General features: G+C 45.9%; 2 protein-coding genes across 5 annotated transcripts; one reads left to right on the plus strand and one right to left on the minus strand.

Annotated features, from left to right (window-relative positions):
* Positions 1-5,315: 5,315 nt before the first annotated feature.
* Positions 5,316-19,555, minus strand: LOC144118886 (uncharacterized). 2 transcript variants are annotated; one of them, XM_077651668.1, is made up of 7 exons: positions 19,381-19,555; positions 14,966-15,007; positions 13,514-13,579; positions 11,478-11,552; positions 8,939-8,991; positions 8,206-8,274; positions 5,316-5,545 (listed from the first exon to the last, which is right to left on the minus strand). In XM_077651668.1, the coding sequence occupies exons 1-7, from the start codon at positions 19,421-19,423 to the stop codon at positions 5,420-5,422; spliced, it is 474 nt and encodes a 157-aa protein (XP_077507794.1). In that variant the 5' UTR covers positions 19,424-19,555; the 3' UTR covers positions 5,316-5,419. The 2 variants fall into 2 exon arrangements, with proteins under 2 accessions (XP_077507794.1, XP_077507795.1); XM_077651669.1 differs by lacking the exon at positions 8,206-8,274 and having other exon boundaries at positions 19,381-19,554.
* A 1,324-nt stretch (positions 19,556-20,879) lies between these two features.
* Positions 20,880-57,695, plus strand: LOC144118887 (uncharacterized). Of its 3 annotated transcripts, none has more exons than XM_077651671.1 (7): positions 20,880-21,021; positions 28,999-29,028; positions 31,503-31,544; positions 32,917-32,985; positions 53,275-53,330; positions 54,684-54,752; positions 57,272-57,695. In XM_077651671.1, exons 1-7 carry the CDS (start codon positions 20,979-20,981, stop codon positions 57,569-57,571), a joined length of 609 nt encoding a protein of 202 aa, XP_077507797.1. In that variant the 5' UTR covers positions 20,880-20,978; the 3' UTR covers positions 57,572-57,695. The 3 variants fall into 3 exon arrangements, with proteins under 3 accessions (XP_077507797.1, XP_077507798.1, XP_077507799.1); XM_077651672.1 differs by having other exon boundaries at positions 20,942-21,021; positions 23,384-29,028; XM_077651673.1 differs by lacking the exons at positions 20,880-21,021; positions 28,999-29,028 and adding an exon at positions 29,649-29,679.
* Positions 57,696-71,921: the final 14,226 nt, after the last annotated feature.

Genomic DNA, 71,921 nt, shown 5'->3' on the forward strand with positions numbered 1-71,921 from the left:
AGCTGATCCCCATGCATAGCGCTGGAACGGAAAGTCACGTGGCGATAGATTATTGAGCCCTATAAAGTCTTATAAACTCATGCAAACTAAAAGCTTTTAGTTACTGCCTCCAAAACTGGCAACAGCCATCAGTTCGTGAACCTAGCAAGGACTTGTAAACGTCTGATAATATGCAAATACTTAGCAGTGTATATACTGCACTTGGCAATACATGCGTTACTAAAGCCTTCATCGTAGACGTCCGCTTATACTGACAACGTGCGCTACATTTTATTTCGGAGTAACTCCGCCTGCATAAGCGATATCATTCACCTCCGATGTGGCATTCTTTTTTATTTCCGCCAATTTGTTCCTTACGGATTAACGGGCATAGGTGGCATACGATAACAAGAGTGTGATGCCCGAAATGAACACTAACCCTATAAACGCGGGCAGATTTCTACACAGTCACGTGTAACATGAGTCAGGCTTTCTTGACAATCATTCAGTCTGGCGGCGGAAGACTGGAGACTGGTTCACGTGTACTGGTATGCAACCCGCACCCGATACCCTCCCAGTGCGCATCGAAGCACAGCAGATTTATGCACCCACTCACGGAAGCCACCTTTCTCACCAACAGCACACACATCAGAGAGATCCTGCCTCTTCGGCGTTCAGGTGCCTCCAATATTAAACAGAGCTCAGAGCATGCCCTATGCATTGTGGCATGCTTATCGACGGATGCACGCGTTGCTAAGAGAGTGCAGGAGACACATGAGTTAGACTCTCTCTATAATTTTGCATACTTAGCGTATTAGAAGCCACAGTAAACCTACGCTAATTTCAGCAGTAGGCGGCAGGGGAGAGACAAAATAACTGCAAAGCAAAGCGCGGACCAGGGCGCGCACGGAAGGAATCGATACGATGTTCGGCGTGTGCCAGTCGCTGTAATGCTTACACACGCCTGCCACTAGGGGCCACTGCTGTGTAATTTGCACATTGCACGCGTGCTACGTTTAACCTTTTCGGTGCTTGTGTCTATCGCCCACTTCCGTATTGCCCGCCTAATAAAGTTCACCTGCAACACGCGACCGCTGATGGCACATTCAGCTTGACGCTGCGACTGATTCAACGACCCACATTTTATATTCAGGATGCAACAGCTGCAGACGAAAATTGTTCCACAGAACTTGGCGCATAAATATCCTTCCTAAGATAGCCAGCAAAGCCATTGAAGGCATTGCTGTTTTAAAATGCGCGAGTTATAAATTTAAGTGGGAGCAAGTTTTGTCCAAGCTCAAGCCTGGTAGACAAGCGACGCCTGGCGAACCGGGTGAGAGGTGTTGCAGCCTCCGTAGTGGCCTTGAATTATGGGTTCCCCAAAATGCCTGAAAAGGTTTCTTAATAAATACAGAATCTCAAAAGCTGTACTTCCACCGGAAAACATCAAGAAATGCAACTAAAGATGCTAAGTTTTTTGCTTGCAAGACATTCATACGTCTATCCTTAGATTAAGCTTTCGTTGTCTGGAGTCGCGATCAAAGTGTTTTAAAAGACAAATTAGAGACAGTTAAAAATTTGGCTGCTCGCTTTACCTCTTCAAGGGACAGAAGCAAGGACTCGGTGACAGCAATCCTGCGTTCATGTGGGCTTGAATCACTTGAAACTCGACGGCAGAAAGACAGACTAAAACATCTCTTTCAACTGCTACAAAGACAATATAAAATAAAAAAGGGATAGATATATCCAGTACGCCGGAAAGCGCAGCACAAGAACAAACCACTGCAGAGCGATGAAGCAGTATGACACAAGTGTTTATAAGTTCCGACATTGTTTTTTCCCTGACGTCATTGAAATCTGGAATACTTTGCAAGGTGATGTGGCCGATTTAACAGACGTGCAGAAATTTGAATGTTCTGTTCACAATTTGGTGGGCGTCTCACTTGATGCTATGATGTGCCGAACTTGATTGCATTGTGTAATGTTCCCTCCCTGTAACGGCTGTCAAGCGAGGGTTGATAGTATCAGTAAATAAAAAAATAAAAAATCCGCCGTTGTTGCCGTTAGCCTGTCGAGAATATCTCGAAGACTCGAAAAGTCGTGACGTCGCACGCTGAGTTGTAGAAATAAATTAACTGAAGCTTTAGTTAAATTATGATTATGGGATCGTAGCATGCCACGAATTGCATTACGATATTTAAGGTTATAAAGTATATTAATCTCCTCTTTTGTTAAAAGCGCGAAACACATACGGAGACAAGGAAGATAGACGGCACGGAGCGCCTCTTTCCTTGTGTCCGCATGAGTTTTGCGCCTTTAACTAAAGAGAAACAATAACCAACTAGGCCAGCTAGACGTTTTTCTAGGTCATATGCATTACCCTGAAAAGAAAATTGCGATAATTAGTTTGGTTGCGAGTCAAACATGCTACCCCTATAGCCATTCAGGCACGTCCGTTCGACTTGGTTACAGGGAGACCTTGTGTGTCTTAACGTTTTCTACATGGTATAGTGTACGTACTGATGTATGCTAAAGAGTGTGCGTAATATAAATGTGCCAATTAAAGAAGAAAGCGTCTCAAGTAACCATCAATGCTGTCGCTACAAATTTTTAAGGCGCAGCTTAAGTATCGTAAAATTTATTTGGGGCGTGTTTTGCGTTATATGTGTGCTGTAGTATTATATAAAGATTGATAAAGGCGAAGGTGAAAGCATCCTGCATTGTCACTGTACATCTCCTCTCACAAGGCTCAGGATTACGTAGCGGAGCGCCCAGGGGCCGTATTCTACAAGCTGCCAATTTGGTTTGTTTTTAGGCAAGGAAACGACGTAGTAACGTTCTCACATATCGCGGTGGACACCCGAACCACGCCTTAAGAAAAGGGGTAAAGGGTTGACTGAAAAAAGAAAGGAAAAAAGAGGTGCCGTAGTGGAGGTCTCCGGATTAATTTCGACCAAGTGAGGATCTTTAACGTGAACTGACATCGCACAACACACGAGCGCGCCATGCATTTCGCCTCAATGGAAACGCGGCCGCCGCGGTCGGGTTCGAACACGGGTCCTCTAGGCTCAGTAGACGAGCGCCTTAACCACTGAACTAGCGCGGAGGGTTTGTGAATTTTATATTGTCCATTTCGCGTCCGTTAGATCCGCTGTCATTGGTCACTCATGTATACCCACGACATTCAAGGGCCCGTGGGAAGCGACCCGACCAATGGGGTCGCGTTACCACTGGCTGCATATCGCACCAAATGGCAGCCAATGGTGAGGTCCGGTCGCCAATCACCTAATGGCCAGGTAGCTTCCCAGAGACGCGCTAGAAAGCCGCGGGTTTATCTGCGTGACCAGTGGCAGAAACCCAAATGAGCGCGAAATGGACAATGGCAAATGGACAGCTTATAGAATAAGGCCCCAGATCATCATTTCTCTGTTAAGTCTCTATCTATGGCATGAATGACTGCTTGCTTCTAAATGAACCCTCCGTGGCCTTATGTTTCACGTTTCAGAATTGCAGTTTCTGAGTGAGTCCCCTAGCCACCAGAGGTGCTGAGCAGCAGACTCCTTCACGAAGAGTAGCCAGTGGAACCAGCATGCGTTGGAAAATTAACGCCTACTCTCTCCTCCTAAACTCCATGGTGCTAAAACGGTTAGCCTACTTATACAGTCAATATTGCTAAGAGGTATCAGTGTTTAATTACAAGAAACACTGCAAAGTAGGGGCGAAAAGTTATGGAGGGGCGTATGCGTTAAACTTTCGAGGAATAACCGCAATATAGTCAAACGAAAATACAAAATTCGTCTCTTAAAATGTTCAGAATAGGCCAGTTTATCAGACATCTATTCTTTGTATAAGTTTGCCTATTTTCTTCGTAACTGCTAACGTGTTTCGGTATTAAGAGAACCCGTCTTTTAAAAAAAAAAACACGACACGACTCCAGCGTTGTTCCGCCTTCTTTCTGAGAGGGCGCCCCTTAGTTCCAAAGTCATATGATAATCCTTGCGACATTCAATCAGGGAAACCAGCGGCGCTTATTTTCTAACTGACCGTCACCTTCCCTGGCGTCATACGCAGATAGCACTAGATTATCTTGCTGCGTTAACAAACAGGGTGTTGGCAGAGCCTACCGCCGTATAAAAACGCGAACTCTATTTCAAATGGGCACTACACTGTTATCCAGAACACACTGGCTTTACTTTTACCTGACTTTCGCGCTGTAGCTTGTGGTAATAATACCATAGCTTTGTCATTAATGTGTCGTAAACTTTTATGATTACTTTTTACATTTAACTACAGCGACAACGCCGTGGTTGCACGTAGATTTCTTGAATAGTCGATGTCGCAGGTGACCAACTGAGGCACTCCATAAAAGTCTGTAGCAACTGCGTTTTACGAAGCAGCTTGCGAAGTGCCAGGAAAGAGTTGCCGCCTGTACAGTTTGCCAAACTTTCGACGCACTGCATAACCAACGTGTTTCTTTTCGTTGCCTTTGGAAACAACAGCAGTCGCTCACGACTACAGCCATTAGCGAATATCGCTGTTTTTTATGGCTGCATTAAAGGATATCTGCTGAAACGAGAAGGCCGCCATCTTTCTGCAGGATCTTTCCTCTTCTTGCCCTCAACAGTGTTTTATGTATGCCCAAATTACCAATGCAGAAGACACGGTGGTTCAGCCCTCTTCAGGGGCAGCACTTTTGACTTGTGTTGAAGCGACGATCAGGCCGTCGTCCCTGCGTAAGGATCTCGCGCCGCCTCCAGAATAAGGCGACCACCACCTTTCATATTTACTCCTGCAGCTCTGCAATACATATTACGCCAATCTACTGTGAACTTAAGAGAACTGAGACGATTACTTCGAATACAACATTCTTGGACACTCAGCATGACCCCGCCGCCACCACACTAACAGTGTCAACGCTAGGCTATAAACGTCAAGCATTCCCTGAACCGCTGGACTGCCACCCCATTGCTGTTCGGACAGCCAGTAGATCGCCAGCCGACGCCCTTCTGTCATATGACGTCAGCCCGCACTCAGGAGCGTCCTTCACCCCTCTGTAACGGCCGTCTTCAAAAATACATCCATGTGTCCCGCCCTTAATGGAGGCCTTCAGTGGGCTTCCGTTCTGAAGCACATCGTCGAGCCGGAAAAGATTTGTATTACTTGCCATAGTATCGTCCGGACGCCACAGGCGACCAGGATAGCTCTCCGCTGGAGACATTTTTACGGAAGAAGGCGAAATTGCAAGCAATCCCGAATGTCATCGCATATAATCCGAGCACCGGACTGACTTAAAACACACATTTGCTTCTTTTACTTCACAGAAATCCATTGCCATGTTGATTCGTAAAATACGGTATTTTTATTCAGCCTTTCAGAAGATATGAAAGTCGTAAAATTTGCCCACTATTGTCTAAACAAAAAAGAGATAACGAAAAAGAAACTAAAACGACACCCAACAAGGAAGCTTCATTCCAGTCCTGTAGCAGTAGCCACGTGTGCAGTAGCCCATGGGGCAGATGTAGCGTGTTGCGTTTTGCATAGTGAATGCTGTTTCCACAGTAATGTTCTGTAAAGAAAAAAATAAGAGATTTTAAGGTTGATTCGTCATTTTGAGTAATAATCTATTAGCAGTGACTTCACTCTAGTAGCAGTACCATAAAATTTATCGCAAGGCATCACGAATCACTAGCCGCCGGGGTGGCTAAGTGTATACGGTGCCCGCTTGCTGACCGGAAAGACGCGGGTTCGAACCCGACGTGGCAGTCACATTTTGATTGAGGTGAAATGCTAGACGCCCGTGTGCTGTGCGACGTCAGTGAATATTAAAAACCTCAGGTGGTCGAAACTATAGGGAGCCTGCCGCTACGCCGTCCCTCATAGCCCGAGTCGCTTTAAACCAACCAATCACCTGAAACACGTACGCTCTGCCGAGCGCGTGACCTGCGACGCTGCCGACCCACGAGGCTGAAGAAAGAACGAACGTGGCATCACGCACTCAGTCTCCGCCGAACCTTTCTCGTCCCGCACATTATGTTACTCAATCAGGATATACCTATACGTATCGCGCTTAACCTTTACGCCAAACGGCGAATACGGCGCTTTCGCTATCACGAGACTAAGGTTGTTTATTTTTTGTACTGAGTGGATATGTGGACACTCGTTCTTCTCGTGTTCGGCGAAAGTGTTTTTTTTTTATATTGCACTGCTTGTCTTTTAACGCCGGAAAAAGAAATCACGATATGAAATCGTTTCCACAAAAAACTGGTCGGCTGTTGTTTAAGATATGAGGCAACTTTTACTCAAAAAGAATTTAACAGCCCATTAAAGCAGTTCGTTGTCTGCTTAAGGGACGTTGCTTTAGCCGCACCAAAATATTATAACAATAAAAAACTTATTTACATTTATGAAAAATGTGCTAATTATACGTATGACGCCAGCAGTGATATCTTCAATCTAGTTCTTTGGAAGGCAAATTGAGTTTGCACATATATACAAATAGGCATGAGATATGCACTGAACAAAAATAATTATGATAGCATGACTTATAATTGTGCAATATTGAAATAAGCAAAACAAAGGTTTTTGTTTAAACATTTTTTTTTCAGAAAAATATGCAGAGTCAAAAATCAAATTCCATGATTTTATGATTTTATTTACTGTGGTTCATTGCATAGCTAGATACTTAAAGAATAAGTGCACGAAATTTCATTAAAAAGTTGTATAGGTATAAAGTTACGATTTCTCGCATAAGACTGAAAAGAATTAGAAAAAATGCGATCAGCATCAGGCGTCACAGCGTTAGCGGGTGTTTTACCCCGGGTATGTTCTAAGAATAAGAGAGTCCTATGGGCAGTATAGGGTGTCGCTGTAAAAATAAATTAAGCGGCCGACAGCTATTCCACCATGAAAGTAAAGAAAAACAATCTTTAACAGGCTACCTATTTATCAACATCAGCAAAAATGCAGAGCTTTACAGGCGAATCGGGAATGCTTTCTCAGGTTTGTAGCAAAAGTGTTTAACTTAACTCTCAATTTTTGGAACACTGCTGCGACGCTGTTGCGCAGGATGATGAAAGCGGACGCACATACATTAGCAGCAATGAGGCTGCATGGCATGTTACAGCGATTTACACCACTGCTCACTATGTTCACCCGACACCATGCAATAATTACAACAAACACACCGCATGTTTAAGTAACCTGAAAAAATTATAATTTGGCAGCAAATATTTCTGTAAAATAAAAAAATGTGTTGATGGGCAGACTGTAAGTTAATGGTGCTGATAAAATATGCATGCTGAACTAAAATTGTCAACTCCATCCGCAAAACAAACCTAATTTTCTTTTCGCTATCTGCGCGCGCTAAACAATAGGAAAAATCTTGAGTTGCGGGGATGAATCGTAGACGCCAGTAAATGACAGTGCCCTTGCCAGGGTCATCCAGATGAGTCACGTGCGCAAAATATATATTATCTATATTCTTGCTTGAAATGACAAAACTACCCCTGATAGATAAAAAAAAACATTTTTTTCCTCCCAACAGCGCAGCAGCGACAGGGATAGCTGTGCCGCACCTTCCCTCTCTACCTCGACACTGTTAACAACATCTAAACATGCCCGAAAGACATGAATACAGAATGTGTGCACATTATTTTGAGCGCTGGCTCCCCGCCTCAAAGGGTCCATACGGAACATCCAAGTCAGAATCGCATGCGCACGATCCAGAGCGATTATTCACTGCCAGGCTCCTTTTCAAACTGAAATTCCAGTTGTCGGATTTAATTTGTCGGAATGCAGATAAAACTGCCTGACGAGGCTCCAAGTAAAGAAATAAGATAGAAAAATACGTTTTAAGGAAAATGGTTGGGCAGTATTTACAAAGAAAAACCTACATCAATAAAAACCAACAGCTAGCGAGTCTATTCCGATGGAAATATTTTCTTGAATAAAGAATTAAATAAAAGAGCACCGGATTTAAATATACAATACTAAAAAATAGATATCATTAAAAACGTATCAGATACAAGGAGTTGGAAGAAACCAACAGTTCAAAAATCCTCAGATTAGGTGCAGACGACTATTGTTCTGTTGGCCCGAGTACAAGCGCGCAGCATCCTAAGCGGCCACTAAGTGGAAGCCGGGATTTTCGATTACACAAAACTACGACGATGACATCGTTTGTTTATAGTAAAAGAGTTCTATTGAGTTTTCGCTGCGACAACTTACCACACACTCTATCCAATTATGATGGGGCTTGGTATAATTTTCGCAGTAAACCGTGCATCCGATGAGCGCCTGTTGAAATAATTGTCGAATGAGTGCTAAACACTCCCACATGCTTCGCCCGCTGTCGGGCGAAATGACCGACAGTGAAATCAGAACCGCTACACCTGCTCGTAGAGGCACCCATTCCAAGACATTCGCCTTTAGGAACACCTGTTAGTTAGCCAACAGGTGAGCCAAGAGTTTTCTTTAATATGAAATGATGTCAACGCCGAACACACCACGGAAATCATTGTACGCCGGTACTGTTATAAAGCACGGGCTATAACCTCAGGGCGTAGCTCTGAAGCGACTAAATGGTCAAATAATTTGACTTTCTCTAAGAGCACGTGTCTTGGCAACCGTTTCCCTCCACCCTCTTTCAGCCTCTGGCCAGAGAAAAGTTCAAGCTTCTCCATTGCGCAGTTCACAGTGCTAGAGAGTTATCGTATTCACGTCGGGCCAAAGACTTGATTGTAATTCGTGCGCGTGTTGTGCGTGTAGCCTAAGCTTTAACTGCGGAAGACATTGGTTCCCGAAAGCCCATAAGTGTACTCTGCTTTGGCCAGAACACTGTGCAGAGATGAAGAATTTTTAGTGTTTCCGCAGTGAGATCTGTTCCTTCTGCGCGGCAACAGTAAAATCTAGCTCTCTTAGCACTGACCCCGAAATACATTAGGCTGAAAAATGAGCGAACCTGATCTCCGTCCGTATTTGCGACGTACACGTGACAAGTTGGATCAGGTGGCTCTGAAACAAAACGAAAAAAGAATAAGTCAGAAAATATACTGACCTTTGAGTGAAAGGGTTAAGCGTGGGATATTAATTTATTTATTTGTGACGGAATGGGTTAGTGCGCATTCGCACTTTGCCGCGTCGTAAGCATTGTGACCGCTAATATCTGCCCACCTGCCTAGCCGTCCGACTACGGATGATTCGCTCAGATCACAAAGAGGAGCACACGTGCCCTTTCTAGCGAACACTGTGTAAGTCTTGGACAAAAAAATTGCGGGATGTGGATTCGTAGAAAATGATTAATTTCGGTGCTGCCTTTCTGCCTTGTCCCTTTGTGCTTCAAAGCTTTGTGTGGACTTCTTTCGCTCGATCGCATACACATATTTTTTTTAGCGAATCAACAACCGGCAAACATTTTTCCATGACTATACATACATACTGCATGTTTACTTCTAACGTATACTACATGCGCGGCATCGTAAATAGGAAATCGATTATCCTTGTCAGGCAGGTGAACGTCGTGGCATATCACTCGGGCTTTTTGGTGCATGTTCGATAAACGAACTGTAGCGCTGCTGTACACGAAGGCACGGAAGGCAAACAAAGCTATGTTCTTTATCAAATACTTACGTCAAGATTAAAAGCGAAAGTAAAGAGCTTATGCAGCTAGTTATACCTTATCAAGCTTGCAAGAGAACATTTTTACACGTGTTTTTCAGCGCTAAAACGCGTAATCCGAAACAACCGCTAGCGCGAATGTTGTTTATCCCCGCTTCTGCGTGCCTTCTGCTGTGCTAGTTTGTTTACCAGACACACAGGTGAGCATGAAAGATGAAGAAATAAGGGGAAGAAGTGGGCAAAAAACAAGAAGTCAGCCTATGGGTATATATAGGGCATGTAGCTTCGGCTCCAATAGAAAGTATCAATAAATTTGTAAGCACGCACTAATGCGCGACGTCGCATAGCATACACTTTAGGCATAGCCGCGCAGATACTATGAGAGGCTATCGACCTTATGCAAGTGCTGCGGGAAGGTTAGCAAAAAATATGATGATGATGATGATGATGATGATGATGATGGATTTTTATGGCGCAAGGGCATCTACGGCCAAAGAGCGCCATGACACGAGGTATTTTTCATTTCTCAAGGTGGAGGTGGGGTCAAAGACCCATTTCGCAAGCGCTCCACCCTAAAGCCGAGCACCAGTCCAGAGGAAAGCTACTTTTTCCTCTTCTGCTAACCCTGGAAACGTCAGCATCGTTAGAATGAAGGACATTGTTTTCGAGGTACCGTTAAAACAACACAGAAAAGACATGTTGACATATGAACCTTTCATTTGACTTTTTTTGCGCGATCACCCTACTCCAGCGGAGTTTACACTCTTAAACGGCATCCTTTGCCAAACCAGGCTGCGTTTCTTTTACTTTGTGTGTTAATTTTGTCATTTTCGGTTTTAACTCATGCGCATCGTTGCTGCCTTTTTCCGACTACTATAAACACTGTCGAAGCGTCAGTAAACCCTTACGTTTTTAGTATGTCAGTCTACTTCATCAGTATATATATATATATATATATATATATATATATAGAGAGAGAGAGAGAGAGAGAGAGAGAGAGAGCACCGGACGCGTTATTCGGAGGTCGTGGGTTCGGATCCCACCGGCGGCATGGTTGTTTTTGCTGCTGCTTTATAAATAATTTTCTTTAAAACCGGTTGATTGGCACTACAAATTAAAAAAAAATGAAAACATTCCCCTATGCACCTTGGTTTCGGTGACTGCTGGCTTCCTTAATATGTTTTTCAAACAAGCCCCTCATTTCCTTTACCTTGTCTGCTAATATATATATATATATATATATATATATATATATATATATATATATATATATATATATATATATATATATATATATATATATATATATATATACTTATTAAAGGGGACACGCAGCAGTTCCGTAGAAAGCTCCCTCTTTTTAATCACCTCGTCTTCGTCATCTCCTTCATGGTGCCATGCACTTCGCCCTCCTCGTTACTGCTGTAAACACACGGGCACACGCACGCACACACACACACACATTCGTTCTTGGCAGTTGAATTTTAATACGACGCATAAAAAAAAGGAAAACATAAGTGTTTATTACACGACGTTTCGCCTGATGCTACAGCCGAAACGTACTGCTCATAAGGATTAGCAGTGTTCCGTGATATCTTCTTGGGGTAAAAGTGTAACCGTCACAGTGCCGCGGAGCCTGTTCGCATGTAAAGCAGCAGCCTCGTGGTTTTTACGAATATCAGAAAGGCAAATGGAATACACTACAATGTGTTAGCTTCTAAGAGACTTAAAGACGGCACAGAAGCAGAGTGCTTTATAATTTTCAAAGCAGCCTGTATAAGTAACGGCGTTTGTCAGATCTTTCGACAGGAGCGACTTAACCACAAAAACGATATATGAGCTCCATCTCTTTGGCTTGTTTTTATGACGTTAGCAAAACGAACCTGTCGTTCCCTGTGGCCTTCTTCTTCTTTTTCTCGTCGTCGTATTGGTTGTCGGTGCATCAGTACTAGTGGTCTCTACGCAGACAAAAAATGCACGAGTACACACAGTATTAAAGGACAGAGAGAAAAAAATTCAATTATCTTGCGAGCTTTATATAGTATTCTGAACTCTTGGACTAATATTAAAAGAGCCCACTTAAACAAAATAAGCAGTGAGTTTTCTCATAGCCAAGAAATGACACCAGCTCGAGTGTCTATTCAGCGTGTGTACTAACACAGTGAGATAAGGCGTGGACCAATCGCAGAAAACGCGAGGGCATACCATGGTAGCACCTGCTGCAAGCGCACCGTCGATGTGTGTATAGGGGCACATGGTATCTACAGTGGAGCATCTGCCTTAGCAGCGCATACGGGTAGTGAGCAACTCAGGCTGATTCCGATCATTGCTGTTTTATTTCTAATGAACGCTTTACCTTAATAGGTGCCTTCTGCAGTGTCTACAGAACTGTAGTACCAAACCTCCAACGCTTATCAGTGTGTGTAAAAAAGCGATGTGCTTCTTTTGAAACTGTTGGGAAGCACGTAATACTGGAGACAACGTTCAACATCGCGTTTAGTGTCGCTAAAAACAGGTTCTAATTGAAGTTCAAATTGTAACATAATCACTGCACAGACTGTTGCATGTTTTCCTCGAAGCGCAGAACCGAATGTTGGCAATTTTTCAGCGTTGAGTTTACGAGGACAGCATGCCAAGCAATCAGCATCAACATCATTGTTTTGATCGTTGTTTTACTGGTATATTTTATACGGGGAATATACCCGAAATTGTGCATTTTGAAGTTACCGGACCATGTGACGTAATGAAGACGAAGCGGCGCATGAGAGCGTGCGACACATTAGCTCAAACGTTACTTACTCGAAAACGATGACGTCAAGAAGCATCTTAGAAACTGGGAGCACTGGACTAACAGACACGGACATCAGAGAGGATAGAAGGCTGGGAGGCGAGCACCCTTTTCTGCCCTCAGTGCTTGTTAACACAATAACCTTAGTTTCAGAGATGCAGACGCAGCAACTAGCGCAGCTTGCCGTTTCATTACTAAAGTGAAGAAGGGCTTTGGCTTGAAGGCCTGCACTTGAGAGAGACCTCCTAGGGCGCTGCCTTGAACTTATGCAGCAACAACGGCAATATCACGAACTACGGGCGCGTTGAGCAGGGTATAGCCGCCGACCACGACAAGATAGAGAAATGCGTGAGATAGAAGGCTTGGCCTAGCGTGAGCCACCACAAGACCCGGAACCGCGCAGAAAGCTAACTACAGGCGCATAAAGCCGGCGAAATTAGGCAACTTAGCCCTTCGAGTGGCAATTTAACGGCAGCGCCTTGGCTTCGCCTGCTGGTTTTGTGATGGACTCCATGTTTCACTGAAAGGTACCACCTTTCCTGAATTGGGGTGAAGACACTGCAAAGGCTCGAGCAGTCAGGACCAGGAGGGTTCGTTTGGATCGTTACATTTGATGATGACGACAGTTGTGCATCTCATCGATAGCTCTAAACTTCAGCATGGGCTGAGCAAGGTCACCCCATCTCATCGACAGGCATTTGCACAAAGCACTCGGAATGTAAGGTCATGATTGAGCAGGGGAACGAGGAGAGCGCGATACGGGCCGAACATAATGCTCTCGCCAACCTTAACCTGGAATCCTGGCGTATTTAGTACAGAGATCCCAAAAGCAGCAGCTGAGCATAGCCTCTGCCCCTCGGCGTAAGTGACTTATCTGAGCCACGTGGCTACGGGGAAGAGAACAACAGGGAACAGCTTTAAAAAGAGGGCTGACCATTTAGTAGTCTTTGAGGAAGGAATCAAGCGAGTCTCGACGGCGGACAATTTTCCTTCACAGCCTTGGGCATGCAGAATACAGACAGAGCGCCATCGAAGGAATTAAAGTTTAAATTTCATTAATTAGTAGAACTAGAGTGCTTAAAAGAATGAAAGTTAATTGCATTCGCATTTTTTCGGTTAAAATATTCTTACCGTTGACTTGAAAGTAATCGTCACTGGAGTTATTCACGGAAGTTGCGCACGTCGTCGTGGTAGATTCTGTAAATGTACAAAAAGAAAAAAACGTGGCTTGTATGTAAACTGAAACATTCAAATATAGCCTGTCATGAACTGAGGAAGCGCGTGCCTAATAGGGTAGAACGTTGGGCCAGTTGGTTTAGCGACATATTTAAAACACCTTTGCGCAGAATAACACAGGACGGGAGGGAGAAACACGCACACACACACACGAGCGCAAACTTGCAACTGCAGTTTCAGAAATGCCATTGCGAAATAAAATTACATTTTGCATTTCCCATTGTAATTTGAGTTATGTTCCGTTTTGTTGTTCAAAAAATTAACTAAACATGCAACGAAAAGCAGCTCAACCAATAAATTGCCGTAAATATGTTTAATCGTTCATTAAGAAGGAGCTATTTTGGACTATATGAGCGGTCATACGGTGTACGCTCCTTTATGCTCGCAGTGTTTTTTTTTCCGCCTTATAGAATTCATGCGAGCCCATGAACTGGGCCATCTACCTTCATGTTTACTCAATTTTTGACATGTATAATAAGCCGTGATACGGCCTTCCTTGTAATTCATGCAGGCAAACCGACTTTCCAATAATGATAAGCATGCAAGAGTTCAAGACTTCAACAGTTCACGAGTTCAAGAGGTGCCATTTGCGGATTAAAATTGTACCGATTGAAAATGCATTCTTTTCCATGAGTAAGAAGACAGGCTGTGAAATGTATCCTTTTCATATCAATACATCAGCTTTTGCTTCTAAAGCTGGTGATATCATAAGCGGTGCTTCCTACTGACGGTTGTGTTCACATACTTGATTTACGTTACGCCTTTCGGACACCTTCTGCACGTTTAGCCTTTCGCTGGTTTTAGGCTAAGAATTTCTAGTAGAACGTTTTAGGATGCCGGTTCCGTCTACCTCTACCGCACATCGCTACAACATGCCACCAAAAGCATTTGCACAGGTGATCCTGAAAACCCAAATTCGGCAGCACATGCACCCATCTCAATCGTCTGCGCATGCGCTGTTGGTGACTAGGAGTAGCAGTGTGCGGTAGCGGCAAGCGACGAACATAATATTTTCAGTTACAATTATATCGTGGCCGAAAATCTGCTCCGAAATCGTGCTCACTCACTAGCCTGCCAAATAAAACTGCCATGCTGCCACTTATACGGCAACGTAAGGTGGTCAGGTTCAACTCTGTAATGTTTTATCGCATTTCATCAAAGGCGGACAATGTTATCACGACGTGACTACAACAGGTTGCTACTTAAAATCTAGTCGCAAAAATCCCTGCGCTCGGATCACCGTAATATTAATCCCAATTATGTGCGCTCCTTACGTTTGTTAGAGCTGTGTAACCATTGATTTACGTGTGTTAATAACAGAAAAAATAAACAGTTGCTTGGCCTTACCTTCTTCGTTAGTATCACCCAGGATAAAAACTGTCGCGGACGCTGCAAAAGAAATTCCAGGGTTAAGAAAGAAATATTTTCTCCCGCTTCCTCTAGTTCCCCTCAAAAAAAAGTTATAACTGCAGAGGACTGCCTCGCAAAGACGTTATTTCCGGGAAACAGATTTTGCTAATAATGCTAATCTCTGCAGACAATGCTGCAGGAATCCTCGAGAGAACCCGGTCTGACCTACGAGAAACAGTTTAAGATCGACCGCTGATGACTAACCATGATCTTCGATGACTTTAAATACCGTTTCAGCTACCATGTTGCTATATACTGTATTATAGGCCTCTCAACGAAGACGTTCGCAGTGCTGGGTATTGCGGACTGCTCCACTTTTCGTGAAATGAAGAGAGTGGCAGCGTAAACCTTCTTGTCCAGCTAATTTGCAGTGTACGTCAGTTATCCAGCATGCTCTGTCGTCTTTTTTCATAGCATTTTGCCTTCTACAAGGCGGCCCGGGCTGCTTCGACTAAAATTTGTTTCACTTTTTTGCCCGGGCCTACCTGCATCGTCCTGATGTAAATAAAGACGACTCGACTTGACTTGAAAGTAAACAACCCAGGACGAGCACTGCTCTTGAACAAAGCATTCTTCAACAGGTTGTCTATGTAAAACAAGTTGATGGTTGTTCATGCTGCGAGATGAATGCAAACAACACAACCACAAGCTAGGCTACAAAAAGATCACACCGTCGATGTTTTTTTGTCATGCTTATGGTTGTGCTGTTGCGCTTACATTGCAATATGGATAAAGCTTTCTTTGACAGCCGCCAATGACTAGCAATTAGATGAAGAGAATACCATGAATCAGAATAAATGGCATGCCAACGCCTGTAACTTAAAGCTTTCTTGCAAGTTCGCGCTCATTACGTGCTTTCTTTGTTCTAGTATTTGAGTTTGCGGTATCGCTCGTTACTCATGGATAATTGAAGAACACGCCTGGCAACATTTATTCCTCCGCTTTGAAGGGGTCACGACACCGTTATTCAGACTCAAGCTGATTAAGACTCGAGCTGTTTATTGCATGTTGTTTTCATTCATCTCGAAACAATTGGATAAAATGTAAGCTCATTTGGTGCAGCGAGTAATTTGCAATAGAATTTTTAAAAGTTGCTCTGAACCGCAAGGAAGTCATACAACACTGGCACGCTCGCGATTTGTGCCGACATAGACTGACAGTCGCGTGCGTGCTTCGGACTGAACAACTTAAATGCAGGTAATGAGCTTTGGGGAGTGAGTTGTTTTTGTGCAAGCTTGGGGTGCGGTGGGGCAAAAGGGGGGAAATTACAGAGGCCTGTGTAATTTCCACTTCAGTGCAGCTTCTGCCCGGTATCGCGATGACTTCACCACAAATTACGACGGCCGGACTCGAGTAGGCGTGCGCATTCAGTTTTGGAGCAAACGACGAAGCCGCCAATCTATGATGTCACTAAGGTGCTTCAAAATGGCCATCCCTGTCAGGGGGAAGGCCTTGAAGCCGATAACTCCCAATTAAGATTTCTAGCCCAAATGCGCGCGTAGAGCCTTACTTCTTTTTTAAATACGCATAACAACGTCGTGGCTAGTACCTTCATCGTAAAAGTACGAGTTGCTGGTAGACCACTTTATGTCCCATTTATGTCATGCTGGACAGAGAGTACAAATAAAATTGTAGACCTGGTGGTATAGAGGTGAAGAACGCCCCAAATTTAATGTACTGGGCACTTGGAAAACCTTCCTTGCAAATAGTGAAACCATCATCCTTTTTTATAAAATAGACGTTAGGAAGAATTATCAGGCATATAGTTGTGAATGTAGAGAGGCAACGGACGTGCACAGCCAGCTTGCGGAAAGTATGGCTCAGTGCTTTGAAAAATCATGATCATTATCATCACCAACCTAGATACTTCCACCTCAGGAGAAAGCCATCTCCAATTTAGAAAGGTCCTTTACCAGCCAGGAATACACTACTCGGGCCAATTTTCTTACCTCATCCCAGTACCTAAGTCTCTGCTGACCCTAGCTAAATTTCTATTCCCTTAGTACCCATTCTTTTGCCTCCACTACCCTAGCGACCACAGGTTATGATTCTTTCGCATTACGTGTGCTTCCCAGGTGCGCTCTCTCCTCTTGTTTTCAGTAAAGGTTGCTTTAACCTGCCTACTAATGTCGGCCCTGTATCGTTTTACGCCTACTAACCTTACCGTTCCTTATATCGCTTCCATAGCTCCATGTGCCGCCGTTAACTCTGTATGCTGAGGCATTCAAAGCGTGCGAGGAAACTTTTGAATTCTCAAGGTTCCATTTGAAATGGCCCCATCATTACAGAAATGTATAAGAGGAAGACTTGTTCAGAAAAGAGATGACTCCGGCATGCTACTCGGCTACTTTTGATGACTTTTAAATGTCATAAAACGGTAAAACGTAGTGAAAATAAGCAGCCATGTGCAATAAAACATGTCCAAAACTACCTACTTCATCGCCTGCCAGGGCAGCACTACGACAATGGAAATTTGTAGCTGTTTTGCCGTTAGGCTACGCTTTGCTACGAACATCTTTCTCTACACCACCTTCAGTAGCTTTGGTAGGTGTCACTTTAACCTCGCTTTAAAAACATGTTAAAAGTGCCCGTTCCTTCATATTGTTATTCTTGTAGTTGTGGAGAAAAAGTGAAAATTTTACAATCTGCACCTCATGTGATATCTTGCCATAAGAGTGCTAATCTAATCGGAAGCTTTTTAAATAGCCTGCATGTTTCGGACTCCTTGGCGATTACTGGCAAGGAACGCAGCTTCTATTCTTTCGTTTTCAGGCATATCGGTTCGAACGCGACCGCGGCGGCTGCGTTTTTATGGAGGAAAAACGCTAAGGCGCCCGTGTGCTGTGCGATGTCAGTGCACGTTAAAGATCCCCAGGTGGTCGAAATTATGCCGGAGCCCTCCACTACGGCACCTATTCTTCCTTTCTTCTTTCACTCCCTCCTTTATCCCTTCCCTTACGGCGCGGTTCAGGTGTCCAAAGATATATGAGACAGATACTAACCAATTATTATTATTATTATCAGGCATATCGGTAAGCCTGTTTTTCTCTAGTAGCTGCTGCAATACGTAGCTGCTGCAATATTTCTCTAGTAGCTGCTGTAAGGCGTAATGAAATAAAGAGAATTTCAATGAGAATGAGGCAAGGTGCAATAGGCGGCCAAAAAGACATTTACCTGCGCTGGCTTCGAGCTGTTTGTAGAAGCATTAAACCAATTTATAGCAGCATAACTATGAAAACAATCAATAAGAGCAACGTTTTGCGGTAGCCTTTAGGGAATAGAATTCCCTTATTATGGCACACCTGCAAAAGGCTCTCACATGCTATGGTGGCGACGTGAACTATCTGAATTTGTTCGTGCCTAATTCAAAAATTTTCTTGTGTCGTGGTACATGGTACATACCTGGGACTATTCGTTTTCAGATAAAAGCTAGTTTTTCCCGACCCTTGTACCCGCACAGATTTTTTTTTAAAATGCGTTGAAACTCGCTTTATACCTGAAAATGGACTTTCTATAAGATGTAACAAATAGTTTTCCATTCTACCAGTGATGGCAGTTTAACTCATGTTTTCAGACTTCTGCTAACAGTTTTCTTTTTTTACCCTTTTCCCTCATCACAAGTTTAAAGACATTTCAGAAGCGAGACACGTAATAGCGGCATCACAGCGTCAAGCCTCGCTAACGGGCTCCTGCTCCAATGCTCCTGTACGTTTAGTATATGATGGCTGTAATCTTGAATGTTTTCGGAGTCTACAAATGCAGGCAGGTATTGCACGCAAGCGCAAAGTGTTGCGCACGAAAAGGCAATGCACGCGACGAAATAATTACACTAAATGATAAAACAACGAATTATCTGGTCTGGCAACGTTTCTTAGTGCAAACTGCCATTCAGTACGATTTTGTCGGCAGAGCGACGGCATAATACTGAATTTCGGCTCCTATCATACACCGCAAACATTGCCATGATCATGTTTCTCTGGGCGCGCGTGGGCTTAAGCGTGAGAGTGTTGTGGTCGGCGGAGCACATTTTCAGCCACAGAGAACCGTGATATTAATCAATACTGATCTTAATGACCTAGCCTAGAGTCCAAACACAGTACATCATTCTGGCCGTGCCACTTTTATTACGAACACAAGATGCGCCAGTGTGGCTTCCAATCAGTTATGCCCTCTAAGGAGGATTGCTAGTAGCATGCAAACATTTATCGCTGTAATAAAATGACAAGACTTGACAATGAATAAATAGCATCCACTATTGATAATTAACATTTATGCAATAAAGAAGTGGCTTTGGTACTTTTTTTCTCACAACATTCTTTTTTTATCTAGCCAACACTGAAAAAGCTACTTACCGAACAGCAAAATAGCAAAGATGCACACACTTCCGAAAGCCATCTATATTACAGTTATTTAGATCTTCCTATATACTTGAGCATCTAGATGTCTGGACGCCTTACACGTTATATGCGTTCCTATGAAAATAAAAGAAACTTCATTCTGGCATTTGCGAGCTCTTCGTTAGAAACCAGCAAGAATAATCTGATGGAAGGCGGGCTGACACCTTTATTTTTTCTTGGCATTGTGTTTTCGATGTTACAAAAACTGCTAAATCATAGCGACCAAAGTGGAATGCGCGCTGCAGCAGCTTCGTGAACTTGACAAATCGCTTACATAGTGAGCGAGAATGTTGTCATGATAAAAACTGAAAGAAATAAAACCATTTTTTTTTCGGTTGTTTCTTTCCGACTTATACTTTCGTTTTCATGTGAAAGAAGCGGGTATTCACAGGCCGCCGCCGTAGATGATCAGCCTGAGTGACCTTTCATTGTTAGCGCTCTCATAAAATGCTTGAAAGTTAGAGGTAATCGTAAGCTATTCGGACGAAATATCGTGATGCAGGCAATGACACTAAGTCGGCCTAATAGACAACAAAATAAAAAGCTTGAAGCACGCCGCAGCTCTCTGCGCTCCAGAGCGCGCGAAAGCCTAAGTTTTCGTGGACACAAAACAAAAAGTATTGAAATGCGCATGGCTAACTGCTGTTTCTTTTATCTTCATTTAAGAGAAACAAGAGCGCACGACGTGCTCAGCGTGAGATTAAAGGGGCTCTGAGAGAGGATTTAATAAAGTTGCGGTATGCCTTGGATGTTAAAGCGCTCCGCTCCACTAATATTGGGCAGGAAGAATTTTTTTATGCGATTTGTAGAAACAAAGTTATCTCTAGTCGAAATTTTAATTTCAGCGTATTCGCGCCTTTCCCTATCATCTCGCCACTTTTTGCGCGTTGGAAGGTCGGCAATCCTCCGCCGGCCCCACCTCCGGGGAAGATCTTCCTGACCCGCCAGAGCTACGCGGCTTATTGGTCGTGGCCATGGTAGATGCCTGACGTCTGAATGAATCTAACCAATAACCGTATCTCAACATGTATACGTGGATGCGAATGATGGAGGAGGGTGCGAGCAGGAAAATGTCATCGGGAAGGGCTCGTCAACTTTCGCTCGTGGTTGTGGGTCCTCTGCTGCATGTACAAGTGTATTATTTGGCTCAGGTGTTCATGACAACACAATGCAGTGATTAATCGCGTTGACGTCCTCTCGTCGGAAAGTGTTTCAGAGCCCCTTTAAGATGGATGTTTAATTCTTGGCCTTTTGGCAACACTGGCGTTTAGTTCGATTTTTTGCAACGATAAACAAGATTTGTTACCGCTCCTTTTCCGCTGTCATTTTCCGCGGCGAAATGAAACGCCACTTGCGATTAGAGCCTTCAAGGAGAGTTCTTTATGAAATCTTTAAGTAAAGCGGCAGGACAGCGACATTTGATCATTCCAGCTGTCATTATAAGCATCTTTTCTTTATTTTGCTTCCACAAAATCTAGAGCCATCTGTATGGCACTTGTTATGTTTGCTTATTTGACTGCGCGGTGACAAAAATTCATTCGTGTTTTAGCACGATGGACGCAGGAAAAACTGTCACCTCTCTTGTCTTGCTTTGCAGTAAGTAAATTTGCGATATTTTCTCTTTACGACACATCCCATGTAGTTAGGAGGTCCTGAGTGAAATGTGACGGCGAGCTACGACACCAGTGCGCGGTCTGCGGCTGATGGTGCTGTAAAACTTCACCCTTACTACAGCAGAGGTGCCAGATTGTGCAGTGTATTGGCAGTGCACCGATTTGGCTTTGTAGCCTGTTTAGTGAGTAAAAACAAAAAAATGATGACAACTTTCGTCCAAAAGATATAGAAGCTCAACTCGTACTGAATTTCCGGCAATTAAGGGTTCAGTGTATTTTAGTGGCTCAAGCACGAAAGGAAGCCCTAACATATAATGCACTAACACACGAAAAACAATTGCTAGTATGGCTGGGATGGCCTGTGGCGCTGCGGTTCATACTCACCTGGAAATCAAGTAGGCCGTTCACAGAAACACTCACTGCACCGGAAAGACATCGCAGTCAGTTTCAGTAGGGTCCTTATATTCAGGTGAACTAAACCTTTAAAAAATGGCCAGGACGCTTACCACTGCGTAACGAGGGATTCAGCAACAGCTGTTAAAGTATTTATATTTTACGTGTTGAGGTAGAGAATATGAGAATAACTACTTATCTGTATAGTTCTACAACACATTTTTTTAGTTTTGCCCACATACGCGCACTTCGACTATCTCTCCTTTCCAATAAGTTGCTCTATAGGCATGCGGCGCCACTGATGACCTTTTCCTTGGGCTGCACGTTTCTCAGCAGCTTCCGCAGATGGACCATGCTACATTCCTCCGTTTTGGCTATACCCTCCCTCCAACTTCAATGGTAGCCATCTTTTGGATGGTTTCTGTAGTAGCCACTTACCGGCTGTGCATTCGTACGCTTTCGCAATAGCGTCCTATTTCACGGTAACCCTCCACCTTCCATTGTAATTACCCTCAGGATGGTTCCGGTAGCAATCACCCTCCGCTTTCACTTTAGTATCTCGCCATTACTTCCTCCTTCTATTGTAACTGCCCTCTGGTTAAGCTTTCCTATGTTCTCTCCATTCCGTCCTCCTCTTAAGGCAACTAACTACCTTCGGGACGGTTCCCGTGGGGACCACCTTCCAGTTGCGCCTTCCCACGCCCTCCCTATACAGTTCTCCTTCCACAATAACCCTCATCTGCATCCTTGGATAGTTACTTTCCGGCTGCGCCTTCATGCACCCTGGCCACACCCTCATGCCACGGTCGCCATCCTCCTGTTGGGTATTCCTCTGCTCAACTTCCAGTATCCCCTTCTTCCACGCTCACCACTACCCGGAGTAATCCCGCAGTAGCCACCCTCTGGCCACGCCTTCTTCACCTCTTGCCATGTACTCTTCCTTCCATGGTAACCCCCTCCTTCTTCCGGGGTAACCATCCACTGGCTGGTTCCCGTAGCAACCACCCACCTGTTGCGCCTTTATGCGACCTCGCCATACCCTTCTCCTTCCACGGTGAACATTCTGTGGGTGGGGCTTCCTCCGCTTTTGCGATGCCCTCCTCGTTCCATGGTAGCAATCCTCCAAGTTCTTCCAGTGGTAACGACCGACCGGTTACGCATTCCTCCATTGACGGCATACCCGTCTCTTTCCACGGTACCACCGTCTGAGTGGTTTCCGTGGTAACGCACCCAGCGATTACGCCCAATGAGTAGACCTTACTACTACTGGTATCACTACTACTACTAATACTACTACTACTACCACTACTACTACTATTATTATCGACGACGACGTGAAACCCAAGAACAAGCGCTTAACAACTGTCGCTGAAAAAAGATTACAAGTTCCTTGTGTGTACTGCTAACCGGAACGGCATTATCTTGTGAGGAGACTAACTCACCCAAAAGTATTGCGGCGTGCCTCATACATCTTTTTTTACAATCGTGAGCGGCAGGTTGTATCCTATCGAATACATTATTTACATCTTGCAGCCATGAAACTTGCAATAACATATATCTAAGGAGTGCATCTCCCTTCCCCCAGCACCTTTTTTTCATTATTTGATCGTACTTAAAGGGGCTCTATGAAGGGGGTTCTAATAAAGTTGCGGCACGCCTGGGATATTGAAGCACGCCGCTTCACGAATAGTGCCCAGCAAGGACTTTTTAAATGCGCTTTGTAGAAGCTGAGTTATCAGCAGTTAAAATTTGAATTTCAGCGTCTTCGCGCCTTTCCCTCTCCTCTCGTCACTTTTTGCACGCTGGAAGATAGGCGCTCCTTCGCCGACTTCCTCTCTGGGAGCGAAGCTTCCCGACCTGCCGGAGATAAGCGGCTTATTGGCCGCGGCCAAGATTGCTGCCTGACGTCGAAAGAATCTAAACAATGGCCACCTCTCACCTTGTCAACGCAGATGCGGGGGACGGAGGAGGGTGCGAGCATGAAAAAGTCGCCGGGAAGGGCTCGCCAACTTTGACGCATGATTGTGGGTCGTCTGCTGCGTGTAGGAGAGTATTATTTCGCTCTCGTTTTCATGGCAACACAGTGCAGTGATTAAGTGACAATGTGCTTTCCTCGGAAGGCGTTTCAGAGCCCCTTTAACAACTTGGCAACCAAACCTTTACCCCAGATATTCGCCAACAGTACAGCTTAGAAATAGAAATCACTACGCCATACATGTTTTAGGTAACATATATAATATATATAATTGGTTTTTTGGGGGAAGGAAATGGCGCAGTATCTATCTCATATATCGTTGGACACCTGAACCGCGCCGTAAGGGAAGGAATAAAGGAGAGAGTGAAAGGAGAAAGGAAGAAAGAGGTGCCGTAGTGGAGGGCTCCGGAATAATTTCGGATCTTTAACGTGCACTGACATCGCACAAAACACGGGCGCCTTAGCGTTTTTCCTCTATAAAAACGCAGCCGCCGCGGTCGGGTTCGAACCCGGGAACTCGGGATCAGTAGCCGAGCGCCTTAACCCCTGAGCCACCGCGGCGGGTTAGGTCACATAGCTAATGTCTCGCCCACAAATGATATAACACATAGCTAATGTCTCGCCCACAAATGATATGACGGGATACATGTTGCAAAAAGCGTGCCGTCAATAATGACGGAGAATTTCTCATTAAAGGAGTCTTCAAAGTAACTCCCTTTTCAGTGCGAAAGCATTTATGACTCATTGGCTATGAAACCCGGCGTCGACATTGACCAGCAGCAGTGGTCCCAAATATCTCTGATGACGTCAGCGTGGTGTCAGGGAAAAATTGGCAGTTGCTTAGCTCGGTTATGCCAGGATATACGTAGCGAAAGCTAAAGGATAGCTTAGTTAGACTTGATTAATCTGGATTGCAAGTCCAGATTATTCTTGTTATCTGGCTAGTTGTCACGTGGTTCGTCACGCGGTTGGTCACGCGACCAGTCACGCGTTTGCTCACGTGGTGCAGTGCGACCACGGTGGGAATGCGAGCACCGCGCAACTGCGAGTTCGTGGCCAATGTAGCTTTGGCTACAAAACCAAATTTATTCCGAAGGTGCGGGAAATTGATACCTAGAACTTTCAGATTGCGAGGCGAGCAGGAAACCCGTACGCCCCAAAACCGTGTTGCTTCTTGGCGAACAAAGGTGAACATAGTATGTGCGTTTCCTTACGGTCATAGGCTAATGATTAGGTGTGTCATTAGAAATGAAGTGAAGAAACAAGTTATATAAAGTAAATAAGAATAAAACAATGCCTTCACATTCGAAGCACGCAAGTAGTCTTAAGAGTAGTAAATTTTATTTATGTAAATCGGTGAAACTCTCTACGAAATTCAGTTTCGCAATGACTAGACAGAAGTTCATAAAGTGAGAAGAAAATTCCCTCGAGACTAAATATTACAACTAAAGTAAACAATATTTTTTTGCCATGTCTATGGTGAAACATTTCGGTTTCATTCAGCAAATTTTGAAAGTAAGATTATGAACTGCTGGATAGATTATTTCACTAGGAATGCTTTAGCAACCTCTGATTTCCCCATGCCGTCGACAATTAATACGGTAAGTTTGATTTGATTTAGTTTTTTTCTTTCTGATACAGAAACAGGAGCAAGTGCAAAATGCAAAATGCCTGACGATAACTCCTGCCCCTTTATACATATGACATACATACACTTGCGTAAATAATTTCAATGCAATAAAATACGATACTAAAATACTGTACAAAACGAAGATCCAAAAACGAAAGTTTACTGCCGGAAAATACAAATTAAAGACACAAGCATGCCAAATTATGTGAAATCTATGCTGCTTCCAATCAACAGATCTGTAAGTGTGTTCAGGGAGATATTTGCGCTGTGGAGGGTGAGTTTGTGAATTCGATTTAGAAGGCTTGGTATTTGGTATTCGGTATTGTGTCGCCCAAATTTTTTCTTATTTTGTGTGGTCGTAAAGTTTCTTTACGAAGTGTGTATGGAGTAGTTTTACTAAATCATTTTGCATTTAGAGCGTGACATTTTTCTGTATTGAATCAGTTTTAAATATTAAATTTTTGTGTAGTGAATCAGTTTTAAATATTAAATTTGATTGCTTTTTAACGTTTGGCTTTTCAGGAAAAGCGGCCTTGTTCGCAATCCTTATGATGGACTCTGATATTGTTCAAATATTCTTAACGCTTTCTTCTGTGGCGTAATCAATTTGCTGTAATTTTGACTTGTTTTGTTGCCCGAGAGTAAATAAAAGTAGAAATGTTTGGAACAGAACAGCGAGTAATAAAAGTCATTTCGCACGCAGTGGGGAATAAGTGGACAAATCTCAAAAATACGATAGCAAGGCGGGCGAGTTGGTGATGCATATTTGAAAAATTACTGCGCGGAAAACGGGGACTTCAAGGGTGGAAAACACAGGACAAGCGCTGACTCTCGACTAAAGCTTAATCAGAGCAAACATGCAAATATAAGCGAACAGGCAACAAACACACATTAAAACCACAAGGCACGTGCACTATGTTGGGTCAAGATAGGCAACCTCACTGTCATGCAGGAGCAGGGAGATGGTTTGCTGACGCACAACCTTGATTTCTTTTTCATCTTGTAGGCTTCTACGATTTCTCTGGTCAATTGATCGGGGTGTTTATACAATAATTCACTATAGTACAAGGCAGGAAAACATGATTTGCACTCTCCGCAATGATCATCTAAATTCGTGGAGCGGTTAGAATCTAATGGGTCCCCGCACCCTTGAAGTCGCCGTTTCCCGCGCTGTTTAAAAAAAAAATCTCAAATAGACCGCAATTTATATTACTAACGTCAGCTACGAGGCTGTTGACAAATGAATTCCAGGATTGGTTTTCTTCAAACCATACACGTAAAAAGTTTTGAGCTTTAACTATTCCTGTAACATTAAAAACAATTTCTACAACAGATTTCCGACAGATGTATTTTATTTTCTCAATGCTCAACTGCAATTTCTTTATGTTCTATCAAGAAAATAGGTTGAGCGAACAGCTATTCACAGCGTGTTGGATTTCTGGGAGTGAACTGCTTGAGAAAAATACGTTGGTGGAATCTGCATACATAATAAGTTTTGGGGCGTTATGAATATAGCATAAATCATTTTCACATGTTATGAACAGCAAAAGCCCGAGAACTGACCATGCGGAATGGCTTTTGTTACTGGTGGAAGTGAAGATGAATATTTATTGTCACTAAGATGTTGATAGCGGTTCGACAGACAGCTTTTTAATAATTCTAATGGGATCCTCGGATAGGACACCTACATAATTTTTACTAGGAGAACATCACGGCTTACAAAATCTAATGATTTCCCAAGGTCTAGAAGTAGTCCAAGCGTCTGTTGCCTTTGTTCTAAATTTCTTATCTCATTATTTATGTTGAGCAAGGCTGATTTTGGGGATTCCTTTTGAAATCCGTACTGCATGACACTGAATATATGATAATATCAAAAAACCTCTCTATCCTGACGTTATCTGCATTTTCAAAAAGTTTGTACAGGATCGGCAGGACTGAAATTGGTCGGTAGTTAAAGCGTAGCTATCTCCTCCCTAAAAATATGGATGGGCGCGCGCTATCTTTAAACAGTCTGGAAACAAGCAAGTCAACATACAAGTGATGATATGTGCGAAATGAATGGGTATTAGTGCAGCGGCATATTTGATCGGTCTACATGAAATGCCACCGTAGGCAACAGTTACGTTACTTTTTTAACATATCAAATATGCGTTTAACATGGAAAGGTGTCGCAAGAGTTAATATGATCGAATTCCGAAGATCAGCGCAAATATTAAGAGGATTATTTCTTGGTTTTATGTAATGGTCGGTGCATTCTGAGCAAAAAACAAAGTTGTTATTTATGGTGATTGTAGCCGCACAGCGGGAAAAACGCGATTTCGTGTTGCTTGGTTAGATTTCTATCCTCGATTCATATCTTTTGTTTGCTCCTTATTTTTTAAAATCCCTGCTCATGCTACAAGGCTTTCAATTTTTTAACCATCGAACTCCATTTATATATTTCTTAATGTCGGTAAACTCTGTCACGTCAAGACATTCAGTGGCATGGTACATCTTATTATTTGTATTTATCATCTTCGAAATAGCTTACTGATGCATGGTCTTATTTCTTTAGTGCGCCGTTCGTGCATCTTTACTGGGAAGGCCCCATCGTAGCACCGCATAAGTTTATTGAAACACGCATCATAAGCCTTGTTCGCGTTTTTGTTTTCTCCTAAAGCAGATCGCCAGTCGGTGCTATTGATAAAGCAGCGAAAGATTGCCAGAACGTGATCATTTATAATACGCGACTGTTTCATTTCCTTTATTTTTACAATGCGCCAGTGGAATGTAACAGAACATTGTAGGTGATCGGTGATTTCTACTGACAAAAACCAAGAAATACAGCCGACGGCGTGCATATTACTTATGCACATATATAGTAGCGTGGCATATTCCGAGCTCACACGGATAATTATTGTAAAAAGTTCAGACAAGGTACTTAACTGAGAGGGCAGATTCCGGCATGCGCTTGAAGGGGTAAAAAAAATAGTTAAAAGCATACCTAAGTGGCAGTATGAAGGCGATTAGTGTTTAGCAGCGTGCGAAGGGAACAACAAATTAACCCTTCAAAGCCCAGGGACGCAAATTCGCGGTATATGTTTGCACGCTGTGTGCTTACTAACAAACAGTAATTGCATGCGATGTTTGTGGTCAATACGTTCGTAGTAGCCAGCGCTTTGTAGTCAAAATGTCTGGCGCCACTGCGAGCAAGGCGTTTGAAGAAAAAGAGGGCGCGGATGTGCGGCTTAGAACCAGTTTAATGCGACTCCGGTATGATAAAGGAGTTTCTACACTGCGCGACCACTTAACCGGCGCCGCGAGCGTGTCCCGTGCATAAAATGCATAACTGTAAGTTTGTTCTTCAGATTGCGGGTATTTTGTTATTGCTTCGCCAGTTCACAACACGACCCATTGAGTGAATTTCTCTACAAAATATGCTTCTTCCTTCGGCTATCATCGCTGCAAAAGAAGAAAGTCACGAGCTTAACGAACCAAAAAATGATGTCGTAGTAGTGGCAAATGAAACCATGTCGCACTGCAGCGCTTGTGATACTAGTAATTCCAGTGAGTGACGCATACGGGTCATACCACCAGTGAAGACCGACTATGAGTGATTCAGTAAATCGGTTCGTTCCTGGCTAGTTCTCGGCTGATTTTTGTAACGCACAAAAAAAACACAAAATAAAGATTATTTTCTTTTCTTCCTTGAGGCATTACTCAGTGAATCGAAAAAAAAAAGCTCTCGATATGCAAGAAAAGGCAGGAGAGTCAAAGCACCTCATTCTCTGATCGTGCCTGGGCACGTAGTGCGGTTGCCAGTGTTGTTTTCCAGGTGTCAATCTTGCATTTTTGAACATAAGCTAACCAATTTTTGCCTTTCCTGGTGTCCTGTGCAGTCAGCTGTAAATTTAGAAATTAAAAAGAAACGTGTGTCGGCCTGTGCATTTATTTTATGTACTGTATATTCTTATTTCTTACAGCGGCCCCGCTGGTCCTTGCCTCATTGGATGGTGAGCAGGACGAAATGTGCTTTTCTCGGGGTGTTTTGACACTTTGCAACTAAGCTAATACAAACAATCAAGCACCACCACCACCGGCACATATTATTCAAGGCTAAGCAGCAAGAAAAAACGGCGACGATGCTCCAGTTATTGGAAACTGCGCAAGAGCTGTTTCCGAAGCTCAGCATCATTCACATTTTAAGAATACCTACATGTACCAGTCACTGTCCGCGTGGCTGTATACTTCACGATTTTTTCTTTTCTCTCTACTTACACACTGTGCGCCTAATTGTCTTCATGAGGGAATATCAAATTTGGGGCGTGTTGGTACATCTTCTTCTATAGATACCACGCTATGCTTTCTTTGTAGCGCATAATGGTGTCGGAGCCGCACATTTCAAGATGGAAACCTACCACATTTCATTTGATAGTGGCGCTTGGTGCAAGGGCAAATGTGTTACAAATGCGGGCAGCAGAAATAAGGCGGAACAGCACTTCGCTGCAACCACAGAAATGCACCACACTATAAACACGCATTATGCTTTAAACGCGTGTAAAAACGGAGCACGCGGTCATCAAGCGCAATCCTTAATACCGGCAGGACGTGCTTCCCAAGCTCCTGGAGTAGATTTCCATCACTAAAAATGCCAAATACTTTCGGTGAGTAATGCAAACAGATTTCCACTTGAAAATATGCTCAGTTCTCACAGTTGTAAAGATTTCAACCGAGGCTTGAACCTCCGCTAATAGCTAACCTCTAGACTTTTGGTTTCAATTTGAAAAGTATCGTTACATAGCAAAATACGTGAAGTTACTATGCTTAAAGGCTCGATTATGCCTACGTTGCCAGCATAAAGCATTCATTATATATTTATTGAACAAACTCCACCTGGACTCGCACAACATCATCCTCATCGTCATGAGCCTGGCTATGCACACTGCAGGGCTAAAGCCTCTCCCATGTCTCTCCAATTAAACCTGTCCTTTTCCAGCTGCGCCCACCGCATCCCTGCAAACTTCCTATTCTCATCCACCGACCTAACTTTCTGCCTCCCCCTGCTACGTTTGCCTTCTCTTAGAATCCACTCCGTTACTCTTAAGGACCAGCAGTTAGCTAGGCTTCGCATTGCATGCCCTGCCCAAGCCCAGTTCTTTGCGTTGCACCTATCAGTTTTCTTCCCTTAGTTCGCTTCGTTTTCCTTAACTTAAGTGAGTATAGACACCTAACTTGTGGGTGCGTGTTTTCTTCCTCGTAATGATGCGTAAGGGATTATATACACTGATTGCGGTATTCTCCTACAAGGGCTAAATACTGTATAATCGAATTTCTTTCTCGTGCTGTTTCGGTTTCAACACCCGAACGGTGACTGTGATGTCAAAGAGAGGTCATAGGTCACCTGAAGCAAGGAAAACTAGCATATAAGCGGTGCGTCTACATTCGTTATCATTCCAGCTTTTGAGGAAGGCTGGCTTCAGCACTGTAGTGAATTAAAACGACGAAGCAGCGATTATATTCCAGTTTTTCCATGCCTCACGTGACGTACAACCACACTTTTACGTCACGGCAGCCGTTCGAATGTTGAAACCGAAACCGAAATAGCATGACAGAAAAGTTCGTATATAAATTATTTAGTGGTCGTAGGCAAATACCGCATGATGATTCATGCATAGCAGTGTCTTATGCCTCGCTGTATAGAAGAAAATGTGCCATGAGAATCGGGTGTCTATAATCCTTTAACCTGAACCGTTTTCGTTAGCCTCCACGTTTCTGCTCCATAGATAAGTAGCGGTAAGATGAAAAGTTGTATACTTTTCTCTTAAGGGATATTGGTAAATTGTGGTCATGATCTGAGAGGACCTGCCATATTAGGCAGCATATAATGACCTATATGGGAGTGTGCTAGAAAACTGTTTACTTCCTTTCCATCCACTCAGAAGGAATTCATAAACATAAACGATTAACTTGCGTAGACCTGATGTGAATACAACAGTCGGATTTACATTATGACCTCCATGATATGTGGGGCTATAGGTGAGGTAAACGAAATCATAGCGATGTAGTCGTCAAATTTTCATTACTGCTGGTAACACCGAAAAAGATGAGTACAAGAGTACAAAAGACGAGTAAAAGAGTACTGGGATAACTAAGCGCAGCCACCTTATTTTGTTGTGCAACCTGCTAGTTATACCAGTGGCGCACTGATGTGATATGCGCAAGGTTTCATAAACTGAAAATCATTGTGAGCTTGCTTCAGCGCGCCAAATCCAAGCACGTGTTCTTTGCTAACACGCCAAGGCACAGTCTCTAAGAACACATTCCCTACTTCGTAACAGAGAAAATGCAACCACAACTTACACAGCTATCGCAGTGCGCAGTTTATTGACTGCGGTCCCTGCTGAGTAGCTCGTCTAGGATGCATCATTTATCTTTTGCCATCTTTTCCCAGTTAATTCGTGACCTTGTGTATAATTTGCAATTGCAGAATCCACTACCGAATGCACTACCTTGGCGCATTCTGTTGAAGGTAAGTGTAAAAACCGTAAAAGGGTGGAAGAAATCTAGAAGTTTTTTTGGTTATTCAGCCCAAAGCATCATGAGGCGTCCAGCAGAGGGCAGTGGAAGTAGTTAATTTAGCTGCATGCGTGGCACAGCGGGCCTCTGGTAACGTCTGCTGGGAGTTTAGGGAGTAGTGGCGCAGGGTTCCCTTTGCAAAACGAAATATTATCGTTGCCATTTGCCAAGAGCAAAGAAGCTTTTTTTCTGCCACATATTCCTTCTATCAATTCAATTGATATTTTTTAACTACTGCATTGGTTCAAACGGTGCAAAATTTACGGAACTGTTACGCGTCAAAAGAACAGTGACGCTCGAATCCTCGGCAACTAATTTTTTCTCCTTGTGTGCAGGCGTCACCCGACTACTTTAGAGGAGAAGCGCTTTGCTTACGGCGCATCTGAGATTATTTTTGAAGATACCAGTCTACTACATGATTCACAATACTAGCATAATGTGTAGTCGAGGGTTTGACGGCATAACGTCTGGTCAGGAATCATACAGACATCGTCTAACACATCAAACAGGAACGACGGAACTCTACATCCTATCTATGCTAAATCATTAAAAACGCTACTGGGTGCTACAAAAGGACGAATCCGTGCGCCGATTGCTTCATAGTGAACAAGGGAGCCGTAGTGCTCCCGAAACGTCTTTTCATCTTTTGACTTTGGCCAGTGACCAGCAATCTACATCAACTAGCATAATGTATTTTACAAAAAGTAATTTCTGAATGAAAAAAAAAAGCTAAAATTGCACCATCCACTCGTATTTGTCCTTGGATAGGAAAGCAAATGCACTAAATTTAGTGGAGAAAGAGAACATCTTGGGCTGGATTACGGTTCGCTCTCAATCTGAAAACAGCCTGAAATCTCCGCTACTATTGGTCGCAGGGCCGTGAAGGCCGACCAATCGGAGCGGGGCTTTCAGACTGTTTGTACACTGTTGCCAGATATAGAGCGTTGTGTACTTCAGCACCTGATGTTTGCATTACTACCAATGAATACATTTTTCAAACATCCTAGACAAAGCTGATAGCTGGCGGAGAAAAATTTGGGGGCTGTAGGTTCCTTTCAGTCGGACGCGTTTTTGCATGCCTTCTTGTCCCGCTTCTATTGCTTCGTCGATGCTGTCATAGATCAAACAGTACGAGTGCTGGAGAAGGTAGTTGTTTGTGGACTTCGATGCAAGACTCACCTAGGGTATCGCTTTCAGTTCTTTGTTATTCTAGTCAGTGCACTGGAAAATCTTTTTATTGCCCTGAACACCTCCTTTAGCGTATCCTGTTGTAGGGACTGTTATATCGCTACTACCTTGCCTGTCCACGCGTTGCTCACTTACAGAACACGAGTCAACAGAACCGACAACACTGAACGATACAACAACCGTTGCATCGACGTCGACTACACGCAGTAAGTGCTTTTCATACTGATACATATTATCTCCCCCAATATAATAACTGGAAACGCATTACTCCTGGCAGTAGATATGAAACGTTGAAGCTGCATTTAATGCCAGGATAGAGTTCTTAATAACTATAGATGCACTATAAATACTTTTACTAGGAAAAAATTTTGATGGGAATTAGGCAGGTATTTGTAAAATTGTAAAATTGTAGTTGTAAAATTGAGGCTTTTGTATCTTCATAACCAGTGACTCAGAGGGAACGCCAAAGACCTCCAAGAAGCTTCCACAAAATGACTGTTTTGACGAATGATTCTGAAAATAAGAGCCAGTGTTTAGTTAATAGTTCGCCCTTTGTGGTGAACGCGATAAACTACTGATACTAGTAGATACAGGCTGCGCCACACTGCGACAACACCCCTGTGTGCGCGGCTGGATGGATGGAAGACGGGAGCATCCCGTACGAAACGGGGTGGTGGAGTTTGCACCACTTTCGGCTTTTGTTCTTTACAGTTCTTTAACGGTGCTATAAATCGGTCTATTAATTCGTTTTTTTCCTTAAATACATTTTAAATCCTACACTTCCGACCTTATAACACATCTCTGCTTTTGAGCCACCTATCTTCCATTCGGTTTTTGCTAACTTCGACCGCAGATTCATTCGCATGACCATTGTTATCTCTAAACATTAGGGCCTCAGGGAAAGCGACTATGCCTGCATTAATATCCGGATAGATACCATCACATTCGTGTATAACCCGTTTAACTGTTTCCAGAGATTTACCACACACTGCACATATGTCATTCTCTTGGTTATATCTATTTTTGTAGCTGCGCGTATTAAGACACTCTGGTATAGCTGCAAAGAGCAGGGCACTGCCTCTTGAGTTCTCATAAAACGATCCGTTCCTGATCTGCCTTTTTCCAATTTCGATATTGTTCTGCGCTCTGCGTCTTTTCAATTGAACTAGTCTACCGTTTACCTTCCACGTTTTTTACCTCTCGTTTAAAGCTCTTTACTTCTCCGTCCTTTTGTCCAGCACAGTTACTATCTCGATTGCTAGTCTTTTTCAACCTTTTTCAGTCAACGCTCTTTCTGTATAAGTATCTAAATACCTTAGCTGGCCGCCTGTTACTGTCCATTTTCCGCAGGCGTTATTGGAATATTTTACCGTGAACTTCCCGTGCTCCGAACAATGCCCAAGCCATATTAACCTGTACTGCCTCGTTTGTGGTTTTCCCGTAGGCACATAGTGGTAATCTTCTAACAGCTATCTGATTTACTTCTAATCCCGACTTAATTTCTGCCCTTAGGCGCAAAAGCGCATTCCTGAAAGTAAGCCCTGGCACCATTATTCCTTTCCAAACACTTCCATGTACTTGATAATTCTTGTACATCCATAATGCCCAACGTTTCATAATCCCGGCATCTCTCCGCCATTTTGTCCTAACAGACCGTTTGTGCTTTTTCGAGTATATCTATCCTTCGTTTGTCCATACCCTGATATGTTTCTACTCAGCTCCAGATCAGCTGTGTCCTTGAAAATCGTCAGCCTCAACTCAATTTCGCTAAAACTGAAACCTTGAGCGCCTCCTTTGTCTCCACAATAGTTAATCAGAGTATGCAAATCTTCCTGGCTATCTGTTAACAGTACAATATCGCCCGCATACATTAAACCGAGGAGCAGTGCTCAGAGACCTTTAGGCATAGCCTTCTTTCCATATTTATCACATACAGCATGAACAGCCGAGGGTAGCCTTACCTTAAAGGGGTTATGATGTGGTCGTTCTTCACATAGCAGTTTTGTACTTCAATAACTGCTAAAAAAAGTCTATGATTCAATCTCCGAAATTTGGGCGTCCTGGGCGCGCTGTATATTCTAAAAACTGAGATTGAAATTGAGATCGTGAAACTCATCCCACGGGCAGCGACCGCCATATTAAATGCTCCAGTGACGTCACTAGGCCCTACACGGAGCACCGTCGTCTGCTATCGCTGTTGCAATGCGCGCAGCGAGGTGTCTTGTCCCCTGTACTATCGCGGGCGATCGAATTAGAATTTGTCTCCCATTGTATGAGTGACTGGTGCTGCGAAAGCGGTAAGAGTAACTAACGTAGTTTTTTTTTCTCAGCATAGGTAGTAGCACGTTGGCTTGGGCCAGTTGGTTGCTATCCATAATGCAGACAAGATCCGCAGCATAAAAAAATGCAGGTTTGTTCATATTCTCCTGTGCGCGTTTTATTTATGGTGTGAATCTTCTCTGCATTAGGCATAGGTAGGATACTGTCACAGTAGGCCGATGGGACGCCGATTAACGGGCGGTGTGCTGGTCAGTATGCAGAAGCCGTCAGTGATGCATCGCGGTGTGTCACGCTAGACCAATGACGACACCAGCACGATAAACGAGCGCCCATCTTAGTTGTGGATTTTGAGCTCAGTGGGAACCAGAAGATTGTGGTGGTGGGCTGGTTGCTATGGCGTTTTATAAACTTAAAAATTTGAAAGCTTATCGGGCTTCCTCACGCTCGCCATGGTCTCTTACCTAACAGAACTAAGCTATCAACATTTTTTTTTCATGTTCATTACTTATATTCTACCTCTTATTTTTCACTCTTTATATACTTTTTAAGTTCTCCATTTTTATTTTTATTTTTTCATTTATTTCTTGCGTTTTTATTTTTATACATTTTTGTAGTAAAGAGGGTCTCGCTTTGGCTGACGGCACGACGTAGCCCTGCAGCGCGCCTTAACAGAGCCTGCGCTTAACCGCTCACCAACGTATTCGGTGGCGGCATCTATGGGAGCCACTGAAACCCTCCTCACACTCATTGAATAAAAAAAAAGCCTGTGCCAAGGCTCGGAATCGAACCAGAACCTTCGGCGTTGGAATCCGAGACGCTACCACTCCGCCACGACGGCTTTTTTTTTCTTTATTGCATGGAAATATTGCCGAAAAGAAAAGCTTTAGCTCGTTTAAGCCACAAAACACCACGCCACCTAGCCCCTGCAAGAACCCTCCTTCCAAAATATCAAAAGTCTATGAGGCACGCACATGCATCAAGATAGCGGAGCCAGCTAGGCGGCTCTTGCAGGGCACCATATACTCCCCGCACCAAAGCCCATTGTTCACGAAACAGACATTTCCACGACCGTGGTGATTCGGCGTGGCGGTCCGTCATGCGGCTCTTCCAGAGACTAAATAGTCCCAGCAACATAGATCATATGGCACAGCACTGGTCTTCTCTGCGGTCGAAAAACGAATACTGTAGGTGTGATGTCAATTTCCTTCTTAAGTGTTAGTTGTATAATGTCCCAGAAGAAGCTAGCATCAGTGCACAGAACAAAACAATGGTAAATTGTCGCTGATGTATTGCACAGTCGACAATTCACCGTCCATGGCGTAAGCATCTCCTTAGAATGAAGCCATGCCTTTACAGGCAGCGTTGACGTGTGCTACATAAAAAAGAATGTTTTGTCTGCAGAAGAAACGCACATTCGCCTAACACGTTTTAAAACAGTGGTGTGAAGGAACTTCAGAAAAGGTTTCCGATACAGCGGTACAGGAAACAAATACTCCTTAAGTGTCTGAGTCATCTGCCTTTTGGAGAGGATATACAGGTAGTCTAAAGAAATGTCTAAACCGCATAGTGAGGAAATTGCCGGTGTCAGCAACTTCTTTAAAAAATCCCCATAAAGGCCCCTCACGAGTGTGTCCCGTCGGTGCGAATAGGAAAGGTAAATGAGCACTTAGACGCCTAATAAGCACGGCTACTAAAAAAGGGTGGTTTGAAGATGTGAAAAAGAAAGAAACGCGAAACAAGCTGATGCACGAATAAGTGAACAAGGCCGATTCCACCAAACTCTAGAGAGAAACAGGTTATCGCGACGCATGGGTTCTTATTGGGAACGCCATACGAATGTAGCAATTATTCTGTGCATCACCTGCACTTTCTTCCTCGCAGAGTGGAATACCTGCAACACATAGGCAAGTTTTGCCAACAAAAAAATGTCGCAGACTTGAGGCCGAGCAAACACTGATAGTTCCCTGCCCATCCAAGCCTAGGTTTATCGCCTCGTGGAGACTATCTGTGAATCCCAGTAGGCGCCACTGTTGCGAATTTGCTGAGGAGGAACCCTTAGTTAGTGAAGGGGCCCTCAGTCACAGCTTATGGCACAATAATGACTTGGCGTTGTACCCCAATGGCCCAACCAAAACCGCTTGTTTTTATCTAGATTAAGAGCCGCATCTGATACCTCACAAAACTGTTCAGTTAAATGCAATGCCTCAAACACACTTTCTGCCAGAACAAAAGAGGGCGACATCATCTGCGCAGGCTAAAATCTTAATTTCACACTGAGCCTAGGAGAAACCACGAATATATGTGCAGTTAAAAATACTGAGCCAAAGGGGTTCAAGATATGGGGAAAACAACGAAGGCGATAAGGGATAGCTTTGGCGAACAGATAATTCCGATAGAATAGGTTTGGTTAGCTCTTGGTTAACAATTAGCCTTGTATAGGACTCGTTATAGCACAGACTAATGCCCCTAAGCAAAACATCTTCAATATTTGCATTCTCTAAGGCCGCAAACAAGAAATCGTGACCAACTTTATCAAAGGCCTTGGCAAGGTCAATCTGAATTAGAGCTACTTGTCCGATCTCATCTGTGCAATACGACATAGCAGTAATCCCCAGTGTGTTGGCCAGGAATAGCATGCACCCACTTCATAAGCCTCTCAAGTGGCTAACGATAACATTGAATTCTCAGAAAAAGTCTCGACAGCAGCTTCAGTCTCCTCATCAGAGGGCAGCTTGGTTTCCTGGATGGCTGCCACACTCACACCCCATTTGTTTAAAAGATGTCGTAACTGATGTTGCCTTCGACAATTACGCAAACCCCTAATGTTAAGGGTAGCGGCCTGAAATGCTGTGACGCCCGCCATTTTTGGTGCTTGTCTTATTGAAGGCCATCCCCTCTACTGGGGCAGCCGGCCTACATATTGGCGGCCTGTAGGGCAAACGTCGCCCTACGTTTTGAGGTGACCCTTCCCAATGCCACCGCACCAGGTGCCTTCTGCACATCTCCATCGATACGCACCTCACCATCTGCAGGACGCCTCAAAGGTGCACTGTTGTCCATCGCCTCTTCTGAGACAGCCGTGGCTACGGCCAATGAAGGCGAGTGAGCCACATCACTCGAAACCACGCTGACAGCCGACGGGGCACCGAACACACTAGAAGCTGACACTTCAGGCGACACAGTGCTGCACTCCGGCGACGAAGGGGCATCGCCGGCACAGGAGGCGTGTGGCACATTAAGTGGCTGAAACGCCTCCTCTCACTCTACAGCATGGGCGTCCTGCTCTCGTGATCGTTCGGTGACAGGTGGCTCCTGAGCAGCAAGCACAGGACTGAAAGTAGCAGACCCGGGCATACACGGGTCCGGTGGCTTTGGGTCTGGAGACGGGGATACCTGTTTGTCCGTACTTGAGGGCGGACCCTTGCCGTTATTCGATGCAGAAGTCATTGGTCCATCTTCTGGTTGGAGCTCATGACTCAGTTCACCCGATGCTTCCACAACACCCTACACTTCCATAATGTGCTCTGGCACCTTTCATCGTCATGTGCCTAGTTGCATTGGCGTTACCTGTCAGCATAACTCATAACACAATTGTCTACTCTGTGCCCAAAGCGTCGGCACTGGGTGCATCGAGGCGTACGACACTGACGCCGTACATGGCCCACACGTTTACAGCGAGGACACAGCGGAGGCCTGCCTGGGATCACAACTAAACCTTGTACCCCGAAAACGTTGAGCGTGTGCGGTATTGTACTTGCTGACACTCCGTTCTTGAGCGTGAGCGACATTTCATGGTTCGCTGTTTCCATGTGCTCCATTCTGGGCACCGCCAATTCTCACGCTCGATAGTTTGTGCAGTTCCAAAAGGCTTCAAAGCTGCCACAATCCTCCGGTGCTCTGTGCTTCATATAGCGCGGGAGCCAAAGAAGCTTAAGCTTCACGTGTTTGGTGTCCGCGTCAAACACGATACCTTTGACGTGGAACACTGCTTTGTCAATAATCTTCTGTTCTGGGGAACCGCTCTCGCAGGTAACCATCCAAACGTGGCTCATTTGGTAATGATTATAATAATAATTGGTTTTTTGGCGGAAGGAAATGGCGCACTATCTGTCTCATATATCGTTGGACACCTGAACCGCGCCGTAAGGGAAGGGATAAAGGAGGGAGTGGAAGAAGAAAAAAATAAATGCCAATACACAGAATCTCACGGAGGTCGACAATCTGCGCAAGCGCGTCTCGGAATTCGGGAGCACGGTATGGGTGGCCCTTGAGGTCAGCATGCAGAAAGACGTTGAGGACAACATTACCGGTAGGTAGTCGAGTGAAGACAACATTGTACGAGTCCGTGGCAACTTCATATGTCGGGACACCTCGGCCAACGGCCGATGCGCTCTTTCCAGCTAGAAGCATTTCAACACACAACCGTTCAGAACGGCTTCCCACCGCCACGACGGTTCAAGCGTTGAGCATGAATAAAGGTGCATCCATGTGAATTCACTTTTCCGATGAAGAAGTCGCCGCGCCTTCGCTACCTATATCCCGGCCTAACAGAGCTGGGTCATCAGCAATTTTTTGTAGCGGGAGGTACACTGGGCTACTAGTCAAACATTTCGCGGTACATGGGAGAGGGCAGTTGTGCGCATGCGGCGTTACCTTGGCAACCGGATATGAGCGCGGCCAGCGTTTTTAGATAAGGGCAGTTGGAAAATTTGCCCCCGGGAAACGTTGCCGCTTTCATCTCAACGAGACGCGAGCGCCATCTCTAGGGTTTTGCCAGTACCACGTTAGTTTTCTTGGTTTTATCTCGCCGCCGCTACGCCCATTGGCTGCGCTTGGTCACGTGGAGAGTTTGCTGCATAACTCGTATACGCTGGCTCGCGCCTTGCATCCTGTGCGCCGGGCGTGGCTGCTTCAAGCCGCACTCGTCCACGTACTGCAAAGTTCGCGTGCGCTCTTCGCCTGCGGTACGAGAGGCCAGGATGATCGCGGGAGAGCTTTAGGCTGTAGATCTCGGCCGAAACTTAAAGCCCTTCTTTACGCGGTTCCACGCGGCAAAATCAATGAAACACGACGCGCCACTTACAACCCCCCCCCCCCCCCCTCCCCGTAGCTTAGGTTCCTCGCGTGTGTAATATGCGGTTGTGCAAAGTAGGCTGAAAAATTTCCTCTATAGATTAGATCGCTAATACTTGAGTGCCTGCAAATAAAACCTGGCAAAAACTTAGAGACACACTGCTTTTTATTTCTGTTTCTTGCGGCACACGCACCTTTATTTTTTCTTCAGTCACTTTCCCTGTTTTAATGAGTTGTGATGAAAGTATGATCGTCCTGGTGGTTGAGGTGTTTTCTATAAGTAAAGTGATCGATACTGGGAGCAGCTTTGCTCCTGGAATGCGCATCTAATACGCATGTGACAATCTGTTTGTAAACACGTCTTCAACGTGTCCGTATAATGTTATGGTTATAAATGCTTCTAAGCCGTCTTGTTTCATTAATACAAAAGAGATGATTGTGCAACTTAGGGTTGTATTCATTAAAATACGTTTCTGTAGGCACGCGAATCACCGTCTCCTGACGCTCCTCAAGCTATATGTAGCAGACGACGCGCCCATCACAAAGCGACCGCAGCGCCACCACCTAGGCGGCAACCGTTTTGGATCCGCTCTGCGCTTTGGCGCACCGCCGCAGTTTTCCAACTGCCCTTATCTAAAAACGATGCTCAACGTTTTTAGATAACGCTGGATAAAAAGAAAATTAACATGGCACTGTAAAATTCCTAGAGATGTGCTCGCGTCTCTGAGATGAAAGCGGCAACGGAAGTTGGGCCGATTCCCGGGGGCAAGTTATACGCAAGTTTTCCAACTGTCCTTATTTCGCTAAAAATGATGAGCGCAGCCGCGCGCCCGCTCCACCGGTGGAGCGGGCGACCAGAGAGACCTCACAGCTGCGCCGCGTTCTTCGTCGCCGCCTCGCAGCACGCTGATGTATCACCCGAACCACGCATCTCATGCGCAGCATTGCGCACAAAAGGCGGGGATGTAATGGGCGTCTGCATCAGAACGTTTGACATTGCTGCAGAAAAGGAGTCCAGCCGCTGCTAAACGGCGGTATAGACTGGAGAAGATTAACTCTTCCGATCTTGTGGTTGTCGCCTGGCAGTTGGCTACTCAACAAAGAGAGAACGAGCATCAGAAAGCGAAGATAGCAGCGGAGACGTCCCAACAGAGAGAGGAACGCCTCGCCAAACGGAGATTCCAGACTACCGAGCATAGTAAACTGCGCATAGCCGCCAAGATGAAGCCTATAGGGAAGGCGTCAGTCGACGAGAACCAACATAAGCGGATGTGGAGGCCGGCCGTGTGACTGATCACAGTACTCCAGCTTCCTAAAAACAAGCTGTCAGAGACACGTAGCTCTCGCTACGTATATCCTGGCATAGCCGAGTTAAGCCACTGCCATTTTTTTCCTTATGACGACACGAAAATTTCCTTGCACGGTAAAGGTACACAGCTTCGCTGTAAAAATTAGCTGTGGTTCAATTACTGCTGAACCTGGTTAGAGTGCGAAACCTGTGATGTATCGGGCAACTAGACGCGGCTTGGCGTCTGTAACGTTGAGTGCGTCCCGGACATTAGATAGGCAGAGCGCTCTCCATGCCACCCTGGGAGGTGGCGTGCAGTTATCGGTTGATCGCGAGAGCTTTGTCAGTCAGTGAACGCTGAGGCCTACTGCTGCTGTGCCACGTATCTGCCAAAATGTTGTCAGTGCTAAGGCATGCAGCGGCTGCGTTTTTATGGAGGAAAAACGCTAAGGCGCCCGTGTGCTGTGCGATGTCAGTGCACGTTAAAGATCCCCAGGTGGTCAAAATTATTCCGGAGCCCTCCACTACGGCACCTATTTCTCTCTTTCTTCTTTCACTCTCTCCTTTATCCCTTCCCTTACGGAGCGGTTCAGGTGTCCAACGATATATGAGACAGATACTGCGCCATTTCCTTTCCCCCAAAACCAATTAAATTAAATTAAAGGCATGCAACCCACATCTCTCTCTCCCCACCACCACGCACCTCAAAGCGCCATTGAGGCGTCCATTGACCTAAGGAGTCAGTTATGCGCCCTTCCTTTCTTCAAAATAATAGGATTCTACCACGTTGTGAACTCCAACGGCAATGAACACAATGAACGCCGGCGGCCTAGAGCTAATAACAATAATAATTGGTTTTTTGGGGAAAGGAAATGGCGCAGTATCTGTTCATATATCGTTGGACACCTGAACCGCGCCGTAAGAAAGGGATAAAGGAGGGAGTGAATGAAGAAATGAAGAAATAGGTGCCGTAGTGGAGGGCTCCGGGATAATTTCGACCCCCTGGGGATCTTTAACGTGCACTGACATCGCACAGCAACAACCTCGCCGCCCTCAGCCGCCTGCAATCCAGCGGCCGCGGTACCCCACTAGTGCGGGAAATTCGCTCGCGCAGAGAGGATGTGCCGTGCGTGCACAGTGGGGGCCCCGTCACGGCGGCATCACCGGCAACGAAAAAGCTGACGACCTCGCTACCGCTGCGCACCAAGGGGTCATTTACAATCCTCACCTCGACTGGCGACCTCATATCAAAAGTATAGCCTTATATGGTGAGCGAGCTCTCGGTCGCCTCATGCGAATCAGCAATAGGAAATTTGGTATGCACAGAGACACTCTCTTATTTCTCTACAAAACTTACGTTAAACCAATTTTGGAGTTCGGTTGGGTTCTGTTCTCCGGTTGCCCTAGATATAAAATTCAACCGCTGATTCTTTTGGAGAGACGTGCTCTACGGCTATGCCTCGGTCTACCAAAATGAGTGGCCAATTGTGTCCTCTTTCTGGAAGCTCGCATACGGGACTTGAACTCCCGCTTCCAACTTCTCACAGTGCGCACCTTCCTACGGGGACATGAGCCAATGCTTGGAGTGGCCCCTCCAATTTTTTTGAAAACCCTGGCATTTTTTTCTAGGTAAACACTGGCCGATCTACAAAGTGCCTCAATTTGTGTTCACAGAGCACCTTTTGTCCAAAATTGCAGTCACGCTTAGGTCCGGTTAATGCGTCACCGATTTGCAGGCTGTACCAACTGTTTGCTTTGACCATATGATGCCGGTTTACGCAAAGCAATTACCTGCCAACATGCTAAATTGTCTCCTGGAGGATTATCTATTGCAGTATCCGAGCCATGCTGCAATTTTTACGGATGCCTCTCAACTAGCCGAAAAGGCAGCAGTAGGTGTTTATTCACAAACACTAGATTGGCGTTACGCTCTCCTTGCCCCGCCGCGGTGGCTCAGTGGTTAGGGCGCTCGACTACTGATCCGGAGTTCCCGGGTTCGAAACCGACCGCGGCGGCTGCATTTTTATGGAGGAAAAACGGTAAGGCGCCCGTGTGCTGTGCGATGTCAGTGCACGTTAAAGATCCCCAGGTGGTGGAAATTATTCCGGAGCCCTCCACTACGGCACCTCTCTCTTCCTTTCTTCTTTCACTCCCGCCTTTATCCCTTCCCTTACGGCGCGGTTCAGGTGTCCAACGATATATGAGACAGATACTGCGCCATTTCCTTTCCTCCAAAAAAAACCAATTATTATTATTATTATTACTCTCTCCGGATCCCTGATTATACTCCAATTTACAGTGCTGAATTCCTCGCTATCCGTTTGGCCATTCAAAGCGTTCCCAGCAATATTGATCAAGTCATCATTCTCTCGGACTGCCGCGCAGTCTTGGCTGCACTGGAAAGCTCGCAGAATACTCTCCTTTACCGATCCCTATTGTACATCGTGCCACGTCATGTCATAGAGGTGCGTTTTCAGTGGATACGAGGACATTGTGGCATTTCTTCCAATTCTATGGCCGATTTCCTAGCGAAATCTGCCATTAATGGCCCTACTGCCCAGGGCGTTCCTAACCACATACTTCTGACCACGTCCCGGTATGAACGCTTCCAAATTCACCATTACCTGAACCATGAGCCCATCCTTCGTAAAGCGGATTTCGAACATTTGAAATTCCCATGGATTATACGTTACTGTACATCAAGACAATGTGAGGTTTCTATGACATTGCTGCGTTGTAGGATACCTCGCCTTAATCTATACTTATGCCGTTCGGGGTTCATGCCGTCGAATCTATGTGCGTCATACGGGGACGTTGAATCCATAGATCATTTCATCCTCTACTGCCGGCAGTTTGCCCGGCAGAGAATTCAGTTTTTGGTAAATCCGCTCGCTCAATTAGGACTGCCGTTTACTCTTCCCGTCCTCCTCTCATTCAGTGCAACCGTCAAAGGGCATGCCATTTGGCAAGTGTGCCAACTACTCCACAAGTATATCAGTGCAACTGGGAGATTTTTCTGTTAATTTCTATATTTATTTATTTATTTATTTATTTTTACTTTAGTTCTCTCAAAATTATTTCCTTTCTTATCAATCCTCACATTAGGAATTCTACTCGCACAGCTGTGTTTCCTTGATTTACAACACGATTTCCTCATGCTCAATCAAATTAAGGATTTCCTTTTCACTCCCAATCTTAATTGATAACTCGGTTGAGATTCACTTGGATTAGACACTCCCTGTTGGACCTGCGTCAAACCCTGGCCAATCCCCCACTGTGGGTATGTGCCATCATCTTTTCAGGCAATAACAACAGCAACAACGTGCCAGCGATCTGCCCCTTGCGCTGGAGGACGTGCGTGCGGCCATCCACGACCATCTCCGAAGGCAGCACCCCGACCCACGCATCGCAGGAGTTGAGCGCATCGACAGTATGACCAGCTGTCGCACACTTACACGGTCAAAACGTGCAATGATCCTCCGCGCGCGCATTGGCTGCGTGTGGCCCGGGGAACGACGGGTGCGTCACGGAATCGCGACGAGTGAGGTGTGTGACGTATGCGGTGCAGTGGAAACACTAGAACACTGTTCCTTCACTGTGCCGCGTTCGCCGATGCTCGTACCGATATGCTAGCGGCCTATAGGGCGCAGGGCATACTACCAGACTCCATCAAGACGCTATTGTGGCCGCAGGGCAGTGCGCGCACTGGTGCGCGAACTTTGGTTAGGCTCTGTGCATTCCTCGAAAACACGGGCTTGACGTCCCGTCTGTTCTCCGTCAGGTAGTTACACGCAGTGACCGTACGCTCCGCGAGTTGTACCTTGAACGATTAATAACTGGACGCCCCACTCCAGTTGTAGCCCACACAGTGCTGTGCGCGTCTGTGATTTAATTTCTCTAAAATGAACTAATCACGCGCACAACCTGGACGCATTTCTTATTGTGTAAATAGTTTGTACACATTACTCCTCCCCTATCCTCTCTTCATGTCCCCTCAGCTCTTTCATTTCATATCTTCATTCTGCCCGCTATCCTTTCTTTCCGCTGCCGCAGCTCAGGTGCTTCAGTATCGATGGCAGATGCCGGGGCTAGCAAAATTCTTTTCCCTCCTTTTTACTATAATTTTAATAAAAAAAGCCACTACCACCACCAACACCACAGCACACGGGCGCCTTAGCGTTTTGCTTCCATAAAAACGCAGCCGCTGCGCTCGGGTTCAAACCTAGCCTAGAGCCTAGAGCTTGAAAATTTGTTTTTGTGGAAAGGAAATGACGCAGTATCTTCCTCACATCTCGGTGGACGCCTGAACCGCGCCGTAATGGAAGGGATAAAAGAGAGACTGAGAGAAGAAAGGAAGAGGCGCCGTAGTGGAGGGCTCCGAAATAATTTCTACCACCTGGAGATCTTTAGCGTGTAATGACATCGCACAGCACACGGGCGCCTTTGCATTTCGCTTCCATCGAAATGCGGCCGCCGTTCTGCGGTCGGGTTCAATGCCGCGTTTCTGCTACAACGTTGTCGATGCCAACGCATGCAGCGCACATCTATCAATGCCGCCACATAGGTTAAAGTGGGCCTGAGGTGCCCACTGTCCCAGAGGGCCAGTCATGCGCCTTTCCTTTCCTTTCGATCGAAGCTCCACCTCTTTATCGGTTTCGGCACAGCTGTAGCTCGGTACGTCACGTGGTAATAAAACACGGCAAACAAGGTACGGAAGGGCGCAGTAAAGTTTTCGCTGTAAAACTTTAAAACTTAGTTCATTAAATTTTGAAGATATGTCCGTGGAGTGAATCTGTTGTGTACAACGTGCCCAATGCTTGAATTGAATTGGCTCTTGGGGAAAGAAATGGCGCAGTCTCTCTCTCAAATCTCGGCGGACACCTGAACCGCGCGGTAAAGAAAAGAATAAAGGAGGAGCTGAGAGAAGAAAGGAAAAAAACAGGTGAACTGAAATGTGGAGGGCGCTGAAATAATTTTGGCCACTTTAGCAAGTTTAATGCCCACTGACATCGCACAGCACACAGGCGCCTTTGCGTTTCGCCTCTATCCAAACACAGCCGCCGCGGTGAGGTTCGAACCCGGGTACTCCAGATCAGTAGCCGAGCTCTCTAACCACTGAGCCACCGCGGCAGTGCTTAATAATAATTGGTTTTTGGGGAAAGGAAATGGCGCAGTATCTGTCTCATATATCCTTGGACACCCGAACCGCGCCATAAAGGAAGAGATAAAGGAGGGAGTGAAAGAAGAAAGGAAGAAAGAGGTGCCGTAGTGGAGGGCTCCGGAATACTTAGACCACCTGGGGATCTTTAACGTGCACTGACATCGCACAGCACACGGGCGCCTTACCGTTTTTCCTCCATAAAAACGCAGCCACCGCGGTCGGGTTCGAACACGGGAACTCCGGATCAGTAGTCGAGCGCCCTAACCACTGAGCCCCCGCGGCGGGTCGGCAGTGCTTCACAAGTGTTCTTTCTAGGATGCGAAAGGAAGTCGAGGATTGTCACTGCCGTGTTTCCCCTTTCAGTCCCTTACGTCGCTGTTAACGTCTAACCAGACTAGGGCACCACTGCACTTCCCCTTCCTTCATAACCTAACTTAACTTAAGTTTTGAGGTGTCCACTAAGACAAAATTACACGACTGCACTTTGTACCCTCACGTCTTTCATTTCATTCCTTCGTTCTGCCTGCTATCCTCTATTAGAGAGTTTTAGTTTCACATACGTAGAGGCTTCACGTACGTAGAGCTCTTACGGGTGACCAGTGCGCATGCGCAGAATGCAAAGGGTATGCGCGAGTCTCACGTACGTACGTGAGAATCGGATTTTTACGTTGCAGTCTTTGCGTTGCTTGCGTACGTAGCGTTGACGAAAATGGTGGCGCCCTGCCCGCCGCTTCACAGCGATAACAGCTTCATCGCTAATCCCTCGAAGCGATATCGTGCTCTAAACTGTTGTATTCGCCTTCGATTTGCCCATTCTTACCCTCGCATAAGGTTTCAAGCGACAAATAACTTTTGTTTTTCAGACAGAAGGGCGATTTTTCAGCTGTTAAGCCTGACGAAGTAGCGTTGGTCGTCGTCATAGCAACGGTCTCGCTATGAATGGCTTGGCTTAAAGACTTGTCTTGGATGATTTAGGCTACAACCAGTGTCTGTGTTTCTTAGTAGATGGCGCTAGGCGTAATGCGCGGCGTGTTTCGCGTACGTGTAACTATAAGGGTTTCAAACCACCTGCGTGCAGGCTACGTAGAGTTCTCACATTTGCGTACGTGAACCCTCTACGCACGTGAAACTAAAGCTCACTATTTTCCGCTCCCCAGCTAGGTGCCTCAGTATCGATGGCAGATGCCGGGACTAGCAAAACCCTTCTCTTCCTTTTTTATTATTATTTTAATAAAGCCACTTACTACTACTTACTTGTCTCCGTGAGAGCAGAAATGCGAAAGTTTTTCCCTTTGCTCGCTTTCACACTCCATTGATCATATTTAGTATTTTTATTTTATTAATTGAAATTTTATTTTATTTTATCTTTTACTTTACTTCGTTTTATTTATTTGTGTTTGTTTTCGCATTTATATTTTGCTACTTATTTCTCTTCTTTATTTTTATTTATTTACAATAATCCAACTTAATTTTTTGCAATTCATCAACCAAACTTCTCCAAATTAAAGATCTACTCACGCACTACCGAATACAATATTTTGCACATTTATCCCCACGGGACGACATATTCCTGTGGGCCAAATTTCAAGCCGCCACGGTGGCTCAGTGGTTATGACGCTCGGCTGCTGAGCCAAAAGACGCGGGTTCGAACCCAGCAGCGGCGGTCAAATTTCGATGGGGGCAAAATTCTAGAGAACCACCCGCGGTGGCTCAGTAGTTACCGCGCTCGGCTACTGATCCAGAGTACCCAGGTTCGAACCCGACCACGGCGGCCGCGCTTCGATGGAGGCTAAACGCTAAGGCGCCCGTGTGCTGTGCGACGTCAGTGCACGTTAATCATAATAATAATTGGTTTTTGGGAAAGGAAATTGCGCAGTATCTGTCTCGTATATCATTGGACACCCGATCCGCGCCATAAGGAAAGGGATAAAGGAGGGAGTGAAAGAAGAAAGAGGTGCCGTAGTGGAGGGCCCTTGAATGATTTTGACCACCTGGGGATCTTTAACGTGCACTGACATCGCACCGCACACGGGCGCCTTAGCGTTTGGCCGCCATTAAAACGCAGCCACCGCGGTGGGGACCGAACCCGGGAACTCCGGATCAGTAGCCGAGCGCACGTTAAAGATAAAATTGGTTCTTAGGGAGAGGAAATGACGCAGTATCTGTCTCACACCGCGCCGTAATGGAAGGAATAAAGGAGGGACTGAGAGAAGAAAGGATGAAAGAGGCGCCGTAGTGGAGGGCTCCGAAGTAATTTCGACCACCTGGGGATCTCCAGCGTGCATTGACATCGCACAGCACACGAGTGTCTGCGTTTCGCCTCCATCGGAAACGCAGCCGCGGGGGTCGGGTTCGAACTCGGGTACACCGGCTCAGTAGCCAAGCGCCCTAACCACTGAGCCACCGCAGCGGGCCACGTTAATGACCCCAGAAGGTCGAAATTATTCTGGAGCCCTCCACTACGGCACCGCTTTCTTCCTTTCTTCTCTCCGTCCCTCTTTTATTCCTTCCCGCGGTTCATATGTCCGCCGATATGAGTACCATTTTCTTTCCCCAAAAACCAATTTTTCAAATTCTAGAAGACCGTGTACTGTGCGATGTTAAGTGCATGGTAAAGAAGCCCAGGCGGTCGAAATTTGCGGAGTCCCTCACTACGGCGTCCCTCATAGCCTGACCCGAGTCGCTATGACCCATTGCCCATAAACGAAACTAAACCAAAATATCCGTACACCTTTTGCAGGGGCAAGGTAAACATATAATGCTTTCGTATTAACAGTGACATCCTTTAGTGTAGCAGTGGAGGAGCCCAGGAAGGTTGCGTGTTGCTGGCTGGGCAGTTGCAGGGCGGGGATGGCAGCCGCCGCTGCAAGGGAGCAGCTGTCGCGGGCCACTGAGCCGTCGGTGTACACGAGGAGATGGTCCTGGAGCCCCTCGTGTACGACGGCTCTGGCCAGCTGCTGCACAGCACAGAGGGGTGTGCTCCAATTTCGCGCAATGCCGACGATCTCGCGCTGTACCTCCGAGGCAGCAGGCCAGGGCGCGCAGGAGCCGTAGTGGGGTGGGCCTTGTGTCAATGGCTCATACTCGAGCATCGCCGCACCCATTCGTGAGCGCGGGTGCGAGCGCGTACGCTGCCGCAGCGAGCCGCAGTCCGGTGTGCGGTGAAGCCGATCGATGTGATTCAGTGCCCTGCGCGCTGCTTGGAGCTGAAGTGGCCACTCTCCTGCCTCGGCCAACGTTGCGGCGCACTGCGAGTTTTTGGGCAGGCCTAGGCACACGCGCAGGGACTTGCGGTGCTGGAGCTCGAGTTTCTTCCAGCACGGCTTGCGCACCGTGACGAGCGGCAGCGCATAGAGCACCGCCCCCAAAGCTGCGGCATTGTATAGTCGCAGCGCGGCTTGCAGGGATATGCCCTGGCCTCGAGCGGTGAGCTTGTGCACGGCGGCGGCGATCCTCTTCTTCTGCAAACAGGCCTGTAACAAGGACCAAATTTTGTGACAGGCCGCAGAACGACTTCAAAAGTGCCGATAAGTGAGTTCCGCCCTGTAAACACACTACGACATGCATGCACACAAGTAATGCCGCGAATCTTTGCAGTGTTTGCTTGTTCAACCTTCAAAACTGCCAGCATGCCGCTTTATCGCCTTGTTTGCGATGCATGACACAACCAGATTTATCTCGATTGATTACATCCAGGCAGAGCTGATTCTACGTTATTCCGTAATGTAATAGTAACTTTGCGCACTTTATTTCGAAAGTTCGCTATCATCTTTAAACTGAGCACGGCCGATCAACAGCGGTGGGCATTCCGTTCGACGACCGTCGAGCATGTTTGTTGCTACCCCGCCGCCGTGTGGTTCAGTCTACTGTAGGCGCAAGTCAGCCCAAATAAACAGTTTTGTGTATATGCCATTTTCGCTGTCGTTCTGCACTCTGGATTGCAGTCACGACTTCGTGACATCTTGTGGAGGTGATGGGTAGCCTTCCATGTCCCAAACGCCCCCTTCAATTCGTGACACCATGCCTCTGCGCTTCGCACCTGAGGACGAGCCAGCAGCTCAGCGCGGAGCCGACGTCTCCAGGGAGAGGAGCCTGAGTTGAGGACCCTGGCGGACCACGCCAGACAGCGAAAAGACGCTGCTGCAAGCACCGCAACCTCACCAGAGATGTCGACAGCGATCATACTGCAGCAGCCGCGGGTGCCGCCAACTTTCAATCGATCCCTAGGCGAAGACCCCGAAGAATGGTTGGACCGATCTGAGCGCGTGGCTTCATTCAACAATTGGGATGATACAGCGAAAATTGGGCACGTTTTTTTTTGAGCACTAAAGGGCTCAGCACGCACATAGTATGAAAACCACGAGTCTTCCCTAACGCTAGGGGGGCTATTCAGGAGAGAACTTTTGAAGACCTTCACCAGTGTCGAGAGGAAATAAAAAGCCGAGCGACTTCCCGAGTCCAGGATCCAGCTTCCGAACGAGTCCGTATACGCGGTTACGTGAAAAAAATGAAGCGCCTCTTTCACCCCGCTGATACAGTAATGACTGGGGAAAAGAAAGTAGTTTTTAATGCGCGGCGTCAAAGAACAACTCTTTGCCAGCCTCGTCCGCCGGCCGCCAAAACAATGCGGGAAGTTAAACGCGAAATCGCACACGAGAAGCTATGACGACTGCTGCCATCCTCCGCACAACCCCAAGCAGCGACACTCGTGGATGTGGTGCGGGAAGGAGTGCAACAAGCACTTGGCACCCTGGCGGCCACAGAACCCCATGCCATGACTTACGCCGCTACAGTACGCACTCCGCATCCCCAACGACACCCCCTACGTCCTCTCCGAGATGAGCCACTTGCTCCAAAACGCCGCCTCCCTGCCCGCGCCAGCCCAGACTACGAACGACACTCAAGCCCCAGGAAATGCGACGCCTGGAGTACTTCCAACAACCGGCCGTTGTGCTTCCATTGAGGTGAAACCGGCCATATTCTTCATCGCTGTGCGTACCGACGTATTGACCTTCGAGGATTTGCCGTTGACGCACCACGACCACGCTTCGACCAACGTCCGCAAGAAATCGACGAGTACCTGCGTCGAGAGGAGTACACTCCGAACCGCTTTTCACGCTCACCATCGCCGTCAACCTCGCACTTTGCGTCGCCACGCCGCAGCTACGTAGCCGCGGTACGAAGAAGGTCTCCAAGCCCCCGTAGGGGAAACTAAAGGCAGCAACCTCTGGAGGTGAGGTTGCTCACGAGCGAAACGCCAAAGGTCCTCCACCGACCACGCCCCATGAAGACGCTGCAACCGCGACGCCGCATGAAGAACCTACACTCGCTGCACCGACGCCGCACAAAATGACTACCCCGATCACGACGCAAACTGCCTTCAAAACGACGCCGCAACCCAGAAAAGCTTCAACGACACGTTCTACCCACGATTCCCACATCCGCCCAAGCCGTGACCTGACGCCCAGGACGACGTGCAACGCAGGAGCCACGGCGTCCGACTAAGAAGTAGTTATCGACGGCCGGAACGTTAGCGCTCTAGTCGACACAGGAGCCGATTACTCGGTGATGAATGGAATATTTCCTGCACAGCTGAGGTAAGTCACGACCGCTTGGGATGGCCCACAAATTCGCACCGCACGGGGCTACCTCATTATGCCATCAGGACGATGCACAGCGCGACTGACTGTCAAAGGACTTACCTATCCTGCGACCTTCGTTGTGCTACGGCAATGTTCCCGCGAAGTGACCTTGGGAATGGATTTCCTAATGAGCATCAGGCGGTCATCGACCTGCGATCCAAGCTCATCACGCCTTCGACGGAAGAGCCCATTCCTTCGATGAGAACTCTGGAAAACCACGTTGCCCTGAGTGTCTTGGAGGAAGAAGTGAGCGTCCCACCCCGTTCAAGCGTTATCGCGACTGTAGGCGCTACGTAAGCCATTAACGCTGAAGCCATCATCGACGGGAACCTGCAGTTGCTTCTAGACCGAGGCATTAGCATCGAAAGAAGCATCGCACATTTCCTCAATGGCCAGGCCGAAGTACTGCTGACTAACTTCTGCGAAGAATACCGGCACATTATCAGAGGCAAGACGGTTGCTTTCTTCGGCGAAATATCTGACGTACGAGACACCTTCGCCCTATCCGACCCATCCGCAGAAGATTCGCCTAAGAGAACTCGCCCACTTTCGTCGTCAACCAAGCCCTGCACCCTGCATCGCCGATATCGGGCTCTGTCGTAAGCAGGATCGGTTGTGCGAATTTCATTGAGATCCCAAATTTTGCCTGCGATAGAATATTTGCACCGAGAACAGGGGGAGGCGGGTTAATTCGTGATACGAACTTGTATGCATGTCTTAACCACGTAAAAGACAAGGAACGAAGAAAGAAACAGACAAGACGTCCCTCGTCTATTTGTCCCTTGGCGTTCGCGTGTTTACAATACGCGGAGAAGAATATTGGCGCGAATGCAGTAATGTTCTCAGAAAATTACCCTTGCTTTTCTCTTAGCTTTTCTTCCCGAATGTTTTCCGCGGCATTTTTTTACTGTTTCTGTCTTTGAGTAAAAAAAAAGAATTCAGGTTATTGTCCGAACATTTCTTGAAATAATGCGTGGTATCTAACGCTTTATCTGAATGCAAACTTTATTTCCGCGGCTTTCACGACTGCCATTCATTTTTGCTGTTACAGCAACGAAAGCTCCAACCTGTTATTACACAGCAGTGCTGAACACGCCCAGAAAAACGGTGGGTAATAAATTTTCATTTCTTTTCGGGTTGTTAAAAGATGAAGAAGTTATCTATGCACACAGTCAAGGCTACGTGGAAAGAATTAGCGTAAGGAGGACTTGGCCAGGCAAGTTTAACGGCGTTGCCACCGAGATCATAGTATTTCACAGCCATTCTCATCCATTCTAAAACAGCGCAACCAAGACAAGGACGAAGTGAACATACAACACGAGCTCAGACTGTCAAGTGATCTTTATTCATAAGAACGTGCACAATTAATAGGAAGGCAGTGACAAAGGTAATTGGAAGCAGTTGATGTCACGAGACGAAAAGGGCAATAAAAGCGATAAACGCGTAAGAAGGTCGTAAGGCTAAACGATAAAATACATCAATAACAACTAAAAAGTCGATAAAATCGAAAAAGTGAATGACAGATAATAGTGAAAACGTTTTTCATACAACCTCAACAACCTTAAAATTAAAACCAATAAAACCATGGCATTCAATGAATTCGGCACTTTACATCATGTGACATTGAATGCCATGTGATCATACAGTATGCTTTGTTCACTTTACCATCTCTTTTGAGATTTCATCGTGTTTTAGCCTTACCACCCCCTTACGCTTTTTATTGCTTTTATTGCCTTTTACACATTGTGACGTCGATTGCCTTTAATTACATCTGCCACTTCCTTCATATACATGGTACACGTTTACACGTTTTGCTGTTTTAGAATGAGTACCTACCAACTCGCACAGGCTTCTACTTTGGCTTAAACATTCGCACCTTGACTTCAGCGCAAGGAGAATGTTATCATGTTAGGCATGTGAGAGTGCAATTTGGAAACTTCAACGCCTACAGAAGTGTGCACAAAGCCGCGACGTTGCTTTACCATTGTCGATGAAGATCTCTCAACCTTGCACGCAAGCAAGAATGAAAAATGCTTGTGAATATACTTGAGGATAATCCGTTTCCGTAAAACGTCCGTCTCCTTGCAATACATTTGAAGCACATAGCAGAATCAGATTTCACATCGAATACAGATATTCCATGAATAGTATTCGCGTCACTATCGAAATTTGCCAATGATGGCACACTTCTAGTTATTTACCGCTGAGTGTAACTCGCTTAGTTTGGCACGTCAAGGGCAATATATCGGAACGCATGCACATTTCTTAGTGGGAACCAGGATTTGGCATGTGGCAATAGCGTGCTTGAAGGTCTGTCTGAAATTTCGATGCCAGTTTAGGATGCCAGTGCGACAAGTGCTAAGCCCTACCCTACTTACGACCGATTCACCAATAAGTCGAATATGTCATGACGCCCTTCATCACATGGAACAATGAGTTCAACTTTCTCGTTGTACATAGATGCAAATTGGATGCCTCGAGGAGTGTGGACCAATTAAAAGGCCTTTGAAGGACGGCATAGAGTGCATCGTAAGAACATGTTTCTGCTTTCTTTACTCACTTTTCAAAACACCCAATTTTCTTTTGTCGCGATCGACAATCCAAACCACGCGGCCAGAGGAAACGTCCCTGAAAAAAAGTAAATTTAATTGCCACCAACCACGTCTCAGTGCCCTCTCAAATAAGTCTCTGCAGAAACCCGGAAAAAGAAAAGATATCTCAACGAATTGTTTCGGTAGCATGTCTCTGCTCCATATTCCAGAACACACCTGCCGTTGTCATTTGCCGCACACCTAGAGTGAGCGGGTAGTGCCAATCCCCGGCGCGCCTGCTACCCTATGCATGCATTCGGTATAGGCTCAGAGATTTAGCCCGTATTACGGTACAGGTCACAACCAATTTATTACGTTGAAAATGTTTTCAGGATTAGAACGCTGTGGAAACGCAAGCAGTCACCCAAGGCCAAGTATTTATACAACCTGCATAATGTAGAAGGCAAGTCTTAGGCGCTGCCAGTCGCTAGCCAGGCGAGTGCAATAGGAAGTGGAGCTCTAAGAAAGCTCTAAATGAGACTAACTTCAGGCGCGCGAACGTACGCGATCACCACAGCGAGAGCCAGCGCATGCAGCAAGTTTCAGGCGCAGTGTGCTTCAGCTCGATACTTTCCGCAGACCGTGCTTGGGATTCGTTGACTCCATGCACCAATACTCTCTGGTCAGTGCTGCTTTCGCTTACCGACCAATCACACAGGTAATTTTGAGAATATAAAGTCTGCTTAGAAAATTAAATGTGGCACATAAACCCTCATCTGACTGGGTATACTTACGTTTGTATCACGCTGCAGCAGGAGGATCAGTGATCATTGCAGGGTGGTACATTTCAGTTAAAACGCCGAACCCATGCCTGCTGCGCAGTTGCGTTGCCCTTAACTTCACTATGCAGTTTTAACTTTTAAAGGCCGCGCTTTTGTAATAGTGGGGCCTTCAGATGAAATTCTCCCATTCGGCGTAATCTACAGTGCACTGACAGTTCAAGCACGCGGCTAGCTACTTGTGCATTTCGCATTAGTCGAAATGCTACCGCATCATCTGGTTACGAATTATGAATATGCTTCCAACTGCCGCCTTTTGTTCTTTCGACTCGACAGTGAATTGGTACTTGCAATGAGGTCCGAAAATTATTACTTGAACTGTGACTTTCCGCGTACCCTTCTCATTTTGCTGATCGACGTGCACTTTTTCCCCCAGAACGGCTTAATAGACCTTAACGGTAGCAGAGTAGCTTAATGGTAAATTTCTCTCACAACTATCAATAACCAAGCGTAGGGAGCTTGTTGTCAATCATATATTTCAGCTTCGTGCCGGCAAAGTAGCAACATATATAGCTTAAAGGATGTTTCAGCCAACTGTGCGCCGCACTGCCCGTATGCGCGCCATCGTAGCTCCGCTTCGTTCGGCATTGAAGGAAACCGGTGCAGACGAACATTTAAAATGTTATCTGGCTCGCGGCAGCCAACGGCGCAAGCAGCGACAGCGGCTATGGCGATGTTTCTAGACGGAGGGCTGTAGGGCAAGATGGACGTCGCATGATTTCAATATTTCCCGGGCGCATTTTTTTTTTGTTTTTGAAACTTTAGGCTACCGCCGGTTGACAGTGGTGTCCGTTATACACGCAGAGTCTTCTCGCACTCACGAAAAAACACAAAAAAGCGCGAGTAGACGCGGAACGCCGACAGGATACGCGCTGCAGCAGGAACAAGGCGCGCGTGGCAATACTCAGGACACTTCTTTGCAGCTGCGAAGCGGGAATACTATCCCTTCAAATCTACAGCGCATGAGGCGTAAAGCGCTCTAATTGCTTCCAAACGCTCAGCTTGCTGCACTTAACTAAGGCACAGCGGAAACTCACCCTAAAACGCAAAATTGAATGAAATGCTTTCTTTACCATGCATTTCCCAAAAAATTTAAGAGCAGGCTGTAGATCCGAGTTTGACAGCAGAAGCAACGCCAAGCGTCAGATACTATTTGGCCCGATAGTTCATTCAGAGCCAGAATAAAGTAGCCCACCTAAAAATGACATGATGCCATTCTTTCACTCTCTTTCAAAGCGCATAAACACTAATTCTTTAATTATACACGGAGGAATAAAAACAGGCTTTCATTTTGAGCGTGCACTGTGCACTGACATCGCACAGAACACGGGCGCCTTAGCGTTTTACCTCCATAAAAACGCGGCGGCAGCGCTTTTATGGAGGCAAAACGCTAAGGCGGCCGCGTGCTGTGCGATGTCAGTGCACGTTAAAGATCCCCAAGTGGTCTAAGTATTCCGGAGCCCTCCACTACGGAACCTCTTTCTTACTTTCTTCTTTCACTCCCTCCTTTATCCCTTCCCTTATGGCGTGGTTCAGGTGTCCGCCCATATATGAGACAACAGATACTGCGCCATTTGCTTTCCCCCAAAACCAATTATTACTATTATTATTATGTTGAGCGTGCAAGAAGCTCTTACGCCGTCAATATCGCTATATATAAAACTTCCTTCTATTTCAGGACGTCATTCGCGATGCGCTACTTTATATGCAAGATGAATTGCTATACTTGTGCCCCATTGGTCTCTGCGACAATGGCACTTGTATCCCCAGCGGCCTTGAACTGAGTTGTTGGAAATCATACCCAGAGTTCTTTGAAAGGCTCTTCGGACCATTTAGGAGGCCTAGAATTTTGATGTCCACAACGCCAAGAACAACAACAACGACGACGACGACGACAACTACGACAACTGAGCCTGCAAACATAACCTCAAGTTCAGAACCTACGAACGTGACTTCAATGCAGCTGGAAGAGCTCTAATTCGTAAACGATGGTGAAGGCTGAAAGTGTGAAAACGCTATGGGACCACTATGGGACCACTGAAACTCCCCGCACACTCACTCAATAAAAAAAGGAACCTGTGCCAAGGCTCAGAATCGAACGAGGGCCTTTGGCGTTTGAGGCGGTGACGCTACCACACCGCCACGACGGCTCTTTTTTTTTTCTGTATTGCATGGAGATAGGGCCGAAAAGAAAAGTCTAAGCACGTTTACGGCGCAAAACATCAGGCCACCTTACCCCTTCTGGACCCCTCCTTCCAAAAGATCAGAAGTCTGGTAGGCACGCATATGCATTCGGATAGCGGAGCCAGCTAGGCGGCTCTTGCAGGGCAGCATATACTCCCCGCACCAAAGCGCATTGTTCACGAAACAAACATTTCGACGACCGTGGTGATTCGGCGTGGCGGTTCGTTATGCGGCTCTTCTAGAGACTAAATGGTCCCAGCAACATACATAGATCATATGGCACAGCACTGGTCTTCTCCGCGGTCAAAAAACGAATACTGTAGGTGTGATGTCAATGTCCTTCTTAATTGTTCGCTGTAAAATGTCCCAGAAGAAGATAGCATCAATGCACAGAATAAAAGGTCAGTTGTACCTGGTGTATTGCACAGGCGACAATTCACCGTCCATGGCACAAGCATATCCTTAGCATGAAGCCATGCCTTCACAGGCAGCGTTGACGTGTGCAGCTTAAAAAAGAATGTTTTCACAGCAGAAGAAATGCACATTCGCCTAAAACGTTTTAAAACACTGGCGTCAAGTAATTCTATAAAACGTTTCTGATACAACGGTACACGGAACAAATACTCTGTGTCTGAGTCATCTGCCTTCTAGAGAGGCTATACAGGTAGTCTATAGAAAAGCGCACAGTGAGGAAATTGAAGGTGTTAGCAACTTCCTTAAAGAATCCCCATAAATGCCCCTCACGAGTGTGTCCCGTCGGTGCGAATAGGAAAGGTAAATGAGCACTTAGACGCCTAATAAGCACGGCTAGTAAAAAAGAGTGGTATTAAGAACTGAAAAAGAAAGAAACGCGAGACAAGCTGATCCACGAATAAGTGAAGAAGGCCGATTCCACCAGACTCTAGAGAAAGAAATAGGTTATCGCGACGCATGAGTTCCCATTGGGAACGCCATACGAATGTAGCAAATATTCTGTGCATCACCTGCACTTTCTTCCTCGCACAGTGGAAAACCTGCAACACATAGGCAAGTTTTGCAAACAAAAAAATGTCGCAGACTTGAGCCCGAGCAAACACTGATAGTTCCCTACCCATCCAAGCCTGGGTTTATCACCTCGTGGAGACTATCTGTGAATCCCAGTAGGCGCCACTGCAGCGAATTTGCTGAAGAGGAACCCCTGGTTAGTGAAGGAGCCCATAGTCCCATCTTATGGCACCGTAATGACTTGGCGTTGTACCCCAATGGCCCAACCAAAACCCTTTGGATTTATCTAGATTAACAGCAGCACCTGATACGTCGCAAAACTGTTCAGTCAAATACAATGCCTCAAGCACAGTCTTTTTGTCGGAACAAAAGAGGGTGACATCATCTCCATAGGCTAAAATCTTAATTTCACACTCCGCCAAGAAGAAACCATGGATATATGTGCAGTTAATAATACTGAGGCAAAGAGGTTCAAGATATAGGGCAAACAACAAAGCTGATAAGAAACATGCTTGACGAACAGATCATTCCAACAGAATAGATTCGGTTAGCTCTTGGTTAACAATTAGCCTTATATAGGACTCATTATCGCGCAGTCTTATGCCCCTAAGCAATACATCTCCAATATCTGCATGCTCTAAGGCCGCAAACAAGAAATCGTGACGAACATTATCAAAGGTCTTGGCAAGGTCAATCTGAATTAGAGCTACTTGTCCGCTCTTTATCTGATTCTGTCTCCACTACTGAACGTGCAATATGAATATGGCATTGGATGCTGCGGCCTCTGATACCACAGACCTGATGCGTGCCTATTAAGTGAGCGACAACTAGCTGCAAACGATTGCAAAGAACCTTTGAAAAGGTTTGTAATCTGCATTACAGAGGGAAATTGGACGATATCCCTCAACTGTTTTCAACCGATTTGAATCTGTGCTTTTCGAATATAGTATGCCCAGAATAGAAAGTGTCTGGGGGGGGGGGGGGGGGGGGGGGCAAAAAATCAACATCGTAAGAAGCCTGGAAAACTTCCATCAAACAGGCGCTAGACAAGCGGAAAATGTTTAATAGAACTCGCTAGTACTGCCATCTGGCCCAGGATATTTCTGAGCCGTCAGGTCAGAAATGGCAGATTTAATTTCGTGCAAAGTGATACCCCCTCCGCTACAGCATGCTGCTCATCGTCAAGTCGGGGCAAGGCTTCGAATAAGTGACTGTAATCTGATGTCACGTTTTTGCCCGCACAACCACCAAACCGCTTCCGATAACAGTCAAAGAAAGCCTCAATATTACCAGGACCATCGCTGTATGTGCAACCAGCATACTGAATTTCCAATATTTCTTTAGCTACAGCAGTCTGCCTTTCATCACTCAGAGACCGAGGAGATAGTTACTGTTCCAGAAATTTGCGGGTAATAGATCTTATCAAGGCCCCTTTGTATCATTTGGTTTCACACTGCTGAAGCTCTGCTTTTACGGCAGTGATATCTTCAACATAGGCACCTGGGCTAATCCTCTCTAACTCATGTAGCTCAACCAGAGTACTGCCGAGCGCTCGAAGTTAATGTCCCTTCAAAAACGCCATTCTTGCTGAGGCTTCAATAGCAATTTTTTTTTCTTGTTTAAATAAGTGTTATTTTTGCAAAACTGAGAGGTCACCACGTGACCACGCGTCCTTCAAGCAATTAGATACAGCAAGTTTCGAAATTTCATCTGAGAGCAGGCAGCTATTCAACTTCCACAGCTGCCATCGAGGAGGGAGTTTGCGCCCACTGTACCTCCCTATCTGAAGAGACACCATGCAGTGATCACTCAAGACTATGGGCCACAACCAGTAACCAAAAACGCTGGATAACATGTCTTCTGAAACGTAAATCCTGTCAAGCCGAGCGCTAGAGGAGCACTGAAAATGAGTTAATTTGATCTTATGTCCCTTATCTTGCGAAACATCTACCAGGTCGTATTCGCATGCCAAACCAGTGAGCAAAGCAGCGCTAGGGTCATATCGCTTACTTAACACTGCTCGGTCTTCATCATTACAAAAACAATTGAGATCACCCAACAGCATAATTTTACGATCCGTCTACTAATGACAGGAAAAATAGCCTTCTATCAGTGTGCTTTACATGGGCATAAACACAAACAACTCGCCACTGTACACCCGAAATTGCGAGGCCACAGCAGATAAGTCGCCCGTTATCATCTGTGAAACACGATACGGCAGTAATCCACGTGTGTTGGCCAGGAAAAGCATGCATCCACCGGATAAGCCTCTCACGTGATTAATGATAACATTGAATTCTGATGAAAAAGGCTCGATAGCAGCTTCAGTTTCCTCATCAGAGGACAGCTTTGATTCCTGGATGGCTGCCACACTCACACTTCATTTGTTTCAAAGGTGTCGTAACTGATGTTGCCTTCGACGATTACGCAAACCCCTAATGTTAAGGGTAGCGACGGGAATTGCTTTGGCGCCCGCCATTTTTGGTGCTTGCCTTATTGAAGGCCATCCCTTGTACTGGGGCAGCCGGCCTGCAAATTGGGGGCCTGTAGGGCAGACGTCGTCCTGTGTTTTCAGGTGACCCTTCCCAATCCCACCACACCAGGCGCCTTCTGCACATCTCCATCGACACGCACCTCATCATCTGCAGGACGCTTCAAAGGTGCGCTGTTGTCCATTGCCTCTTCTGAGACAGCAAAGGCTACAGCCCATGAAGCCGAGTGGGCCACGACACTCGCAACCACGCTGACAGCCGACGGGGCATCGAACACAGTAGTAGCTGACATTTCAGGCGACACACGGCTGCACTCCGGCGACAAAGGGGCATCACCGGCACAGCAGGCATGTGGCACATTTAGTGGCTGAAGTGCCTCCACTGACTCTGCAGTAGGGGCGTTCTGCTCTCGTTATCGTTCGGTGAGAGGTTGGCCCCTGAGCAACAAGCACAGGACTCAAAGTAGCAGACTCGCGCTGACCCGGGTCCGGTGGCTTTGGGTCTGGAGACGGGGATTCCTGTTTGTCCGTACTTGCAGGCGGGCCCTTGCCGTTATTCGGTGCAGAAGTCTTTGGTCCATCTTATGGTTGGAGCTCATGACTCAGTTCACCCGACGCTTCCACAACACACTACACTTCCATAATGTGCTCTGGCACCCCTTCATCGTCATGTGCCCAGTTACCTTGGCGTTACCTGTCAGCATAACTCATAACACAATTGTCTACTGTGTGCCCAATGCGTCGGCACTGGGTGCATCGAGGCGTACGACACTGAAGCCGTACATGGCCCACACGTGTACAGCGAGGACACAGTGGAGGCCTGCCTGGGATCACAACTAAAGATTGTACACCGAAAACTTTGAGCGTATGCGGTATTGTACTTGCTGACACTCCGTGTTTGAGCGTGAGCGAGATTTCACGGTTCGCTGTTTCCATGTGCTCCATTCGAAGCCCCGCCACTACTTACGCTCGATAGTTTGTGCAGTTCCAAAAGGCTCCAAAGCTTCCACAATCCTCCGGTGATCCGTGCCCCATATAGCGCGCGAGCCAAATAAGCGCAAGCTTCACGTGTTTCGTGTCCGCGTCAAACACGATACAATTTAGACTTTTGACCTGGAACTCTGCTTTGTCAATAATCTTCTGTTGTGAGGAACCGCTCTCGCAGGTAAAAATCCAAACGTGGCTCGTTTGGTACTGAATAATAATAATTGGTTTTTTGGGGAAATAAAACGGCGCAGTATCTGTCTTATATATCGTTGGACACCTGAACCACGCGGTAAGGGAAGGCATAAAGGAGGAAGTGAAAGAAGAAAGAAATAAATGCCAATACACAGAATCTCACGGAGTCCACAATCTGCGCAAGCGCGTCTCGGAAGTCAGGAGCAGGCTATATGCGACCCTTGAGGTCAGAATGTAGAAAGACGTTGAGGACAACATTACCGGTAGGTAGTCGAGTGAAGACAACATTGTACGAGTCCGTGGCAACTTCAGATGTCGGGAGACCTCGGCAAACGGCCTATGCGCTCTTTCCAGCTAGAAGTATTTCAACATACAACCGTTCAGAACGGCTTCCCACCACCACGACGGCTCAAGCTTTGAGCATGAATAAAGGCGCATCTAGTGAATCCACTCTTCCGATGCAGAAGTCGCCGTGCTTTCGCTACGTATATCCCGGCCTAACAGAGCTAGCTATAAGATATTTTTTCGTAGCGAGAGCTACACTGGGCTGCCAGTCAATCATTTCGCGGTGCATAAGAGAGGCCAGTTGTGCGTATGCGCCGTTACCTTGGCGACCGGAGAGGAGCGCGGCCAGCGTTTTCAGATAAGGACAGTTGGAAAATCCCCCCCCTTCCCCCCCCCCCCCCCCCCCCCCCCCCCCCGGAGTCGTTGCCGCTTTCATCTCAACTAGGGAGCCTACATGTCGCGCCCCCTCCCGGCTTAGGGTGGTGACTTCCTTTGACACAGCACATGCCGCCTCCCGCTAAGACCCATGTTGCCAGCGCGTGTGTTGTCATGGTTACGGGAAGACGCCGCGCCATCTTGTTCCCCGCCGTGCATAGGCGCGCATTAGCTGCTGCAGCAGTTGCGTCTTCATCGCCGTTCATCGTTGAGTGGGACAGTCATATGTTGTCGGTTGTTGCACTAAGTGCGCCAGGAAGCTTACGCAGCAGCAATGCCCGGGTGTTGTGTTCCGCAGTGCTCGAACCACTGCAGGAAGGGCACACGGATGTTTCGTTTCCCGGCTGACTCCAACCGAAGAAAACGTTGGCTGGCACAAGTAAAGCGAGACTGCTGGGAACCCACTGCTGCTTCTCGCATATGTTCTGTGAGTACCGTACCTTTTTCTCTTTTGTTACCTGCTCGCTTGTTATGTTTGGTGTACTGTGCTTCACGTTTACGATAATTAAACCACGGCCGCCTCGAACGGCGTGCGCGGCGTGGGTTTGATAACAGGCTACGCATTGCGGGCGTGGGTGCAATCTTCTCGTTAGTTTTTAGATGCGCTGGCGGCGTGTCTCGAGCACCAAGGGCGAGAAGCAACGGTTCGCATTCGCCCTCGCTGACTGTAATTCTCACGCGAGTGCACTCACGATATATTGGCGCCCGCTTCCTTGTTTGCGCTGTAATACATGCGCCAAGACTCATGTCAGAGAACATGACTGAGGTAGCGAAAATAAATTTCTACATCTCTCTGACATTGTACGCGTTCGCTGTTTCGTGAGCGCTGTGGTCGGAGGAACTTATTTTCAGTCAGGTCAGGTTATCTAGGCACCGTTCTGCTGTACGACGCTATTCGGTAGAAAAAGATTGGAAACCCAAGATCAGACTAAAAGAACACATTTTGTATATGCCCGGTTACTGGCATGCATATGAAGCCTTTAGGAAGCCCTTATCCAGTTTTTTTAGCTTGGCACTATAGCCTGGTAAAAGACAGCATGTGAAAACATTACAGCAGGTAGAAACAGCTCTGTAGTTGTAACGCTAGTCATGTTCCGGTTTGCAGCATTTGTCACAGTTATGTGCAGGTATGAATATACTTCTTGATGCTTATGAAGTACTTGCTGCCATTCATTTCAGGCACATTTTGAAGAAACAAGTTTCGAGCAAAACAGACAGGATGGCTTAAAGAAGCTAAGGCCAGATGCGGTTCCCACACTTTTTACTTATCGAGGTAAGCTTCTAATTTTGATCCATCTCTTAAATACAACTCTGCCTCATTCATATGAAATGTTTGCAAAGAAATTTGTCTACACGTATACGGTAGTGCTGTGGTTGCTTTGTGCAAGCTCAAAAATGTGCGCTCATCTGCTTTTAGAAGGCTGCAAAGAAAGGTTCATCACCATCAGCATTTCAAGGTCCATAGCAGGACGAAGCCTATCCTACTGACTTCCCTTTAACCGGTTCCTGTGCCATCTGTGGCCACATTATCCACACAAACTTCTTGGTCTATTGATATGGCTTTTATATCCAAGCATTCATACAGCGCATGTTTGCATCAGCATCTAGATCCCTAGCTAAAAATTTGTTGGGATCCATGCAATTCATTTCTTGTAAAACTAAATCGCGGGCATAAAAAAATATGTATATTGCACGTTATTGTAGGATCATGCATTCGAACAGCACCTTCAAACATAAAATCACCTTAAGCCGTGTTTTAACGGCTTCTGCATTACCTCTGGCTCATTTTTCACTGTAGATTGAAAAAAAAAATGAATGAATGACAATTGAAATCTTCCGTGTAAGCCATAAAGGTATAAAGTATGGCACTAAACAAAACTTTTGCCACCTAACTCTCTGCCTACCCCTACTATATTTGCTTTTCTTGAACACCCACTGCTTCCCTAAGGGACTACTGTTTATCTTCTCTACACATTGAATGCACTCATATATATGATACTAAGATCCAAAACGTAACACACAGATATAGCCTTGTATTCAAAGAGCACAAGGCCACCTATAGTGTGTTTATACTTTGTATAGCATCGTTTTTTCTTTATAATTCACCCGACGCCTGCGAGAAAGGGGGCGTCTAGAATCAAACAAATATCCTAAAGCAGACTGCATACTGTGCTGTCTCATTTGTTCTATGTCACCTGGCACAGAAGCTAAAATGGCAAAATTCAGGACGATTAGTAATTCTAGTTGCATCAATGGTACCTCAGCTGCTAACACAACCTGCTGTTGAGCACAATTTTGCACGACTGAATCATTGCCAGTTGTAGCATGCTTTCCGACGCTGTTAAATATGCACTGGCGGTAAGAAATCTAAAGCCCCCCAGTACAGCTTTGGGATCTTAAAACCCAACTGATATTACTACTCCTGAAGTTTATTTGGAAGTTTTATGCAGGTACTAGGTTGCTCTTCTGTAAATGCAGAATTTCTGCAGTTCTTGAGTGTAGTGCTACCCTATTGACTGAATTTTTTATTTCAGCCATCCCGAAACACCGGAAGCCTCCGAAGAAGCGGTCTTGCTTTCGTCCGGCCACGCCAACGCAAAGCCCAGTACTTGACCCCACCGGAAATGAACCATGTGGTAGTGCTGCTCTAGAGCCTGTCTTCGCATCAACAGCCGAACAAACACAAGACTCGGCTGTGAGTGACAGCATGAGTTCCCAGGACACTGTCAGTCCACTACAATGTGCTCAGGTACCAGGGTATGATCTACCTTTAACAACCACCTTGCTGCCGCCCAAAGCTGTCGACACTGTTATCTATGCAGACAGCGTTGCCCATTCCTTTCTGAGAACAGATAAAGCCAGTGGGGAAGATTCCACTGATGCAAGTCGACTTCCTCTGCCCGCAGCTTCACCCATGGAGGCCGAATCCTTAAGCGCTGAAAGGTCACAGCATAGTAATGAGCGATCAAGTAAAGAAATACCTCAAGCTGCATTCACACTTGGTTCAAGTACGGCTTCAACTGACTTGTCTCTTCAAAGACAGAATGCTGAGCTGAGAAAGAGAAATAAGGACTTGGCCCAAAAGTACAGAAACCTACAGAGGCTTCACGAGCAAACAAAGAGAAAACTGCGCAGTCTTGTAAAGAAGTCACAGTCGCCACAACAAAAAATGATAACCTTGGAACAATTACCGTTCCTCAAACACGACCAGAGAAGGGCTTTGACGGTGAAAACTACGAAGGGCCTTAAGTGGTCTGAGAAGACTATTCGAGAGGCCCTTCAAATAAAGCACACATGTGGAACAGCAGGCTATGAATTATTAAGATCATTATCATATCCACTGCCATGCAATAGGACATTAATACGAAGGCTTCAAAATATTAAATTTTTGCCTGGAGTTCTTCATGAAGTTTTTAATGTCCTGAAATCCAAAGTAGCCACAATGCAAGACATAGAAAAAGACTGTGTGCTCTTCATGGATGAGATGGAAATCTCCCAAGGATTTGACCACGATCGCTCGCTTGATTGCTTTTTTGGGAGCACTACATTGCCGGAATCCGCTACAGATGTTGCCAACCATGCTCTTGTGTTCATGGTTGGTGGCGTGAACACGAGATGGAAACAGGTTATCGCCTATCACTTCACTGGAAGGTCGATAGATGGCTATATTTTGAAGGACATTGTGTTCCACTTGATTGAGCTTTGTTTTCAAATCTCGCTTAGAGTGCTTGTTGTCACAAGTGACATGGGAGCTGCCAACCGTGCAGTTTGGCGCCTGCTTGGCTTGTCCAACCACAGAAACTCACAGACTGTCTGCTGTATTCCGCACCCGCACCTCCGTGGCAGGCAACTATTCTTTATGGCTGACCCCGCCCACGTCTTGAAGAACATCCGTGCCCAACTACTCCGAGTGGGAGAATTCACTCTGGGTGAAGAAACTGTTAAGGAACAAAGTCTTCCTTCTGGCACTGTCAAGGTGGAGCATGTTGAAGCAGTGTTGAAGTACGACTGTCAAAGTGAGCTGAAGATTGCAAATAGGCTGTCGGAAATCCACATCAGCAGTGGACATTTCACTACCATGAAAGTGAACATTGCTGTGCAATTGTTCCGTGAGGCTCCTGCTGCTATCCGATATTTAATCCAACAAAAAATTTTGCCCCCTGAAGCAGAGGCTACAGCGTGGTTTTTTAACCTCGTGAGCAGGTGGTACACCCTTATGTCGGCCAGACATCCGGTTGTTGCTCTGAGCGATATAGATCCTTCAAAGCATAAAGAGGCCACTGCGCTTTTGGAACTGACGTGCAGCACTTTCCGTCAAATGAAAATGGGAGCAACGGCACAATGGAAGCCTTCACAAGCTGGCCTTCTGGCATCGACCACTGTTGCTCTCAGCCTGTCGCAAGACCTCTTGGACAACCAAAGCTACAAGTATGTGCTTCTTGGCCGGCTCGTACAAGATTGTCTCGAAAACATATTCTCTGTGTTGAGACTCAAGAAGCCGGTCCCTAGTGCATACGACGTTAAGTGTGCACTGAAGCTGATTTGTGTTGGACAGTTCATGCACACACCTACAAATTCTAGCTACGAGGTTGATGACAGCTTGCATCTAGCTGACCTCCTTGACCCAACTATCCAGAGACATGAAGGACAAAACCAAGAGCCTGAAGAGCTAGAAAACCTGTTTGTGTGTGCTCTCACAGAAGCAGAATGTGACATTCTTGCTTATCTAGGAGGATTCCTGGTCAAGTCTGTCATGAAGTCCATTGGTAACTGTAGTGACTGCAAAAATGCCCTTGTTGGAGATGCTACAAATCAGTATAGCAATCTTATTAAGCTTAAAGAGTACGTGAAAAATTCTGAGAACCTCATTTATCCAACGCAAGCAGTGATTAATGTCCTTATAGAATGTGAGGAGCAGTTTAAGACTTTTGCAGATATGAAGGAAATCATGGTGCTCAAAACCCCATTTGCTAGCATTCTGAATGCCCTGTGCAAGGCTGTCAAGTTGAACTTAGGTTGCTGTGAAACACATCATGCTCAGGCAGGGAAGGTCCTCCTGACAAAATATGTGAGGACAAGACTGAGGATCCATCTACGACAGCAGCATGCACAGAGGGTGGATGGAATGTCTAGCAAAACATGTGCCGCAACAAACCTGGTCTGAACTCTGAGAAGGATGGTAACATCATATGCTTAGATGCTTGCAGTCAGCTAGTTAATGATTTGGCCTTGCTTTCGTTGTTTTTCTATAGTTTGACACAACTCAAGAAAATAGGGGAGATGTCCTTAAAGAATTCTATCCAGCCAATGGCGCCAACCGATTTTCATGACACCATGTTTAATGCTGGGAGGTTGCATCGCTGGGAGTGGCAGATGAACGGCAGTTAACCGTGGCTTAATCGGATTGACCGCGTTGTCATGAAAATCGGTCACTGCTATTGGCTGGAGGGAAACGGTCGGGGGGCATCTGCCACTACTTCCTTGGGTTGTACCCGAATATAGCACTCTGACACTTTCACTGTGTATGTCGTGTGTACTTTGCTCGCCTGTAAATTGTTCACGTCTTTCAGCATATTTTTATGTCACCTCTCTGTAGCAAGCTGTTGCTTGCAGATTGTGTGCACTAACCAATGAAGCTGCTTTGCTTCAGTCAGCATTTGGAAATAGCAAACTGATTTACAGTGCGTGCCACTAGTGTGTTCATCAAAGGTGAAGTTTTTAGGAGCAAGTGTTGGAACTAGATGCAAATGTGTAAACCACTGTTTCAAGTCTTTTGTGAAGTGCATAACAGTCTTATTTTTGTGGCTGGAGCATCACTACCATGCCTTGCATTATTTAGGGCTGTAAAACATACGCTCCCACAGAGTTGCCGTGGTGTTTCTCATTATCATTTGAGTTGTTTGCATTACTAGTCCTGCTAATTTAGCCCATTTATTGTGTCCTCTGTACTGCACTCATGCAATTTGTTCATGGCTATCAGTATATTTTGTTTTATGTAGAAGTGTTCATTGAGCAACGAAGCTGCTTTACTTCGGTCAATGTTTAAAAATAATAAGCCTGTTTGCAATTACACCATCAGTGTGCGCACCAGATATGTTTTACAGGAGTGACTGATATGTGTACAAAAATTTCACTGGTTTCACAGATGCTGATAATGGAAGAATGTAATTTCATATGCACTTTAGCTGGCTGCGGATGCTTATATATTCTGTCAGTTTGCTTGAGAAAGAATATGAGCACCTCCCCTTTAATTGACAGTTGCCAGAAGTGTGTCGGCAATAAAAGAAGCTTCTTGAATGTTTACACGAAGGCGTCTGAAAATGTCATTTGGTTTCTTGATTTTAGGTTTTCTCACTTGTCCCATTGTTTGTATTGCTCCTCTTTCTCTGATTCCATTCCAGCAAGTCTCATGTTACACTCTGAACATTTGAGCCTCCTACTGAACACCCTGTGTAAGTTAGTTTCTCAGCACACGTGGAAAAATGGTAGGCAATGTGAAATGAAGCACTGCTTTAATGTTAACTCAATGGCAATCTGTACAAAACTAAGACGCTTACAACACTCGATCTTAATTTGTTAACATCAGCCTCAAGATTCCCTAAATTTTTTTAAGTATGTTTATACCTTTTGCTGAAGCTACAGTGTGCTAGTATGGGGTTGCATAGCTCATTGCGTAGAGCATGTGTAATTGCTCACAGAAGAGCAAAATGCACAAACTAATGGTACATTGCACACGCAAATGCCATTGTGATGTCGGTAATAGAACTACTGGGGCACTTAAGTCTCTTCCCGTGCTGTGAATGCATAAGCATTAGGTGCTACTGTTTTGCTTCTGTTGCGTGGTTTTATTTTGAACCTACATAGACCAGCGTTAGCTCGGTTTACCGTTACATTTTCGATTCTACTCATCGAGACCTTTCAACGATATATGACGATGCTATAGCATTAGGTTCAATTTTAAATCAAATAAATAATTAATGGTAATTAAGACCTGCGATTACTCCGGTAGAATTATACTCGACATAAGCTATCCAACGATATATAGCTTGATGATGGAGCATAACGATTGATTTTTAATCACGGTTATCTAATTAATGGTCGGTAAGACAAGATTAGTTCAGTGCAATTGTACTCAACATAAGCTATGCAGCGACTTAGTGATGTAGCGTAAATTTCAATTACATTACAATTAAGTAATTACCGGTAATTAATTGAGACCTACAATTAGTCCGGTGCAATTATACTCGACATAAGCTATCCAACGATAGAACACTTGCGGCGATTATGCCCGACATAAGCTACACAGCCACTACGGCCACATTCTGTACAGGCCGCGCATGAACCAGGTAATTGATAAGCATTAAAAAGTGGGCCTGCGTAATCTTTTGATTACCGTCATAACATTAAATTCTGAACGCCCAACACCTAAGCTCGGTTAGTGCTCATCGTGAGGAGGAACCCTTTTTACGTAATTGATAAGCGCTGCCTTTTGGCGCGATGACACGCGCAGAGGAGAGACCCGTTCGGAGTGTAATGCACCGTCGCTGAGAACTGCTCTATGTCATCGGAACGGCGTCATCTGTTGGTACTAACTTCGAAAGAAACGCCGATAAACTAGAATATAAACTAATGTTGTAGATCGCCCCAGCGACCACGCCACTGAAAGCCGGGGATGCTCTCTTCAAGGGGAACAACATGGCTGCCCGTCATGTTTAGCGGCCGTTTTCGGCAACACTGGGAGAGATGTCACCACCCTAAGCCAGGCGGCAGGCGGCATGTATGTAGGCTCCCTAATCTCAACGAGACGCGAGCGCCATCTCTATGGTTTTGACAGTACCACGTCAGTTTTCTTGGTTTTATCTTCGCCGCCGCTACGCCCATTGGCTGCGCTTGGTCACGTGGAGAGTTTGCTCCATGACTGGTCTACGCTGGCTCGCGCTGCGCATCGTCTGCGCCGGGCGCGGCTGCTTCAAGCCGCGCTCGTCCACGTATCGGAAAGTTCGCGTGCGCTCCACGCCTGCGGTACGAGAAGCCAGGGTGCTCGGGGTTGAGCTTTTTGCTGTAGATCTCGGCCGAAACTTAAAGCCCTTCTTTACGCGGTTCCACGCGGCAAAATCAAAGAAACACGACGCGCCACTTACCCCCCCCCCCCCCCCCCCCCGTAGCTTAGGTTCCTCGCGTGTGTATTATGCGGTTGTGCAAAGTAGACTGTAAACTTTCTTCTATTGATTAGATCACTAATACTTGAGTGTCTGTAAACAAAACCTGGCGAAAGCTTAAAGAGACACAATGCTTTTTCTTTGTTTTTCTTGCGGCATACGCACTTTTAATTTTTTCTTCAGCCAATTTCCCTGTTTTAATGTGTTGTGATGAAAATATGATGTTCCTGGTGGTTGAGGCGTTTTCTATAAGTAAAGTTGTCGATACTGGGAGCAGCTGTGCTTCTGGAATGCGCATCTAATGCGCACGTGATAAGCTGTTTGTAAACGCGTCTTCAACGTGTCCGGCTAAGGTTATGGGTATAAATGCTACTAAGCCGTCTTGTTTCATTAATACAAGAGATGAATGCGCAACTTACGTTTGTATTCATGACGTTTGTATTCATACGGTGACGCGAGTCACCGTCTGCTGACGCTCCTCAAGCTATAAGTAGCAGACGACGCACCCATCACAAAGCGACCGCAGCGCCACCACCTAGGCAGCAACCGTTTTGGGTCCGCTCTGCGCCATGGCGCACCGCCGCAGATTCCCAACTGCCCTTATTTAAAAA

Source organism: Amblyomma americanum, chromosome 2 (genome assembly GCF_052857255.1).
Source record: "Amblyomma americanum isolate KBUSLIRL-KWMA chromosome 2, ASM5285725v1, whole genome shotgun sequence".
NCBI classification, from domain to species: domain Eukaryota; kingdom Metazoa; phylum Arthropoda; class Arachnida; order Ixodida; family Ixodidae; genus Amblyomma; species Amblyomma americanum.

What these genes read in the sequence shown, in the direction of transcription:
- LOC144118886 (XM_077651668.1), bottom strand. Translation starts at nt 19,423, where the DNA reads ATGGCTTTCGGAAGTGTGTGCATCTTTGCTATTTTGCTGTTCG. An exon ending in CTTTGCTATTTTGCTGTTCG is followed by an intron (nt 15,008 to 19,380) that starts GTAAGTAGCTTT and finishes TTTCTTTTGCAG; the next exon opens with CGTCCGCGACAGTTTTTATC. An exon ending in AAGGCCACAGGGAACGACAG is followed by an intron (nt 8,992 to 11,477) that starts GTTCGTTTTGCT and finishes GTTTTGTTTCAG; the next exon opens with AGCCACCTGATCCAACTTGT.
- LOC144118887 (XM_077651671.1), top strand. Translation starts at nt 20,979, where the DNA reads ATGGACGCAGGAAAAACTGTCACCTCTCTTGTCTTGCTTTGCA. An exon ending in CTCTCTTGTCTTGCTTTGCA is followed by an intron (nt 21,022 to 28,998) that starts GTAAGTAAATTT and finishes TATTTCTTACAG; the next exon opens with CGGCCCCGCTGGTCCTTGCC. An exon ending in TGAACACGCCCAGAAAAACG is followed by an intron (nt 53,331 to 54,683) that starts GTGGGTAATAAA and finishes CGTTGTACATAG; the next exon opens with ATGCAAATTGGATGCCTCGA.